At 43.5% G+C, this 72,089-nt stretch overlaps 2 protein-coding genes and 1 long non-coding RNA gene across 7 annotated transcripts in view; 2 read left to right on the plus strand and 1 right to left on the minus strand.

Moving 5' to 3' along the window:
• Positions 1–3,596, plus strand: part of LOC139583415 (uncharacterized) — a 3,617-nt gene extending 21 nt beyond the window's left edge. Inside the window, exons 1-7 of the long non-coding RNA XR_011676553.1 lie at positions 1–122; positions 1,427–1,482; positions 1,722–1,774; positions 2,002–2,057; positions 2,558–2,604; positions 2,821–2,860; positions 3,087–3,596. The exon at positions 1–122 is cut by the window's left edge and continues 21 nt beyond it. This is a non-coding gene — a long non-coding RNA (uncharacterized lncRNA). The remainder of the gene's footprint in view (positions 123–1,426; positions 1,483–1,721; positions 1,775–2,001; positions 2,058–2,557; positions 2,605–2,820; positions 2,861–3,086) is intronic.
• A 7,847-nt stretch (positions 3,597–11,443) lies between these two features.
• On the minus strand, positions 11,444–33,115 carry LOC139583432 (serine/threonine-protein kinase Sgk3-like). 3 transcript variants are annotated; one of them, XM_071414513.1, is made up of 17 exons: positions 32,920–33,115; positions 27,123–27,385; positions 23,518–23,601; positions 22,920–22,992; positions 22,533–22,608; positions 22,138–22,207; positions 21,715–21,764; positions 21,467–21,524; positions 20,694–20,777; positions 20,448–20,579; positions 17,701–17,813; positions 16,956–16,992; positions 16,282–16,368; positions 12,895–12,990; positions 12,616–12,771; positions 12,290–12,379; positions 11,444–12,175 (listed from the first exon to the last, which is right to left on the minus strand). In XM_071414513.1, the coding sequence occupies exons 2-17, from the start codon at positions 27,246–27,248 to the stop codon at positions 12,008–12,010; spliced, it is 1,500 nt and encodes a 499-aa protein (XP_071270614.1). In that variant the 5' UTR covers positions 27,249–27,385; positions 32,920–33,115; the 3' UTR covers positions 11,444–12,007. The 3 variants fall into 3 exon arrangements, with proteins under 3 accessions (XP_071270614.1, XP_071270613.1, XP_071270615.1); XM_071414512.1 differs by having other exon boundaries at positions 21,715–21,791; XM_071414514.1 differs by lacking the exon at positions 16,282–16,368 and having other exon boundaries at positions 21,715–21,791.
• A 2,962-nt stretch (positions 33,116–36,077) lies between these two features.
• On the plus strand, positions 36,078–52,604 carry LOC139583416 (myb-related protein A-like). Of its 3 annotated transcripts, none has more exons than XM_071414480.1 (16): positions 36,078–36,523; positions 41,662–41,761; positions 42,060–42,131; positions 42,888–42,980; positions 43,828–44,048; positions 44,267–44,465; positions 44,576–44,650; positions 45,031–45,141; positions 45,996–46,286; positions 46,374–46,739; positions 46,892–47,031; positions 47,156–47,270; positions 47,402–47,515; positions 49,299–49,403; positions 49,526–49,717; positions 49,945–52,604. In XM_071414480.1, exons 1-16 carry the CDS (start codon positions 36,501–36,503, stop codon positions 50,074–50,076), a joined length of 2,349 nt encoding a protein of 782 aa, XP_071270581.1. In that variant the 5' UTR covers positions 36,078–36,500; the 3' UTR covers positions 50,077–52,604. The 3 variants fall into 3 exon arrangements, with proteins under 3 accessions (XP_071270581.1, XP_071270582.1, XP_071270583.1); XM_071414481.1 differs by having other exon boundaries at positions 46,392–46,739; XM_071414482.1 differs by lacking the exon at positions 45,031–45,141.
• The last annotated feature ends 19,485 nt before the right edge of the window (positions 52,605–72,089 follow it).

Consider the following 72,089-nt stretch of genomic DNA (forward strand, 5'->3'; position numbering starts at 1 on the left):
TCTATAAACTGGAAGTCATTTTCTTTCTTTCTCTCTGGAAGAAGAACGGAGGAGGACGCATGGAGCCTACGTGCGCTCTCACCAACATGAATTACTTGTTGAATTTCCCGTTTATTCAACAGGTAGGTGGCTAATAACATTAGCTAGTCGGCTTTATTTAATAATAATACAAATCGGTGTTTTAGCTAGTGCGATTTTTAAACGCTGGCTTAGGTTAGCCCTGTTAGCTAGCTTGAACTTCAGTGCAATGTTACCGGCGTAGAAATTCAGATTTTAAGACCTTAATGTTTTCAAAATAACTTATGTTAAATACAATTGTATGGTTAGTAGCTGTTAGTTAAGCGAACCGCTTCTGCCTAGCTCACAGAGCGCGAGGGCCACGAATCCCGACCACGTGTTCATTGACCGCAATAGTTTGCAGGCCCCTCAATGTAGCTAGGCCAGGCAAAACAGACTGGTAATATATGAATACTGTCTGTCGAAGGGTGTATCTCATTATTGTATTTTTATTATCATTAGCTAGTACTCATAGCTAGGTATTTAACCACTGTTCTCCCCACGTTTATGCTCAAAATTGGAGCAGACAGCCAACGTTAATGCAGTAATGTGTCGGTGCATGTGGGCTGGTGGTAATCGCTCACCCAAGTTGCCGTTTTGGAGCCTACTACCAACATGTCTGGTCATGTGAATAGAATGGATCCGTAACATCACATGGTCAAAGAAAGTCATGACTCGTCAAACGGTGTTAGGCTATTTGGGCATAAACGTCCCCACAGTATTGTAATAAATCATACTGGCAGCTGCCTGTCCCAGAACCGATGATAAATGGTCCCTTTGGCATTTTGGCCCCTATTGTTAGTAACGTTACTGTCCACCGAATCTGACCAGGGTTAACGGGTCATAGGCCGCGGTAGTCTGGGAATTGTCTTCCCAATGACTTCATTGGGATTAGCGGCTTTGGTCCTCCAAAGGAGTAAAGGTCTTGGTAAAAGTCGTGACCTGCTGTTGAACCTTCATAGCAGAGGCTGTAGTGTGCGCGCTGGGCTCCCGAGCTGTCATGTGCCCCATGACCCGAAGTTCATCACTCATTGTCGGTCTTATTGAAGTCTGAGTGCATTGGTTATTCCTTCAGTACAGCTTATCCATGCAATATGAAAATCAATATCTCCACAGTCCTAAAGGGCAATTACTTGTCAGTACTATTTTTTTGTTGAATTTTCGATGGTGCAGAAGGTCTCACACTTTTCGATCACCTACGTTACACTTAACGATCCAATGTGGTCATTTTTTGTTCATCTGACCAGATTGGGGTGTGGCTGAGTCCATGACTATATTAATCTCAGAACTAACTGAACTGTGAATTTGACAAACCCAACAGCCGTGTAAGCTGATTTATGGTGTAAATGTGTTTTTGTTTATCTTGTAGTTGGATGGAGACTAATGGTTCCAGACATTCATACAGGCTTATTTGTTTCACTCAAGGTGAGTTGTCCAATTTTGATCCAAGATTTTCTTTTAAGGGCCAAGAATGTGCAATACTTCTCTGGTCTGATAGTACTGGAGTTGTGATGAGTTATCATTTTGCCGTTTACCCATCTGACTAAATTAGGTTGCTGAGATTGTGACTAACTGAACCACCAGTATTATCACTGACCATACCACTACTGTGTATGTGATTGACTATTCTTGATGCAGAGTTAATTGTCATTTCCCCCTCACAGGTTCTGTGTCTTTCAGGGATAGATGGTGCTGGATGCGTTACTGTGGTACCGAGGTGCGTCCATACCTAACTCTAAGCTGTGCTCTGCTAGTCAGTTGTTTTGCTGGTACTGTGATGACCTCACACATTTGCCGTTTACCCATCTGACTAAATTGGGGTGTTGAGACTGTGACTAACTGAATCATCAGCATTATTCTAAGGAGATAATACAATTTCCAAACCACCATCTCTCAGTTGGAGACCAATGATCACCAGGATAACAATGAGTTTTTCTCCCACAGACTTGATGGGCTGGCAGGATGCTGAAGACGCTGTAGGAGGATCATCTAGTCTTTTGGTGAGTTAGGTCTGCAACTGTACTCTGCCGCGTGCCTAAGGGGGGGGGGCAGGAACACAATTATAATTTAGTGTACTACAAATTGACAATTAAGCACATTGTATTTGAAAATGCCTTGATTACATTGAGACATGATCACATATATATTTGTGGGGATACTCAGATTTCCTAAATTGAATGTGTTTTTAGCTGAATTCCCAGTCATTTGTGTTGTACACTTTGGGGTGTTTCCTGTTGCTGACCCTTGGCCTATACCTTTTTCTCCACTGCCATTAACCTGCCAGTATACAACTAGCCCAATTGAGTTGGCTGTTTGACATCTGTTTTCCCTTTGGATAATGTTGATACTGGAGTTGTGATGAGTTATCATTTTTGCCGTTTACCCATCAGACTATTATTGGGGTGCTGAGAATGTGACTAACTGAACTACCAGTGTATTCTGACATGTTTTACATTACATCTATCAAATTATATTAATTTGAACGTGTGTTCTTTCCTAGATTTGATTGGCTAGCATGTAGACTGAAGAAGTAAATCTTGCCCTGTGGTGAGTTTTTCCTCCTGAGGGCCAAACCTGATGTGTACGTCTTTTGTAGAAAGTGCATGCAACTGTAGTTGTGATGAGTTCTACATTTTGCCGTTTACCCATCAGACTAAATTGGGGTGCTGACAATGTGACGAACTGAACTATCAGTATAATCTCTTGCATATTTTGCCTAACTACAATCAAATGAAATGCTAATAGACTGTTCTTCGATTCTAGATTGATGGTCCAGTACGAAGATCTAAATCTCAGCCCTATGGTGAGTTTGAGGGCTTAACATAGCCAAGAAACTGTTTTCCTTGGGTCTGTTCTGCTACTGGAGTTGTGATGACTTCACACTTTTGCCGTTTACCCATCTGACTAAATTGGGGTGTTGAGACTGTGACTAACTGAACCACCAGCATTATCATTGATCATTTAATAGCTAAACCTGCAATCCCTGACAAAATAAGGTTTACCAAGACTTTTGTATTTTTATTGTGTAGGTTTGTTGGACCTGCAGTAGATGAGTGTCTTATGGTGAGTTTCTTCCTGGTTTGAGGTGTCAACTTAGAACTGTTCAGCCATTTTACTGGAATTGTGATGCCTTTTCTGCTGATTTACCCTTCTGAAAAGCCATTCATCTGAATTACCAGCACTATAAATAAACTATTGTAGAAAGTTAAAGTAATTTTGTTGCCAGCAAATCTAATTTAACCTTTTATTTATCTAGGCATTAGTCTTAATGATTACAGTTGATTATCAATTAAGAAACTGGTAATTTACTTTAGCTGTGTTTGACTATTGACACAATCCTCAAGGTTTGGAAGGTGGCTCATGTACTCAAGTTAACCCGTGACACCTAAATATCCTTTGCCCCTTTTCAAAACTTTCTTGCCTGGCAAAAAAACAAACATGGTCTCAATGTGACCATGTCTAAATAAAGTCCAAAAAAATCCTGCTTTTATTCTGCCCTGTTCTTTATGATACATGTTATTAAAAACTACTTTATAGTACATTGTGTTCTTCTGGCTTCATTGAAATATTTATCAAATGAGAACCTTACATAATCACCTATTGTATTGTTTAGGAACCAACTCAAATTTTACTGTGAAATTCTATTGTAAGCCACTTGTTACCCAGAATAAACCCTAATCTTAGCGCTGAACCATACGTAATGGAAGTTTACCTAGCTGTGGTCCTGGTCCTACTCGGTGATGTAGGTGTCGACTAAAGTGTAGGATGCTCTGATAGAGCTGCTCCTGGGTCAGTTCTCCTGTGGAGCGCTTCCAGGTCACAGTGACATAATGAGCGCTGAGGCCTGTGGGTAGAGGGAGAAGTCCCCAGACCAACTACCGGGATCTCTTCACTACACAGACTATAACTAGAGCAAATACTTTGATGGCCAGGATACTCTTGGCTGTAGCCATTACTAGGGGGCCCCTGTAGAAATGATCCTCAAATAAACCATAGGGATCGATTGGACTGCTGTAACTACCAATGGTGGAGTCCTGGGGGGGGCTTGTTCTTGTACTGTCAGTTATCCGGGCTGTGTGTTGAAGGTAGTGGTGATTACAACATTTTTATAGCTGCTACAAATATGGCAACAAATGGGATCTGAGTTTGGCTGCTGTGGCTCTGGTCCTGGGTGTTCTACCATGTTAGAGGAGTTTTCACATGGTGATCACTGTATCCTCCAATAACTTGCTCCTCGGAGACAGCTTACTGTGGGCCTCAGCAAGGGAGATCCTGGGAGTCAAAACACTAAAGTAATACATTTTATTTTAACTAGGCAAGTCAGTTAAGAACAAATTCTTATTTACAATGACGGCCTACTCCGGACGACACTGGGCCAATTGTGTGCCGCCATATGGGACTCCTAATCACGGCCGGATGTGATGCAGCCTGAATTCGAACCAGGGACTGCAGTGACGCCTCTTGCACTGAGATGCAGTGCCTTACACCGCTGTGTCACTCGGGAGCCCATATGACTTTATTGGGACATTTGTGGAAGTTAAATATATTGCTAATGATTCTGTTTGCCTAAACATGTCACAATTCAAAAAGAAAAGCAGACTTTTACTGTGAAATCAATAACTGTCAATGCACAATAACTACAAGATAAACAACGATGAATAGTGGGAACAGGCGTTCAGATCATAGTGATGTGCTTTTTATTATTTTGTGCCCCTGATGAAACGGGGTACATTTTTGCTGTTGCTTTTCACAATCTGACAACACAAAAGATTTCCCAAACTATGTATGTCTTGAGTCAGGTACACAATTAGGCTCTATAAATGGTGTGCCACCTTGTGGACAAATATGGCATTAGAGAACACTGAAGTGCAGGCGCTCTAGCCAGCAGATCCGACCAGCTTGTTTACAGCTGCACTAAGGTCTGATTAAGACACTGCGGAGCTGGTGAGACATGGCTCGGAAAACCTACCTCAATCCAGGGATGAGAAATGCATTGTACTCCGAATTGTCCCATTATCCCAACTGTTACACGAGAACGCCTGCTACCACATTGGTACCCTTGGATCTTTGCTACAGGGCTCAGATCTGTCTGGATCACCTGTGTGGGCCAAGAGCTGTGGGAAGGAGAGCACCATGCCCCCCCCCCAGTTTAAACAACCGAGCACTACCAAAGATAAGTCCAAATGTGTTCCGTCACAGCATTTTGGGGGCATCTAATAGTGTGCATATGTATTTTCCCGACACTGAATCACGAGGCCAAAGGTTTCAGCCAGCTGGGCAGGGAGCTTCAGAGAAGAATAGTAGCCTTCCTGGACCAGAACTGGGCAGCCCCCCCCCCCCGTGTAAAAATACTATGACCTACTACCTTAACATTGAAGTACTGTATTCATCAGTACTGTCTTTACCACTACCGTTTCTTGTCCATCCTGAATTGGTGCTGAAGCCAAAGTAGAGGGGACCTGAAGGCATCGTCTATTCTCGGGCTGGGTTTGTTTGGGCAGCAGCCTGTGGGAGCAATTAACTGCTTCCTCTGGAAAGAGTAAATAGTCTTCCCTTCCTGTTTTGCCTACATAAAGCACACGCCTAAATACACAGTTGGCTCTGAGAGATTTTATATTTCTGCAGTCCGGAATACATTGTCTTTGCCAGTGCTGAGTTCTACTGGCATTGTGGGACATGATAAAATGCTTCAAATTGCTCACTTGGAATGGCGATGTTGCAGAATCACCACATCAGACAACACAATAGTGACATTCATTGTGGGCACATTTATCAAGCGATGTAGTCCAATACATTTGAAATCATAATGTAAATTGAACATTAATGAACACCACAGTGAAAGCCAACAATGACCAACCGCTGTTCCCAGCACTACACTGTCAGTCCTGGGGGTCTTGTTTGAGGGGGCTGTGGACTGCCAGGGTGCTGAAACTGGATGGGAAAGGACATCTGTTTGTCAGCATCCACTCTACACGTTGTGTATCACAGGAGGTGCCATAATGTTTCTTCATTGCTTTGACAAGACAACACATTAGCTAGAGCTGAATAAGACTGGCTTCCAGGCTACAAAGTAAGCGGGGCTCAGCACCTGACATCGTGTCCTTACCGCATGGATGTTGGCCGTGCCCGCTCCGTGCTCATCCCGAGACAGCGAGGCATACATCTCCCCTGTTTCAGGGTGTCTCACCCCATTGCCAGCCAGACCCAGGCTGTAATTCATCAACCTGAAGGCCAAATCAAACAAAATGCGAACAAGCATTGCTATGTGTAGATTCAAGAAAAATACTTGCTTTCTAATTTGAAGCGCATGCTGCTTTTGACGATGGTGATGCTCTGTGCCCTTCTGTTTTCTATCATTAACTACCGTGCATTCTAATTCCAGTGTGTACACGCGTGATCCGTTTGATTTGGCCTTAAGACAGGGTAACGGAGGGTGTTGACTTCAATATAAGCATAGTACATTTTTACTGTATTTCAGGGAATTTGGTCAATGAGTGATGATACTGCGTTTCCTAAGAACTTAGTTGATTGATTGATTGACTGACTGAATGATGAGCTGTAGTACTTGTCCAGTTTGAATGTGTCAGACGTCAGGGCTAGCAGATCCAGGTAGTGCAGTGAGTCTGGGTTGTCCTTCCTGCCCTGGACCAGGCTGAGCAGCAGGCCCAGTTTCAGGCTGCTGTACAGGCCTGGAGGAACCACAGCAGAGCCAAACGAGTTAGCCGCGATGGCAGAGAACCTCCAGGGAGAACAGGCTGTGGCCGTCAACAGGGCCTGGAAGTTACAGCTGATGGTGCCAGGGTATCTTACTACTGAGGTGTGACTTGTTGTCAATGCAAATATTGTATAGTACAGCAGAGGCTGGTGGGAGGAGCTATAGGAGGACTGGCTCATTGTAATGGCTGGAATGGAATAAATGGAACAGTATCAAAGACATAAAACATGGAAACTGCGTTCGATTCCATTCCAGCCATTACAAGGAGCCCGTCCTCCTATAGCTCCTCCCTAGCCGCCTCGTATAGTATAGGCATGTGACAGAGGTAATACACAGACAAGCACATGAATGTTCCCTATGAATGGCTTTCTCAGAGAAGCTGAAAACAAGGCCTATAGATTAGGAATAGGATTGAATGTAAACTGACGTACCACTGTAAGCATGCATATAGGTCCTTACACTCAGGCTCCCACTGTGGAACGCTATTGGCCTCCACGTTCCAGGTGACCTTCAGCCACTGGTTGACATGGGCCGGTATGCCCAGCACCCTGTACAGACGTCCAATCCTCATGGAGTTACACAGCTCATCTACATACAACATTACAAGGGAAACAAAACCATAACACTCAGGGGGGTTGTCTTGCTGTCTCCTGATTATTTGAGGAACATGCAAGGTACCTACACGTCAGAACAAAGATCTCACTGTGTACATCGTGCGACTCAACTAATGACTGTTTCTTACACTTATTAACATATATGTTTAGTAACGTGAGCTCGTTGTGTTGAATTCCTCCAGAAGACTAGGTCAACAGAATATGCAAATACTGGCACTGAGAATCACTGCTCTCTCGGGGTAATGGCTGGACAATGTTATTGGAGGGGACAGGAACACCTAATATCTCACCCAGGGGCACTACTGCATGGCTGGCTACTCAAACGCCTGTTTATTTTCACTATTCCCCCACTGGGGTTGGGCCCCAAAATTGTTTGTTTTCAAAAAGGAAGAGAAAATTCATAAATGTCTAAGTAACCTTTTCTAAGGAGATAATCGAAGTCACATCTATTGAAAACAAAATCATGACTTGCAATACAAATGTTATTTGTCACATGCGCCAAATACAAAAGGTGTAGACCTTACAGTGAAATGCTTACTTACAAGACCTTAACCAATAATGCCGTTAAAATGGAGTTAAGAAAATATTTACTAAATAAACGAAAGTGTTAACAACAAAAAAGTAACAATAAAACAACAATAACGATGCTATATACAGGGGGTACCGGTACCAAGTCAATGTGCAGAGGTACAGGTTAGTCAAGGTCATTTGTACATGTAGGTAAGGGTAAAGTGACTGCATAGATAAACAGCGAGTAGCAGCAGTGTAAAAACAAGGGGGAGGTCAATGTCAACTTTGGGGCTTTCCTTTGACACCGCCTGGTATATAGGTCCTGGATGGCAGGAAGCTTGGCCCCAGTGATGTACTGGGCTGTACGTGCACATTACAAAATGTGAGCCTACCTCTGAGAAACAGGGTGACAGACTGGTACCGGAGGGCCTGGGAGGATGGACTTTCAGGACATCCAGTGCTTTGACATGGATAAGCTCTACCAGATGCTTGTCGGTTTCAAACCCGTATTGTATTTAAACAACAGCTACATGTAAGCATGGCATGTGAGGCTACTTCATCAGATATCATTCAGGGACAGAGCCAATTAGTGGTGTCATTCTCACCTCCCAGCACATTTAACCACGGGGAAACTCAGAGATCCAGGGTGTACTCAGGGAACGGAGGAAGGTGTGTAAACTCCAGTTCCATTAGGTCCGAAAGGTTCACACTGATACAGAACCGATACACAGCCTCACTCTGCTAGGGATCTGAAGGGAATATGAATTTGGGTGATATTAGTTGACTTTATAATATATAGCTAAATCAAATTGGACAGATATAACCATCAGTTATTTATCATAAGAGCTTCCTGTCATCTATGAAGGTCTGCTTCTCACGTCACCACATTCCCGTGGATACAGGGTTGCCTAGGTTACCCCCTCTGGACCACATGACTCAATCCCAGTAGCTACACTGACAGCTCATTGAAAGCTCTCGATGGCTAGCCTATCACTACCCCTAAACTTACGTTGAATGGTTTGCAGTCTTCAGCAAGTTGAAGAGCTCCACTAATGTCTAAAGACAAAACTGACTCTTTCAATAGGAAAACATTTTCAATTTTCTGTTACTGACAAACTAGCTAAGCTAGTTACCCCCCCCCCACCCCCCAATCTACACACAATTCCCCATAAGGACAAAATAAAAACAGGTTTTTAGACATTTTAGCACATTTATAAAAACTGAAATATCACATTTACATAAGTATTCAGACCCTTAACTCAGTAATTTGTTGAAGCACCTTGGGCAGAGATTACTGCCTCAAGTCTTTTTGGGTATGAAGCTACAAGCTTGGCACACCTGTATTTGGGGAGTTTCTCCCATTCTTCTCTTCAGATCCTCTCAAGCTCTGTCAGGTTGGATGGGGAGCGTCGCTGCACAGCTATTTTCAGGTCTCCCCAAAGACGTTCAATCGCGTTCAAGTCCGGGTTCTGGCTGGGCCACTCATGGACATTGAGACTTGTCCCGAAGCCACTCCTGTGTTGTCTTGGATGTGTGCCTAGGGTCGTTGTTCTGTTGGAAGGTGAATCTTTGCCCCAGTCGGAGGTCTTGAATGGTTCTTCCATTTAAGAATGATGTGGCCACTGTGTTCTTGGGGACCTTCAATGCTGCAGACATTTTTTGGTACCCTTCCCCAGATCTGTGCCTCGATACAACCATCTCAGAGCTCTATGGACAATTCCTTTAACCTCACGGCTTGGTTTTTACTCTGACATGCACTGTCAACTGTGGGACCTTATATAGACAGGTGTGTGCCTTTCCAAATCATGTCCAAACAATTGAATTTACCACAAGTGGACTCCAATGTAGAAACAGCTCAAGGATGATCAATGGAAACAGGATGCACCTAAGCTCAATTTCGAGTCTCATAGCAAAGGGTCTGAATACTTCAGTTAATTTCAGTTTTTTTCTTTTTAATACATTTGCAAAAATTTCAAAAGAAAATGTTTTCGCTTTGCTATTATGGGGTATTGTGTGTAGATTGATGAGGAACATTTTTTATTTAATCAATTTTAGAATAAGGCTGTAACGTAAGAAAATGTGGAAAAAGTCAAGGCGTCTGAATATTTTCACGAATGCACTGTACATCCTAAAACACAACATAGTTTCATTCTTATTTTATTGTGTACAGTACTTCTCATCTAAAGCATTATATTGAACAATGAGGACTGTTGACCACACTCACTACTTAGAAATTGTGTGAAAACCCAAAATGGTTGAGGATTTCTGAGTAATATCTGAGTGTCAATTAAAGCAAGATTACGAGATGTAAGCTATAATACAGACAGGCAAGCAACCAACATAGCTAGAAAGCAATCAGATGGCTCAGCATCTGTTTGCAAGGTGAAGTCATGGATGGAGCCATCACAGAAAAGGTCTATGAACTATATCAAAATGAAAATATGAACTGAAATTACCTCTGTCAACACAAGACTCTATTCAGTGACCTCTCAAGTATTCCCCCATTGAGAAAAAAAATGAACTAAGATAAGCCATCTTTTAAAGAGAGAAGAGACAAAACACAATTCCTTTCAGCTGTTCTTCTGAGAGAATATAATGACATGTTCACTGTCATTTCATTAAGGCCACAGTCTGTTTTTAAAGTGGAACAGAAATGATTGAGGAAGTTTTTTTATTCCCCACTTACACTTTTGAAGCTAGAATCCCTAGTTGCTACATAATTATAAATGAATGATATACACTGAGTGTACAAAACATTAAGAACACCTTCCTAATACTGATTTGCACAACCTTTTCCCCTCAGAACAGCCTCAATTCATCAGGGCATGGACACTACAAGGTGTCAAAAGGGTTCCACAGGGACGCTGGCCCACGTTGACTCCAACACTCCCCACAGTTGTGTAAAGTTGTCTGGATGTCCTTTGGGTGGTGGACCATTCTTGATACACACGGAAAACAGTTGAGCGTGAAAAACCCAGTAGCGTTGTAGTTCTTGACACACTCAAACCGGTCCGCCTAGCACCTACTACCATACCCCGTTCAAAGGCACTTAAATATTTTGTCTTGCCAATTCACCCTCTGAATGGCACACAATCCATGTCTCAACTGTCTCAAGGCCTAAAATTCCTTCTTTAACCCATCTCCTCCCCTTCCTCTACACTGATTGAAGTGGATTTAACAAGTGACCTCAATAAGAGATCATAGCTTTCAACTTGATTCACCTGGTCAGTTTGTCATGGAAGGAACATCTGTTCCTAATGTTTTGTCCACTCAGTGTATATACCCATTGATTATTGAAGAATATAACTCTTAGCTTAGTTCACCTGTTGTACCCGTTAGAACCCAAAATAAGTTTGTAAACAATGTAAATGTAAAAAACACTGTATAGCCTCAAAACTATACATTTGATATCATGGATGGTCAGTCCTTGTATCCATAGCTGTCTATGAATTTGAGAGCGGTTACATTTCTCCAGCACCATCCCGTAGCTTTGTAGAGAGAAGTGGAGGGCACAATGCCTTGGTATTGTTTTAATGAAGGATTCTAGTTCTAAACCTGGATTTTATTTTGGGGATTAGTTTTACCCATCCCATCCTGAAAAGACACTGTGAATGTTTATCTTTTCTTCAAACAAGAGGACCAACATTGACACCACTTTATGTGGATCAACACAAGCCAACACACAATACGTGTCAAGAAAGATGGCCTACATTTCTTAAAAATATATTCTGTTATATAAATATAATTAGGTAAAAATAAAGATTTCTTGACACACTGCAGCCCAAACCATATTCATAAGTGCTGTCTGATCACCACTTCTGCTCGGTTGATCTTTTCTCAAAACGGGTTCATCCACAGTATGAATTCCCTTTTATTCAAAAGAATCTGGACAGGTTGAGGCACTGTTCTTCAGTCCTGATCCTGGAGACCAGCAGGGTGTGCAGGCTTTCCTTCCAGCCCAGCACTAACACACATGATTCAACTAATCGACAAGCTCTACTGGTTTGGAACAAAAGCCTGCATACCCTGTGGATCAACAGGACCATGATAGAAGAACACTGAGTTAAGGCAATTTCACAGAACTCTGGGGCAGGTCCTCACAGCGAGTCTTTCATAGAAAGGAGTCATCTGATGGTGGTGCATAGGAGAAACCTAGGAAGGCATCATCAGCCTCCATCACGATGGCGTTGACTATGGAATCTTCAGTATAGCACACAGAGTTCGTAACAGTCTCGCCTGTGAATTCTGGATCAAAGTTTGTGATGTCATGAGGCGAATTCTGCAAAATAGGGAGGAAAAAAACATTCAGTTCATTCATGCCTGTGGTCTGGTGTCTTACATATCTGTGTGTGTCTGTGTGATCAGAATCAGATATAATCCTGAGAACATTTACCACATTGGGAGTGAATGGAGGTGGAACCTTCCTCTGTTCCAGGTCATCCCAGTTGATCTCTGAGAAGAAGTAGTGAGCTTTGATCTCATTCTGAAAAAAAATATAGAATATAATTTATGTTTAGGTTCTAGAATTACCAAGGCAACTGTTATTTACTTCATACTGATAAAAGTGGTGTAATGCAATCCATCTGCCCAGGAGAAATGAACACTGCAGCTATTGAGCAACTCTTTGACATGACAATATTTCTCCACCAGAGGGTGTCAGATGCCATCAGCTATGGCAATACACTAGTCACAGTTGTGAGACTGATGCTGGCTACTCACAAAGTCATCTCTGGAGCCCAGTCTGTGTGTGCCGTCCTTCTCCAGTAGAGCCTGCAGGAGGGACCAGGCCGTGTTGGACGCTCCGGGACGCATCATCAGGGGCTTGTGGAGGATGTTGTCATACATCTCATGGGTGTCTCTGCTGTAGAACGGAGGCTGTGGAACAGAGGGGAGACAGCTGTATTAGTGTAAGGGCAGCGTGTGATCAGGCAGCATGTCAAGGGTGCACTCTGACAGTAAATATTGTTCCTGTTTTCATTGTCTACAACAGTAACTCACCAGGCCAAAGAGCATTTCATAGAGCACTGATCCCAGACACCACCAGTCCACTGTGTTGTCATACGGTTGTTTCCTCAGGACCTCTGGAGCTAGGTACTGGGGAGAGGACAGAGTTACACACATTAGCATTGACTGGCCTTTTCAGTCTCAATCCAGAACAGTGGTCTAGACTTGCAAAGGAAGGGCCCTTATCACATGTAAGATATATAAAATAATCAAATAAGAGGATTTTCAAATAAAACAGAATGACAAAGCTATAAAACATTCTTAAATATAAACCATCAACTTAGTGAATACCAGTGTTTAACATTTTGAACACTGTTCGCCACACAGACAGCCCATTATCCTCAGTCAGTACTAAATAATCTATTGTCATTGTGGAATTCTGGACAGAGTAGACCACTTACAAATTTCCTCACTTTCTCAATAAGTCCGGTCAGGAACGATTAAAACATAATCAAATCACAAGCATTCTCTACTTAACAAACTGAAAATGACACTCATGAGAGATGTGTCTAGATGAGTCAGCTGGTAAAGGATTTCAATCTATAGTAACTCAGGTAATATATACTTTATTTTTTGTACTTTTTACCCCCGAATTGTCGTGATATCCAATTTGGTAGTTAAAGTCTTGTCCCATCGCTGCTACTCGGGAGAGGCGAAGGTCAAGAGCCGAAACACGACCTTGCCAAGCCGCACAGCTTCTTGACACACTGCTCGCTTAAACCGGAAGCCAGCCTCACCAATGTGTCGGAGGAAACACCGTGCAACTGGCCACCATAGTCAGCGTGCACTGCACCCGGCCCGCCACAAGGAGTCACTAGAGCGCGATGGAACAAGGACATCCCAGACCTCCCCTAACCCGGATGACGCTGGGCCAATTGTGCGCCGCCTCATGGGTCTCCCGGTCACGGCCGGCTGTGACAGTCTGGGATCGAACCCGGGTCTGTAGTGACGTCTCAAGCACTGTGATGCGGTGCATTAGACCACTGCACCACTCAGGAGGCCAGGTAATATATACTTGAATAACTTTCAAAAAATGTATTCATTTTCATTACTTTTTTTTCACAACTGCCACCAGTTTTACACCAAAACATTTACAACTGACATGTTAAATAGGTGCATAAAAAAGGATTTCACCAGAGAGTTTCTGAATGAAATATCCTTCATATTTATTTATACATGTCGGTTGTAAATGTTTTGGCGTAAAACTGGTGTCAGTTGTGAAAAAAGTCAATAGTTTAAAGATTTGCAGATTGAATAGAAAATAATGCATTAATTGGATGGTTTTTTATTATTAATTAGGCTGTTTTCTCTGGAACCATATAGTTTATCTACAAGAATCTCATGGACACCGATATAGAAAATGAATACAGTATATACAGTGGGGAGAACAAGTATTGGATACACTGCTGATTTTGCAGGTTTTCCTACTTACAAAGCATGTAGAGGTCTGTAATTTTTTATCATAGGTACACTTCAACTGCGAGAGACGGAATCTAAAACAAAAATCCAGAAAATCACATTGAATGATTTTTAAGTAATTAATTTGCATTTTATTGCATGACATAAGTATTTGATACATCAGAAAAGCAGAACTTAATATTTCGTACAGAAACCTTTGTTTGTAATTAGAGAGATCATACGTTTCCTGTAGTTCTTGACCAGGTTTGCACACACTGCAGCAGGGATTTTGGCCCACTCCTTCATACAGACCTTCTCCAGGATCCTTCAGGTTTCGGGCTGTCGCTGGGCAATACGGACTTTCAGCTCCCTCCAAAGATGTTCTATTGGGTTCAGGTCTGGAGACTGGCTAGGCCACTCCAGGACCTTGAGATGCTTCTTACGGAGCCACTCCTTAGTTGCCCTGGCTGTGTGTTTCGGGTCGTTGTCATGCTGGAAGACCCAGCCACGACCCATCTGCAATGCTCTTACTGAGGGAAGGAGGTTGTTGGCCAAGATCTCACGATACATGGCCCCATCCATCCTCCCCTCAATACGGTGCAGTCGTCCTGTCCCCTTTGCAGAAAAGCATCCCCAAAGAATGATGTTTCCACCTCCATGCTTCACGGTTGGGATGGTGTTCTTGGGGTTGTACTCATCCTTCTTCTTCCGCCAAACACGGCGAGTGGAGTTTAGACCAAAAAGCTCTATTTTTGTCTCATCAGACCACATGACCTTCTCCCATTCCTCCTCTGGATCATCCAGATGGTCATTGGCAAACTTCAGATGGGCCTGGACATGCGCTGGCTTGAGCAGGGGGACCCTGCGTGCGCTACAGGATTTTAATCCATGACGGCGTAGTGTGTTACTAATGGTTTTCTTTGAGACTGTGGTCCCAGCTCTCTTCAGGTCATTGACCAGGTCCTGCCGTGTAGTTCTGGGCTGATCGCTCACCTTCCTCATGATCATTGATGCCCCACGAGGTGAGATCTTGCATGGAGCCCCAGACCGAGGGTGATTGACCATCATCTTGAACTTCTTCCATTTTCTAATAATTGCGCCAACAGTTGTTGCCTTCTCACCAAGCTGCTTGCCTATTGTCCTGTAGCCCATCCCAGCCTTGTGCAGGTCTACAATTTTATCCCTGATGTCCTTACACAGCTCTCTGGTCTTGGCCATTGTGGAGAGGTTGGAGTCTGTTTGATTGAGTGTGTGGACAGGTGTCTTTTATACAGGTAACGAGTTCAAACGGGTGCAGTTAATACAGGTAATGAGTGGAGAACAGGAGGGCTTCTTAAAGAAATACTAACAGGTCTGTGAGAGCCGGAATTCTTACTGGTTGGTAGGTTATCAAATACTTATGTCATGCAATAAAATGCTAATTAATTACTTAAAAATCATACAATGTGATTTTCTGGATTTTTGTTTTAGATTCCATCTCTCACAGTTGAAGTGTACCTATGATAAAAATTACAGACCTCTACATGCTTTGTAAGTAGGAAAACCTGCAAAATCGGCAGTGTATCAAATACTTGTTCTCCCCACTGTATATGAATACATTATTTTTTAAAGTTATTCAAGTATATATTACCCGAGTTACTATAGATTGCCGTAGAGTTCGGTAACTTTGGTAAATTACTGGTAGCTTTGCAACCCTATTCTAGAGATTAAAAGGTTCTTATTACGCCGTATTACATACACTGCCCTGGAAAACATTACTCATGCCCATTCTATACATAGTACTGTATATGGCACTTAAAATGGAGACAGGCACGGCAAATTATTAACCCCTTTCATGCCTCCCTCTTAATTTTCATTATGTACAATTTCCTTTGTTAATAATTAGTAGTGACTTGACACTAAATTGTGACATGTCATGTGAACCAAACGGCAGCAAAAAGGACACGTGGCATTAAATCAACCGTACTAAACGCTTAATGTTACCTCGGGTGTCCCACAAAATGTGCTTGTCGTCTCGGCTTGGGAAATGCCTTCCTTGCACAACCCGAAGTCAGTCAAAACTATATGTCCCTTTAATGAAGGGGAGACAGGGAACATTTTAGACACTGTTCGCCACACAGATGGCCCATTATCCTCAGTCAGTACTAAATAATCTATTGTCATTGTGGAATTTTGGACAGAGTAGACCACTTACAAATTTCCTCATTTTCTCAATAAGGCCGGTCAGGAACGATTAAAACATAATCAAATCACAAGCATTTTCTACTTAACAAACTGAAAGTGAAACTGCCGTTCGTGACAGATGTGTCAAGATGTGTCAGCTGGTGAAGGATTAGGCTTCACCACAGATGCTTGTTTTCACCACAAATGCTTGGTACATTCATATTCACATCTCATAATTTGTTCCACTGACTTGTAGTAAACATTGCAAACACTTTTTCAATTGCAGAAATATTTGGGGTAATGTAAAAATACCAGGTAGACTACAGCCATGGGAGGATGCTTCCAGTTTCAAGACGCATTTGTATGTGAACAGCTGTTAGTAAACAGACTGCATAAGTTTTGCTAGTGCAGGTTGTAATGAACACAGCCCTAAGCTACTCCACATAGAACAGACTACTTACGCACTGCAAACCGAGTTAGGACATCACACTTACTTCAGAGTCCAGAAGGATATTTTCTGGCTTCAAATCCCTGTGAAAAAAATACATCTCATGAACATTCATTATCCAAGGTCACTATTATTGGATAATAGAATTGTGCTTAATGGATTACAATGGCTTATTATCTTACTACTTCTGGGAAAGTGGCCAATTGAAAAGCAACAGAGGGTATCAAAACAATCAAATAATGAAAAGAGGGGTTATTTAATCTTAGTGATTTGCATCCAGTTGATTACAATGTACATGATTAACAGAACCAGCATTACACTAAACTGAAACCACAGGCAGAGTGGATGGCTTGAGGTACTTGTTAAGGGAAAATTGCCCTCACATGTCAATTAATGTATGATTATACACGTGCAAACGTGACGTTTGACAATGAAAATTACTACAGTGGACGGCTTTAAATAGGAACACTTCCAAATGTTCAAAGTTCCAGGAATTTCCCATAAGATGCCATTAGAAGTGGGACTTTTCCCAATAATTGAAAAGGGTGTGTTGCATTCACTGCTCATTCAGGATAGTTATTGTGGAAAACCGTGTTTTACAGCATAGGAAAATTCTCTACTACAGACCTCCAGCAGCCAGCTGGTGTACCAGAGCAATGACAACCAGGCTATTGGTGACTCATTTATCCAATACAGCCTTTGCAACACAAACTGGATTTGAACCTGGGTCTGTTAGCCTGTTGAGTCAAAGCCCACACACATTGTTACATACGCACAAACAACCCACGTACCTGTAAACTATATTAAGAGAATGCAGATAGCCCAGTGCGCTTGCCATTTCTGCGATGTAGAACTTGGCTCTGGGTTCCGGAAAGGTCTGTTCTTTTTGAAGATGGAAGAAGAGCTGGAATCATAGAGGACAGTGAGACAGTTCCAAAGGACGTGGTGAACTAATAGGAGCATGACGTGACACAGTTCCCACCACTCATTTTTGCACCCTTAGTAAATATGAGCAAAACGGGCTGCGAATTTTTTTCTGTTGGGCCAGTAACCGAAATGTTGCTGGATTGAATCTCCGAGCTGACAAGGTAAAAATCTGTCAATCTGCCCCTGAGCAAGGCAGTTAACCCACTGTTCCCCGGTAGGCCGTCATTGTAATTAAGAATTTGTTCTTAACTGACTTGCCTAGTTAAATAAAGGTTAACAAAAAAATTATTACAAATTCAATTATCCTCCTGGTCTTTCATTCAAAATATTCAAAAATCAAACCTTTAATTCAAGTAAAATGATTGAAAAAAATACATGTGAAATAAATATTTTTCTCCGAAACATGTGTGCCACAATTATTGGCACCCCTAGAAATTACCACCTACATAACCAGAAGTTGTTTGGGAGGGTTGCCATAAAAAAAGCCTTTGCTGTCATCAAACAACAAACTCAAGCGCCTACAGTTTGCCAAACGTTACTGGAACTTTCAACGGGACCGGGTTCTATGGTCAGATGAGACCAAAATAGAGCTTTTTGGAAACAAACAAACATGGTGTAGACAGAAAGATAGCCATGCAGAAAAGCACCTCATCCTCGCCTCCCGGGTGGCGCAGTGGTCTAGGACACTGCATCGCAGCGCTAGCTGTGCCACCAGAGACTCTGGGTTCGCGCCCAGGCTTTGTCGCAGCCGGCTGCGACCGGGAGGTCCGTGGGGCGACGCACAATTGGCCTAGCGTCGTCCGGGTTAGGGAGGGTTTGGCCGGTAGGGATATCCTTGTCTCATCGCGCACCGGCGACTCCTGTGGCGGGCCGGGCGCAGTGCGCGCTAACCAAGGTAGCCAGGTGCACGGTGTTTCCTCCGACACATTGGTGCGGCTGGCTTCCGGGTTGGAGGCGCGCTGTGTTAAGAAGCAGTGCGGCTTGGTTGGGTTGTGTTTCGTAGGACGCATGGCTTTTGACCTTCGTCTCTCCCGAGCCCGTACGGCAGTTGTAGCGATGAGACAAGATAGTAATTACTAACAATTGGATACCACGAAATTGGGGAGAAAAGGAAAAAAATAATAATAATAAAGATACATGGACTCCATCAAGTACCAGCAGATATTAAATCAAAACCTGACTGCCTCTGCTAGGAAGATTAAACTGGGCTGTGGTTGGATCTTCCAGCAGGACAATGATCCAAAGCACACCTCAAAATCAATACAAAAACTGTTCTCAGTCCACAGAATCAAGGTTTTACCATAGCCATCCCAGTCCCCTGACCTAAACCCCACAGAAAACGTAGACCTCGGAATCTGAAGAGATTTTGTATGGAGGAAAGATCCCTTGCATTGTGTTCTCCAACCTCATTACACATTATAGGAGAAGACTCAGAGCTGTTATCTTGGCAAAAGGAGGTTGCACAAAGTATTGAATGAACAGGTGCCAATAATTGTGGCACACATATTTGAGAAAAATATTTATGATAAGAATGTATTTTTTTCTTTTAATTAAAGTTTTTTTTTAATGAAAGACCAAGAGGATAAACAATAAATATATATTTATTGTTTAACAGTACACTTTGCTAATATTTACCAAGGGTGGCAATATTAGTGGAGGGCACTGTATTTCCACAATATTTAGCCCAGGTTGCTAACAATTGTAGCCGAGTCATGACACACGGCCGTGGGTCAAAGTTCCTGCCCTATCTGCAAATTCCACATCACTATTACAATTTTCTCAAGCAGCACGTTGAGGGGATTAACTGAGTGCCTGAATACTAGCATCAACATGACATGAGCTACGAGATTAGCCTCAGCTCGCTGGAAAAACACCATGTGTAGCTTACCTGCACTGCCAGTTCTCAGATTCTGTGATTTAGGAGGAGATTTCTAGCATAGTCCCCCCAGCTAAAGCACATACTGATGACAACGATAATCAGAGACGTTAGCTAAGGCACATAGCCTTCAGATCTGGAATATCCATAGACCTCGGAAGCTTTTTGTAAAGATATCTGTAGTATTTCAATACAGTCAAAATATTTTTACAGGCTGGCCATTATACCAATGTTAGAGAAACATTACAAACCTTCCATATTCTGAACCACTCTGGGTTTTGGCTTTTTTTGACAGTCCCAGAATGGTATGTATAAAAATGCAAATAAATATTTTTTATAAGAGTTACATTGGCCAACACTGCACTAGTGGTCAGGAGGCATTTATTCAAATGTGGAAATTCAGCTCTCACCAACTGCACAGTTCCTTTTATTGAAAAGGAGGCGTTGAGCTTCGAAATGTATGAGTTTAAATGTATAGCTTAAACCAGTGCTTCTCAAATGGTGGGTTGGGATTGGATCGCAACAGATTCTGTTTGGATAGTGTATGAACTGTCTATAAACTTTCAATGTATATTCTATTTAATCTGGGTCTGTGGGACCGGCCCCAACCTTTATAAAGGGTTTTTGCCCTCAGGTCAGGGCTCATATCCCAGGGCTTTTTAGCAGGTTTCCTGTGTTTTGACCTCAGTGACTCAACAGTGTGTGTCTATTATTCATAAGAGTGAAACTACTCACTTCTCCCCCGTTGACAAAATCCAAGACGAAGTACAACTTGTCAGTCGTCTGGAAGGAATAATGCAAGCCAACCAGGAAAGGGTGTTTCATGTTCTTCAGTAGCACATTGCGCTCCGCCATGATGTGTTTTTGCTGTTGGAAACAGGAAACATTTTATTATTAGGGTGAATGTACAAATAACGTACCCAACATCGAGAAACAGAATAAGAAACATTTCCAATTCAATAATACTCTGGAATAAATTACCTCTCTCCTGTTGAGGATTACACTTTTCTGCAGGACCTTGATTGCGTAATACTTTCCGTCCAGTTTCCGTTTAGCAAGGAGAACCTTCACGCGGGCGAGAAGAGACAGCATGGTGGACTCGCTGTTAAACCCCCCCAGTTACCACAGCAGGGACACTACGGTACCAACAACGAGGCAGCGAAAATACAGAACTGTGAGACTATCACTTCTCAAACAGAAAGGGTATCTAATAATAGACAAAGTAGTAAAACTTTTCGTTACCACACTGGAAAGACCAAACTAAATACCTGATTGTGTCAATATTCATTGTTTGGTTTGCTGTGATTTTCTCTTTTGAGTGACCTACTTCAAGCCCCAAGACCAGGGGTGTCAAACTCATTCCACGGAGGGCCTAGAGTCGGCAGGTTTTTGTTTTTTCCTTTCAATTAAGACCTAGAAAACCAGGCGAGGAGAGTTCCTTACTAATTAGTGACCTTAATTCATCAAACAAATCCAAGGGAGGAGCGAAAACCCGCAGATACACGGCCCTCTGTGGGATGAGTTTGACAAGTGTGACCAAGACATTATAAGAGCTGTAATATTAGGGTTGCAAAACTTTCAATAAAATCCCTGGTTTTCCTGAAATCCTGTTCGGAGAATTCCGGAATCAGGAGGGAATAAGCAGGAATGCCAGAATCATCCAACCAGGATTTCTGGAAAACCAGGCTATTTATTTAAAGTTCCCGGAATTCTGCAACCCTGCGTAATGTACTGTATTGTACATAATCACATACCTTTCCAAAGCTCCCCTTTCCAATGACTTTGAGAAAGTCAAAGTCTGTGGGCTTTGCACTGAAATATGGAAAACAAAAAAGGTTGGCAAACAAAAGTATCTAGAAATATATTTTTTGAACAAATGAATGGCTATGACAAGGCCTGCAAAGGTTACTTGGAGGAAAAAGACATCCAGAAAGCACACACATTTTCACAGGTAAAACAGAAATATCTGCAGGCCTCAATTTAATGTGAGACTATAACCTACTGTGGATTTCCAGACGGTCCCAGGTTAATATTTCTGGAGGTAGAGCCGTTCTGTAAACCAGAGATGGAACAGATTATCTGTTAAAAACACAGGTTTAACGCAGGTTAAAAAGTGAGGCCATAGGATCTAACCCTTTATTCTGCCAGAAGTCTCAAGGGGTTTGAACCACACATACTGTACAGAATGACAATGCTGATAATGCAATATATGAATCTGCTGCATTATTACGGTTGTATAATGGAATCAATGATCACACGTTGAAAATACAATATCCAATACATAGAATACTTCAAGTATTCATTTGTGCTGTATCAGAGCAGAGATGCTAGTCAACATTTCTTCATTTGAAAGACATGACTGCTCAATCTTTGAAAGAGTCATATCTCCTTCCCTCAGACATCATACTGTCCTGTCATTGCCTACCTTGTCATCTTCTAATGGGTCTGAGAAGTTTTGAGATTTGTCCATCTGCAGGAATGCTCTGACATCAGGCCTGTCAGATCGTTGGCGAGAGAGGTCACATGTTAGGGGTCTGACAGACACACACAAAGCCACAGCTGTTAGAAAAGCGCTGCTTTTAGACTCCATGTTAAACATCACTGGGTTAGGAGATACTACCATAAAACAGGGTTAGATCCTCCCTTCGTCACAGATCTAGGATCAGCTGATCATCCCCAGATCCTAACCATACCCATTAGGGGAGAAAACGCTAAACTGACCTTGGATACAGATTGATTTGTCAAACCATCCGAGTACAGTGCAATAAATCGGGTCATTTTTTTATTCATTTACCGTAAAGTCAGTTGTAGAATACTTACTGGTTTCTGAGCTGAGGATGTGAGACCAGTCTCTGAATGAACTCATGTAAACCTGTTCTTCTTTGCTTGATAAACTCTAATAAAAGAAATGGAAAATGTTATAAATAGTATATTTAATATTGACCCTGTATTCACAAATGAAAGACAAGTTCTAGACACAAAATCACTTAGTTGTTCTGGTTTAGTTTCATATTATCCATAATCCAGTTTGTCATGTGTACATGATCTAATTTGTTAAACATTTAAAATCAGACAAATTACTGGGCTGAAGTACAGTGGAGAACAGAGGGGCATGTATTGATTTCTGATCTACTAAAAACATTGAGTGCAGTTACAGGTAGTGTACTGTACTTTTACCAGAGAACGACAGATTAATCAATATGTCACCTGGGTCAAAGTTGTCCCCAAATATTCTCTTGGGTGGGATTTTCAAGTTCAAAGATGGAAACTGTTTCCTCAACTGCACAAAACAAAGACAGACAAATCAGATTATATCAAAGATAAGGCTAGGTATGTCATGGGGACCAAAATTACTCTCCATCTCTACCCCAACCATGAGATTTGAATTACCTCATTTTCTAAATGTCAACTCTACACAAATCCACAGTAATAGTCTAAATACAGTGAGTAATATAACGTGTGTGAAATGTCATTAACACGTCTTACAACATCAACTCCACAGGTTTCACCTCCTTGAGTAAAAAAAAAAGCTTTAAAAAAAAAAAAAAAAAAAAAAAAAGCTAAGACCTTCAAAGTTAAAACAGCTGATAAGGTAAGGGATTCTGTTTTGATAAAAACCGAGCCTGGCCCAGTTTATTCGGCTGATCTCTGATGAAATGGTTTAGTAAGAAAGGAAGCCTGCAGTCTTATTACAACATGTATTTTTTACACAGTAACACTTCCACTTAAGTGTATATGTAGCAGAAAAGCTGTAAAAAATATTTTTGTCCTCCAAAGAGGAAATAAAAAAAGTAATTCCACTTACTGTGTTGTAGAGCTTGTCAAACTCTGCGTATCGCCTGAAGACAAACCACTCATGTCTTCCTACATTGACCATCACTTTGTAAACCTGGACAAATGTGGGGGGGAAACACATTTTAGTATAAATCTAGACAAAAGACATGATGCCCTACTTTCTATAGATACTGTAATAATGCAGTCTGCCATACAGCCTGTTGAACAGCTGTTGCCACAACACTACAAAAGCGTCCCCATACTAGGTTTGTCTTGCTCCTAGCAGAACTCGGCTAGGTGAAGCAAAAGTTTGTACCTCGCATACTCCCTTAAAAGGACCTTTGGTTGAAAAACGAGAGAAAAAAGCAGCAATATTACTGTTTGTACCTCTTGAAACACCGTAGCAACAACATAGCCAGAGTACAGCTCCTCAAAATAGTCAGAATTAATCTAAGATAAATCAAGATATCTTTAAATCATTTTGACGTTTTTGCAGAAGAGGTCTTAGGTCGCACAAATTTACATCTAACTAAGATGTTTGGTGCAGTATTCCTCAAGTTAAAATGTGTATAGTCGACTCACATTGAATGACAACAAACTTCATTAAAGAATCCCGTCCATAGTTTCCACTCCTACTATGAGTAGTACTGTGGACCAACGAAGGGGCGTAGACTTCGGCTACCGAACTTCAAATTGCCTCAACACCACCACAAACAAAAATATCACAGCATTTTGTCAGAATATATGCAAACTGTTTAGACTGGGAAGCATTCGACAGGCTTAATACTCAGAGTCGATATTCACGTCATAAGAAGGAATACCCCTCAACCACGCCCACAAACATTCTTCCCCATTGTAAAAGAGCTAACTTCTCCATTGATTTTTTGTTATACAGAAATACCAAAACAAATGCAAAAAAATTGCCATGTAACCAGGTCAGAAATCCCGACCTAAGGTTCACAAAGCTCCCATGTAGGGAAATGAAGCCTGCGAGAAGAGCCCTGTGGCTTCAGGATATTCGGTGTGGGAGAGTGGCAAATTGTGGGGACAGAGTGTCCAAGTAGGCTACACATAGCTATGTTTTCCATAGACATTTCACTTGTTTAGTATAGTCCATTTGTAACTCCACTCACTATTGTAGCTGTATAGTCTGTTAGTGTTGATCAAATCAAATTGTATTTGTCACATGCGCCGAATACAACAGGTTTACAGTGAAATGCTTACTTACAAGCTCTTAACCAACAATGCAGTTAAGAAAATAAATTAAATGGTTAGTTTATGTGCGGGGCACTGGTGTCGAGGTAATTATGTACATGCAGGTAGAGTTATTAAAGTGGCTATGCATAGATAAGAGTAGCAGCAGCGGGGGGGGGGGGGGGGGGGGGTGCAAATAGTCTGGGTAGCCATTTGATTAGCTGTTCATGAGTCTTATGGCTTGGGGTTAGAAGCTGTTTAGAAGCCTCTGACCTAGACTTGGCGCACCGGTACCACTTGCCGTGCGGTAGCAGAGAGTACAGCCTATGACTAGGGTGGCTGGAGTCTGACAATTTTTAGGAACTTCCTCTGACACCGCCTGGTATAGAGGTTCTGGATGGCAGGAAGCTTGGCCCCGGTGATGTACTGGGCTGTACGCACTACCCTCTGCAGTGCCTTGTACCGAGCAGTTGCCATACCTGTTAGGATGCTCTCGATGGTGCAGCTGTAGAACCTTTTGAGGATCTGAGGACCCATGCCAAATCTTTTCAGTCTCCTGAGGGGGAATAGGTTTTGCTGTGCCCTCAACACAACTGTCTTGGTGTGCTTGGACCATGTTAGTTTGTTGGTGATGTGGATGCCAAGGAACTTGAAGCTCTCAACCTGCTCCACTACAGCCCCATCGATGAGAATGGGGGAGTGCTCGGTCCTCATTTTCCTGTAGTCCAAATCATCTCCTTTGTCTTGATCACGTTGAGGGAGAGGTTGTTATCCTGACACCACACGGTCAGGTCTCTTGACCTCCTCCCTATAGGCTGTCTCATCGTTGTCGGTGATGAGGCCTACCACTGTTGTGTCATCAGAAAACTTGATGGTGTTGGAGTTGTGCTTGGCCGTGCAGTCATGAGGGAACAGGGAGTACAGGAGGGGACTGAGCACGCACCCGAGGGGCCCCTGTGTTGAGGATTAGCGTGGCGGATGTGTTAATACCTACCCTTACTACCTGGGGGCGGCACGTCAGGAAGTCCAGGATCCAGGTGCAGAGGGAGGTGTTTAGTCCCAGGGTCCTTAGCTTAGTGATGAGCTTTGAGGGCACTATGGTGTTCAACGCTGAGCTGTAGTCAATTAATAGCATTCTCACATAGGTGTTCCTTTTGTCCAGGTGGGAAAGGCCAGTGTGGAGTGCAATGGAGATTGCATCATCTGTGGATCTGTTGGTGCGGTATCCAAATTAGAGTGGGTCTAGGGTTTCTGGGATAATGGTGTTGATGTGATCCATGACCAGCCTTTCAAAGCATTTCATGGCTACAGAAGTGAGTGCTACGGGTCGGTAGTCATTTAGACAGGTTACCTTAGTGTTCTTGGGCACAGGGACTATGGTGGTCTGCTTGAAACATGTTGGTATTAGAGACTCAGACAAGGAGAGGTTGGCAAGTGTCTTCACTGACATTTTCAGTTGGTCAGCGCATGCTCGGAGTACACATCCTGGTAATCCGTCTCACCCAGCGGCCTTGTGAATGTTGACCTGTTTAAAGGTCTTACTCACATTGGCTGCGGAGAACGTGATCACACAGTCGTCTGGAACAGCTGATGCTCTCATGCATGTTTCAGTGTTAATTGCCTCGAAGCGAGCATAGAAGTAATTTAGCTCGTCTGGTAGGCTCGTGTCACTGGGCAGCTCTCGGCTATGCTTCCCTTTGTAGTCTGTAATAGTTTGCAAGCCCTGCCACATTCAACGAGCTTCGGAGCCGGTGTAGTACGATTCGATCTTAGTCCTGTATTGATGCTTTTCCTGCTTGATGGTTCGTCGGAGGGCATAGTGGGATTTCTTGTAAGCTTCCGGGTTAGAGTCCCGCTCCTTAAAAGCGGAAGCTCTACCGTTTAGCTCAGTGTGAATGTTGCCTGTAATCCATGGCTTCTGGTTGGGGTATGTATGTACAGTCACTGTGGGGACGAGGTCCTCGATGCACTTATTGATAAAGCCAGTGACTGATGTGGTGTACTCCTCAATGCCATCGGAAAAATCCCAGAACATATTCCAGTCTGTGCTAGCAAAACAGTCCTGTAGTTTAGCATCTGCTTCATCTGAGGGGCTTGACCTCTGACCTAAGCTGTGATCTAGCTAGCTTAATGTTCCGGTTGGTAGCTTGCTAGCACTCACATGACTGCTAGCGCCATCATGAAAAGGGGCATTTGGTAGGTCCCTCTCTTACATTTTTCTAAGTAATGAGAAAGCTCGGGAGGAGGCAATGTTGAAAAGTAATCTTTAGACATTTTGTACTTTTCTTAAATTAAGTTTTGTAATTGACTAAAACAAGGAGACAAAAAAAATGTGGTTGAAAAGTTCAAGTTATTGCTGCTGGGTTATTTTCCCCCCAAGGCGGGCGGGGCCGCAACGTTTTATCTAATTCCGACTGGGAGTGTACTAAACTCATTACTTACAGTGTAGCGCTTCTTCTTGTCCCTCTGCTCGTTGTAGCAGGGAATGCTGACATTGGGGTAGCAGGGAATGCTGACATTGGGGTAGCAGGGAATGCTGACATTGGGGTAGCTGGACTGCTCCTCCATCCTGAGCTGGAGCAGTCAGAGTTCAGAGGTTTAAGGTTCAACAGGTCACAGGTCAAGCCCCTCGGCACTCCTACACAGCGTCCGGTCCTGGACAGAGCTCACATTGACGACTGGACCATCCCCATCCTGGTTCACTGCTGTGTACAAGAGATGAGAGTGATTAGATTATAGATAGAAATGTACTCTAGAGAAAGGATACTGCTCTAAATGTCATATAAGAGAATGAGCATACCTGCTCTATCATGTTACATTTCTACCTTAAAACCCTCTTAACGTTTCAACCACCTCAATAAACCCCAAGCTTAGCCCCCACACATTGATCCTGTGTGGAGCTGATTGCAGAGCACTGTCAAATGGATCCTCAGCAGTTGTGGAGGGAGTTGCTGGTTCTAGCTGCTAGCGTGGCAGAGGAGAAACCACACTGGGGTCAGTGAGCAGCAACATCAACAGCAGGCTCATCTCATCCTGGGCAGACAGACATTAGGCTACCCTGCCAGGCCTCCCCCTGCTACACTCCCCTTTAGTCTCTCACTTGTTACTTGGCCTATACGGCCACTCTGACCTGTCCAATTATTTCTAATTGGCCTATACGGCCACTATGACCTGTTCAATTCTTTCCATCACTATTATCCACCACCTCACCTCTACATTTTCACTACTATCCACTAGAGGTCGACCGATTAATCGGAATAGCCAATTAATTAGGGCCGATTTCAAGTTTTCATAACAATCTGATATTTTTTTTTTTTTTTTTCACCTTTATTTAACTAGGCAAGTCAGTTAAGAACACATTCTTATTTTCAATGACAGCCTAGGAACGGTGGGTTAACTGCCTTGTTCAGGGGCAGAACGACAGATTTTTACCTTGTCAGCTCGAGGATTCAATCTTGCAACCTTACGGTTAACTAGTCCAACGCTCTAACCACCTGCCTCTCATTGCACCCCACGAGGAGCCTGCCTGTTACGCGAATGCAGTAAGAAGCCAAGGTAAGTTGCTAGTTAGCATTAAACTTATCTTATAAAAAACAATCAATCATAATCACTAGTTAACTACACATGGTTGATGATATTACTAGTTTATCTAGCATGTCCTGCGTTGCATATAATCGATGCGGTGCGCATTCGCGAAAAAGGACTGTTGTTGCTCCAACGTGTACCTAACCATAAACATCAATGCCTTTCTTAAAATCAATACACAGAAGTATATATATTTTAAACCTGCATATTTAGCTAAAAGAAATCCAGGTTAGCAGGCAATATTAACCAGGTGAAATTGTCACTTCTCTTGCGTTCATTGCACACAGAGTTAGGGTATATGCAACAGTTTGGGCTGCCTGGCTCGTTGCGAACTAATTTGCCAGAATTGTACGTAATTATGACATAACATTGAAGGTTGTGCATTGTAACAGGAATATTTAGACTTATGGATGCCACCCGTTAGATAAAATACGGAACGGTTCCGTATTTCACTGAAATAAATGTTTTGTTTTCGAGATGATAGTTTCCGGATTCGACCATATTAATGACCTAAGGCTCGTATTTCTGTGTGTTATTATGTTATAATTAAGTCTATGATTTGATAGAGCAGTCTGACTGAGCGATGGTAGGCACCAGCAGCTCGTAAGCATTCATTCAAACAGCAATTTTGTGCGTTTTGCCAGCAGCTCTTCGCAAGGCTTCAAGCATTGCGCTGTTTATGACTTCAAGCCTATCAACTCCCGAGATTAGGCTGGTGTAACCGATGTGAAATGGCTAGCTAGTTAGCGGGGTGCGCGCTAATAGCGTTTCAAACGTCACTCGCTCTGAGACTTGGAGTAGTTGTTCCCCTTGCTCTGCATGGGTAACGCTGCTTCGAGTGTGGCTGTTGTCGATGTGTTCCTGGTTCGAGCCCAGTTAGGAGCGAGGAGAGGGACGGAAGCTATACTGTTACACTGGCAATACTAAAGTGCCTATAAGAACATCCAATAGTCAAAGGTATATGAAATTCAAATGGTAGAGAGAGAAATAGTCCTATAATAACCTCAACCTAAAACTTCTTACCTGGGAATATTTAAGACTCATGTTAAAAGGAACCACCAGCTTTCATATGTTCTCATGTTCTGAGCAAGGAACTTAAACGTTAGCTTTTTACATGGCACATATTGCACTTTTACTTTCTTCTCCAACACTTTGTTTTTGCATTATTTAAACCAAATTGAACATGTTTCATTATTTATTTGAGGCTAAATTGATTTTATTGATGTATTATATTAAAATAAGTGTTCATTCAGTATTGTTGTAATTGTCATTATTACAAATAAATTAAAATATATATTTTTTAAAGAAAAAACACGAGAGAAAAAACAGCCGATTAATTCGTATCGGCTTTTTTTGGTCCTCCAATAATCGGTCTCGGTGTTGAAAAATCCTAATCGGTCGACCTCTACTATCCACCTCACCTTCTCTTCCCCACATGCCTACAATCCCTTCCTACCCCACCCTCTCTCTCCCAATAGGCAGACCCAGAGCTGCATGACCTCCTTTTCCCCGCTTGCCCCCCCCACCCTCTCCCCACACCCTCTCGCCCCACTCCCCCTACACACACATACCCTCCCTCTCGCCCCACACCCACCCACCCTCCATCCCCACACCCACCCTCCCAGTCACCCCACACACCCCCCCTCACCCCACCGTCCCTCTCGCTGCCCACCCACACACACACACACACACACATACACACATACACACACACGCTGGGTCTGTGACATTCTCCCTGGCTCCTGTCAAGAGTGTGGAGGACTGGAGGTATTTATAGATAAACTTCAAAGAGTCAGCGGAAGGTTGGGGCACACAGGCTAGTTACAGACCTTTAGGAAGCTGCCCAGTGGGACCACCAAGATAGGAAGAGGGCCATTATAGAGACCACTCTCTACAAAGGTCGTAGTAGCCTATATGGAAGTCATCTTGAAGACCTTATTGAGAAAGCAGAATTTCATCAGGTCTCAATCATAGCTTAAATGATGCCTTGAAACGATATGGAGAAATTACATATGCAACCTCAATCAAATGTATTTTCTTCATGTTCAGATTTGTTAACGTTTACATGCTGATTATGTCATGTCTGTTATCTTGTTAGAAACAAAGCTCTTTGTTTGGTGGCGCGACGCTGTGACTGTGCCTTTGTTTCCGAGTGAGGTCAGCTAGCATGTTAAGTCATTTCTTTCAGACCCTGGCATTGTGTGCTCGGTGTAGGCTATAACATGCTGGTAGAGGTAGTTTAACTGTGCTGTACTGAATGTCCCGAGTCGAGAGATCTAATTCAACTCACGTAGTAGTAACGACATAAAGGGAGAAAGCCTGTTAAAATGCAGAAGTGCAGGAATCGCCAGTTCCAAACTCAATTCAAATTCACATCTATGCAAGCCTGGCAAAATGACTGCGGGTCACCAAGCAGAATCCGCTTTTTAACATTCCAGAAATACTTTTGTTCAAAAGATAAATAAACTACCCGCAGTCTAATCTATAGCATACTCCTTCATTTGGAATGCAGAAAATAAATTCTTGATGAATCCGCAACCTCAAACCCATATTACAATATTACAGTGATACACATGAACAATCACATAGGGGGAAATCAGACTTCACCCCAAGTTTGTGTTCAGGGGATTTAGGTCACTAAATAAATACATCAAAAAGAAAATGAATCCTCACATCCTACAACAAAAACACATTCACTGATGATTGCCAGATGTTGTACGCTTAGTTACAACACTGGGCTTGAATTAACTTGTGTTGACAAGCTCAAATATGTTGCTATCAGAAATAGCCCTCCTCTTCCTGGTTTGTTCAGACATACGCATCCTTGCCTTCTGGACATCCTCTGAGGATGTTGAATAATCTGAACGGCATCATTTGTAGGAGTCTCAGCAGCACACCGTGTCTTGTCAGCGGTTAGACCTAGAGGTCAGGAAACTCTTGATAAACAGAAGTGAAAGAGCAACCAAGCGTGGCATGAACCCAGTCTGTGTAGGCATTGGGGGACATAGCCTACCTAAACTGGGGTGTCCTCTTCTCTGCTGGTATGAAAGGATGGCCATGGCACAATAGGAGCTTTATCAATAGTATTTTTTACAGACAGACCTACGTGTTGTTTAATTGGTGAGAGATCTAGGCTATTTGTTATGCAACAGTATGGATTATTTCTAAAGGGCCGACTACCGTTAGCCTGTGGGCTATAAATTAGCAACGAGACACTAATCTACAATAGACAAACATCCTCCCGGGGAGGAATTGATAATGAAAGGTTTCTCTCTAAAAAAGGGAGGTGTGAGACTAGCCTAGCTTGTGCCTAACTAGTCTGATTAATCAGGCTGTAATACACAATTCATCGGTATATACAGCCTGAGACGAAGGCCTGCAAAATCATGTAAATGTTCCCTAAAAGCCAGACTGTTGAATACAATTACATTTAAACTGGTATTGTATTTCCTGTTTGCCTGGTCCATCTGAAAATAACCAATCATAACAGTAAGCTACAACATTACATTGAATGGGGGGGGGGGGCTCAAGTAGGAAACACACCCTAAAATGACTGCTGTGTGGTAGATCCGTCTCAATACACCAATGTCAGTTATAGATTTTCAGAGATATTCATCATTCAACTTTTTGGCCTATTTGCAGATTTAAAATGCTCCCGTGTTCAAATAGTTTTACTCATCAAGTTCTGGTCCGTTAGTTCTCAGTGGTGCCGTTTATAGCCATAATTCCCAATCCTGAGAAGTAGAGCTTTATGAGACATAATGTGAGTTTGTCTCTGTGTATTATGGTAGTCTGTTCATCTGCCGGCTGTGACCAGCCAGCCAGTGTTGTGTTTGTTAATGGTGGAGGACTGAGGCGTCTGGACTGGACTGCTGGTTAGGCAAAACTCTGATTAATCAGGCTGTAATACACAAGTCATTGGTACAGCCTGAAACGAATGCCTGCAAAATCGTGTAAACGTTCCTTACAGGCCAGAATGTTGAATAGAATGACATTTAAACTTACTAGTTGTTACATTTTAGCCTACATACAGTCCCATCATAACAAGAGTGAAGTCTCAATCTCAACAGGGAACACTGCACTGACATTACAAGTGGAAAATTAACGTTACACACAGATGTTTTCACATTGAAGACAACTGGGTGTTCCATGAACAGACAGACAGGAAAGAATGGGGGTATAATTATTAGTCCAAACAGTTGCAGAGTTTTGGTCGATCCCTCTCCGTTTCGTTCCGTTTACTTTCGTTTAAAAAACTTCTTGCAACAGAATCGGCGTAATTTTTTATTGAACCTTTAAATTAACTAGGAACGTAAGTTAAGATCACATGTGTGTGTAATGAATACACCCAGGACTTTAAAAAAAGTGTTTGTTAGTTGAAAAACGTTAGGTAAAGAGAGAGCGCTGGGCTCGGTTTCCCAAAAACATCTCAAGAACTTAGCCTTACGATGCTTTGGGAAACCGGGTCCTGTAAGTTGCTTTAACTTTCAGTTACCGAACAGACATTTCTAACTTAATAAAAAGTTACGTAATGACACCATTTAACAGTTTCAGGGCTGTAGGATGGCACAACGATATTGAGGCAATGATATGCGGTGAATTGCAAAGACATCTTGTACGACAACATTTCAGAAAAGTATACGTGTAAACATACCTCCAACTAACTCCAATGACGTGTCGCGCTGAAGGCAAATGAATGTGTCAGTAAAAGACGACAAAATCCGGTGAGTTTGACTCAACTATGGGAAACGAACTCAAAGGTAAAGCGTGTACTTTCTACCATCCACTCCGAGCTTCAGTGGAGGGGTAGCTCGAAACAGGAAACATCTAGACGTTTGTGCTGCAAATTCAAATGAAATGAGTCACGGGACCACACTTCAAGAGGGATGAAAACATTTAGGTGGAAACATTAGCAAACAGTACCCTCCCCCCTGGCGGTGGAACGTGGGCAAGGCCACAACCTAAACCACGTTGTTCCATGTGAAATGAGTGTGTCGTTGACACAAGATCAACAGCCCACTGCATGTATGTAGAGCGTCATCTTTAATGGCTATTAAAGGTCTGTCTGCCTGTTTGGTAATTTCTTGTAACTTTTGTTCTATTCTACTCAATTGTATTGTATTATAAATATATTATGGTCTAGTCTGTTATGTTATTTATATTCTGTAATTCTATTCTTTGATAGTTAGAACACATGGATGTCCAAGTCCTATCTAGCAGGTGTCCCTTCCATTCTTGAAATTGTCTCTACATGCTTGGCGGTACTTATATCATAACTGTGAAGGTTGACCTCTCCCTGACAGGAGGCTTGGTGACAGGAAGAGAGCAGTCCTGCAAGCTGCAGTGGTACCTTGAGGTCAGCATTAAAGTGCTCCAGGAAAGTGGACGTCTGCCAAGGAACTATACATGGCCCTGCCTCCCTCTTCAGGAAATATTGACTCAGTCAGATATGTCCTCTACCGGTACCAGTGGATAAAACTAACCTTATCACTTTATGAATGTTCATGATGAAACATAGCGCACCTCTTTCCACGTAACTACAGTCATACTGACTGGCTCTTCCCATGGCTATAATAGTGGCCTTTCTATTTAAGCCTATAGGTGGATATCTATTGAGATAAAGCTCACCCAAAGTAGGCATGTGTATTGTAATAAATTAGCTAGTTAAACACAGGGCTGAAGAAATTGGTATATCCACTTTAAAACTGGATCCAACATACAGTGACTTCGGAAAGTATTCAGACCACTTCACTTTTTACACATTGTTATTTTACAGGCTTATTCTAAAATGGGTTTAAAAAATGTATCCACTCAATCTACACACAATACCCCATAATGGCAAAGCAAAAACAGGTTTAGACATTTTTGCAAATTTATTAAAAATTAAACACTGAAATATCACATTCACATAAGTATTCAGACCCTTTACTCAGTACTTTGTTGAAGCACCTTTGGCAGCTATTACAGCCTCGAGTCTTCTTGGGTATGACGCTACAAGCTTGGCACACCTGTATTTGTAAAGTTTCTCCCATTCTTCTCTGCAGATCCTCTCAAGCTCTGTCAGGTTGGATGGGGAGCGTCACTGCACAGCTATTTTCAGGTCTCTCCAGAGATGTTCAATTCGGGTTCAAGTCCAGGCTCTGGCTGGGCCACTCATGGACATTCAGAGACTTGTACCGAAGCCACTCCTGCGTTGTCTTGGCTGTGTGCTTAGGGTCGTTATCCTGTTGGAAGGTGAATCTTTTCCCCAGTCTGAGGTCCTGAGCACTCTGGAGCAGGTTTTCATCAAGGATCTTTGTACTTTGCTCCGTTCATCTTTCGAGCCTGACTAGTCTCCCAGTCCCTGCTGCTGAAAAACATCCCCACACCACTCTCCACCGTAGGGATGGTATTGGCCAGGTGATGAGTGTTGCCTGCTTTCCTCCAGACATGACGCTTGGCATTCAGGCCAAAGAGTTCAATCTAGGTTTCATCAGACCAGAGAATCTTGTTTCTCCTGGTCTGAGAGTCCTTTAGGTGCCTTTTGGCAAACTCCAAGCGGGCTGTCATGTGCCTTTTACTGAGGAGTGGCTTCCGTCTGGCCACTCTACTATAAAGGCCTGATTGGTGGAGTGCTGCAGAGATGGTTGTCCCTCTGGAAGGTTCTCCCATCTCCACAGAGGAACTCTGGAGCTCTGTCAGAGTGAAAATCGGGTTCTTAGTCACCTCCTTGACCAAGGCCCTTCTCCCCCGATTGCCCAGTTTGGCCGGGTGGCTAGCTCTAGGAAGTGTCTTGGTGGTTCCAAAGTTCTTCGATTTAAGAATGATGGAGGCCACTGTATTCTTGGGGACCTTCAATGCTTCAGAAATGTTTTGGTACCCTTCCCCAGATCTGTGCCTCGACACAATCCGGTCTCTGAGCTCTATGGACAATTCCTTCAACCTCATGGCTTGGTTTTTGCTCTGATATGCACTGTCAACTGTGGGACCTTATATACACAGGTGTGTGCCTTTCCAAATCATGTCCAATCAATGGAATTTACCACAGTTGGACTCCAATGAAGTTGTAGAAACATCTCAAGGATGATCAATGGAAACAGGATGCACCTGAGCTCAATTTCGAGTATCACAGCAAAATGTCTGAATACTTTTTATATTTTTTATAAAATAAAAAACATACTATTTATGTTTTTTATTTTTTATAAATGTGCAAAAGTTTCAAAACCTGTTTTCGCTTTGTCTTTATGGAGTATTGAGATTGATGAAGGAAAAAAAATACATTTTAGTATAAGACTAACGTAACAAAACGTGCAAAAGGTGAAGGGGCCTGAATACTTTCCGAATGCATTGTTCATGTAGGTTTACCGTACTCAGATTATGTAACGTCACAAAGTATTTGGACACAAGGGGGCAGCAGAACGCCGTTTGAAATAGAGCTGTCATTCCACGGCTGATGTCATACATACAGTAGGTACTCTGTGTCCCAGGATCTGTTAATAGTACTACAGAAGGCATACTGTTTTGTTGTTATTGTTAAATTGTTTTGTTATAAAAACGTCCATAATCGGCTCGTTTTGACAACAACATTGTGTGAGGATTGTAGAATCAACGGACAAAAAATATAAAATAATATATTTTGTCACCATCCTTCGGATGATTGCAATGACACAATGAATCCTATGTGATGACAATATTGTCGTATTAATATTACCAGGTTCATTTGCGCTCAACGCAATAGGCGCTTTTTGGAGCGCTCCCCCGATTCTGACCAATCAGGTGCGAGGCCGCCTGCGCAGATTGAAAGACTCTTCTAGAAGGAGGCTGGACGCGAGATTCGGCGGGATGGACAAAAATCAGAATGTGAAAACAACAAAATAGAAGTGCATTAAACAGTGAGAGGGAGTACAGTGTTTAGGCTACAAGGCGGGTTACAGCTAGATAAATATGATCACATCCTGTTCGATCGGATGCTGACATTGCATGCATCGTGGTGACATGCAAAAGATAAGCAGACTCGTTTTTTTAAATTTACGATTGCACACATTTCCTACAGCGAGAACGAGTTTGACATGGAAGTGAAGCGCTAGCCAGCAAACGTAGCACTTTATTTTCACTTTCATAAAAGAAACTGGAAGATTATAGACATCGGGTGGTATGGAAAACTGTCCATAGAGATCACCTAATTCGTTTTTTATATGGATTTTAGCCCAACTACAAATAGAGGATATTTTTTAAAAGCGTTGATCAGCTGTCAATATGGCCGAAATAAAGTCGCTCAGGTGGGTGATACATTGTTGCTAAAGTTACCATTCATTAGGCTACTTACTAGCTATATTTTATTGTTTCAGATATGATACAAAAATGATCGTTGCAACAGAATAGTTACATTAAGGAAACTCACTCTGAACCACTGCTCTTGCATGGCATTATCTTATTAAGCCAGATGTCACGTTGATTTTGAGACATCACGAACACCTGCTCACGGTCACATTGTAGCGTTTTAGGATATTGAAATACAGTAGGCTACAGTAAATTACAGCCTAGTTATGCCTATAAAGGTTCATTCAAATAATTGTATAATTTAATGAATACGTTATTTGGCAGGATGTATGTGAAAATGCATGCATGTGGCACAAAAAATGTCTCCCTGATTATTTCCTGTCAAGGCCTGTGTCACGAGCTTGATAACCAACAAAGTTGCTTATTTTGTAGTAAGCTAGGCTATTTCCTAAATTGCTAATGATACCGTTGATAAAAAATAAAAAATAAACTTTTGAGTTGAGTTGTTTGGTGGGTTATGTAACTGCTTTGGTCGGTATTGTAGCCTATTTTGCGGCTCAATTCAACACTCATTCATTGACATCTAACCCCGAACAGAAAACATGGCTTTGTATCATGAGAATGACTATTATTGAACAGGTAGTACGCTTGTTATTTTCATCCCAGGGTACATTTTTGTTGTTGTTTATAAGATTGGGTCATGGCCCAGCCAGCTTATTTTAGAATGAACATTATTGTTTTAGGACAAAGGGAATTAATATAGGTGTATGTATTTAGAACAAAACACGTTTTTGTTGCTGTAGTCTAAATCCAACATACAAATGTATTAGTCAACATAGTGTGATTGTTTTGTACACCATTCTACCCTGTTGTGTGGGTACATGGTGGGGAAATCCCCAATAACAAAAAAGTCCCAGAGAGTCCCAAAAAAAGGTACACAGAGCAGTCTACTACTGTAGGCTAGGCATCTATTGTTTTCACAAATCAGAATGTTCAGTTAATGACATATATTAATGCTAATGCTTTGGTTATTAAATAGACAGAACACTAATGTATTCATTTATGGAGATATTTTCCCTCTTGAGGTAAGGCCAGAGTGATGCAGCTGTGTGTTATTAGTATTCATGAGTTTGAGCCTGTGAATGGCTGAATGAACTATTGGTTTATAGGCTGATTGGAGCCTGCTCACTGCCCTTAAACACACAAACATGACAATGATGTAATTTCTGTCTGAATGAACAGCTCAGTGGCGCGTGTGTGTATCCCTCCACCCCCTACCCGCCTAGACCCTACCCCCTTCGGTGTGCCCCATCTGGGGGTGAAAGGGGAGGGCCAGGTTGGGGGAGGATGGTCCTCTGCCTCTCCCTCTGCTTTACATTTCACGTGCAAGTTTAAATTGAAGTAACGGGTGGAAACACATTGACAAAAACAGTATTGCAGTTTTATATTTTATTCACATGCTAAATGAGGGATTGAAAAAGCATATGAAGAGGATGACACGTTTAGGTTCAGTTTGATTTAGAAAATATATTTTTGCGCCTTCGCCAACATTATCCACATTCGTTACATAGGTTCATTCGTTACATAGGTTCATTCGTTACATAGGTTCATTCGTTACATAGGTTCATTCGTTACATAGGTTCATTCATTACATAGGTTAATTCGTTACATAGGTTCATTCGTTACATAGGTTCATTCGTTACATAGGTTCATTCATTACATAGGTTCATTCATTACATAGGTTCATTCGTTACATAGGTTCATTCGTTACATAGGTTCATTCGTTACATAGGTTCATTCGTTACATAGGTTCATTCGTTACATAGGTTCATTCATTACATAGGTTCATTCATTACATAGGTTCATTCATTACATAGGTTCATTCATTACATAGATTCATTCATTACATAGGTTCATTCATTACATAGGTTCATTCATTACATAGGTTCATTCGTTACATAGGTTCATTCGTTACATAGGTTCATTCGTTACATAGGTTCATTCGTTACATAGGTTCATTCGTTACATAGGTTCATTCATTACATAGGTTCATTCGTTACATAGGTTCATTCGTTACATAGGTATTAGACAGAGATTAAGATAATCTGACCACTACAAATAAAGAACTAGTGTGTGAGGGAAAGTGAGCCTCAAACAGTGCAGGCTCGCTCCGGCACCTTAGCCAAGTTCTTATATAAGAAATCATTTCAATCCCCCGGGTTGGTTTTGAAACTCCTGTTAAGTTCAGCCTGGACCGTTAGGGCTGACCTATTAGTTTAGCCACTCCCTGACCTGCCTCCTCACAGCGCATACACTCACACACACACCTTTATGCCACACACACACCTACCTTTATGCCACACACACACACACACACACACACACACACACACACACACACACACACACACACACACACACACACACACACACACACACACACCTATATAGGACAAAGAGCCGGTTGATGTAGAATTACCCAGCCACTTCCACCTCTCTCTTTCCTGTAGTGAGGGAATTATGATGACATTTTATTGGCATGTCCCAGTCAGCACTGAAGAAGCCCTTTCATCACAGGCCAGTACTGAAAACCTGTGGGAGGCCTTGTTCTACCCACCACAGTGTGTGTGTGTATGTGTGCGTGTTCCAATATTTGTGTGTTCATGTGCTCTGCTGGCTCGTGCAAGTGTTTTTCAGAGGCCAAAACAACAGCCATATTTAGGAACTTTGTACTTTGACATTTTTTAGAAGAAAAGGAGTGCTGTAAATCCACCCGAATGGTCATCCCAACCAGGACGATTGCATCATGCTGAATGTTGTATAGAAATTATTGCTTATTTTGCACATTAGAGAGGCATTTTTATTTTATCAGGTAAGTTGACTGAGAACACATTCTCATTTACAGCAACAACCTGGGGAATAGTTATCGGGGAGAGGAATGAGCCAAATGTAAACTAGTGATGATTAGGTGGCCATGATGGTATGAAGGCCAGATTGGGAATTTATCCAGGACACCAGGGTTAACACCCCTACTCTTACAATAAGTGCCATGGGATCTTTAGTGACCACAGAGAGTCAGGACACCTGTTTAACGTCCCATACAAAAGACAGCACCCTACACAGGACAATCATCTTTTCAATCTTTTTTTTTTTTAGACCAGAGGAAAGGGTGCCTCCTACTGGCCCTCCAATACCACTTCCAGCAGCATCTGCTCTCTCATCCAGGGACTGACCAGGACCAACACTGCTTAGCTTCAGAAGCAAGCTAGCCATGGGATGCAGAGTGGTATGCTGCTGGCAAATGCTACACAGACATGTTAATGTTACAAAAGCTACTGAATGCAGTCCTTGTCCTTCAGACTCCAGACTGTATGGGGCTGTGGCTGACCTTGATCAATTACCAGGGTAGCTTAACCTTACTGCACAATTAGAGTACATTTAGGCCCATAATATGTTTCTGTGGTATTGCCCAACATCAGACTCTTACATAACAGTATTTGGAATACAACAAAGGCAACAGCTCAGTATATCTGTTGACAGCTGTGGTGTAGCTCTCATCAGTTAGAACAGTGTCAGTGTGAACTTATAGGTTAGGGTTGTTCTGTGGTTACTCTGGGCAACTGGTGTCCTCAGCCTCCTTCCTGTTTGTTTATTAGATGTTATACCCCTGGCACAATGTGATACCATGAAGGAAGTGTTGCCCAGCAACAAGACATTTCCATGGACAGATTTAAGTTTGCACAACTACTCTCTGGTGGCACAGTTTTGCATTAGAGAAGGACAAGCTGTGTCCAGTATTACAGCACAGTTTCACATTAGAGAAGGACAAGCTGTGTCCAGTATTACAGCACAGTTTCACATTAGAGAAGGACAAGCTGTGTCCAGTATTACAACACAGTTTCACATTAGAGAAGGACCAGCTGTGTCCAGTATTACAGCACAGTTTCACATTAGAGAAGGACAAGCTGTGTCCAGTATTACAGCACGTTTTCACATTAGAGAAGGACAAGCTGTGTCCAGCATTACAGCACAGTTTCACATTAGAAAAGGACCAGCTTTGTCCAGTATTACAGCACAGTTTCACATTAGAGAAGGACAAGCTGTGTCCAGTATTACAGCACAGTTTCACATTAGAAAAGGACAAGCTGTGTCCAGTATTACAGCACAGTTTCACATTAGAGAAGGACAAGCTGTGTCCAGTATTACAGCACAGTTTCACATTAGAGAAGGACAAGCTGTGTCCAGTATTACAGCACAGTTTCACATTAGAGAAGGACAAGCTGTGTCCAGTATTACAGCACAGTTTCACATTAGAGAAGGACCAGCTGTGTCCAGTATTACAGCACAGTTTCACATTAGAGAAGGACAAGCTGTGTCCAGTATTACAGCACAGTTTCACATTAGAGAAGGACAAGCTGTGTCCAGTATTACAGCACAGTTTCACATTAGAGAAGGACCAGCTGTATAACAGCCTTTTGGTGTCTGAGAAGCAGCAAGTCTCTAATAGATTGGAGATATGTTTTTTCCTAACATCAACATTTGAGGCAAAAAGTGGACAGTTGTGTGATGGTGGATTTTCTTCAAAAAGGGCAACAGTTGTTTCACTATAACCAATAAAACAAGCTTTTACCCTTTTTCAACCTAGGCATAGAGACTGCAACAGCCAGGCATCATTATGTCTGATCTAGCGGGGAACGGGATGCTAGGCTACTCTAATTATGGTCAGGAATGTCCTGTTTAATATGAATCTCTGCGCCGTTTCCAGCTGCATGCCACTCACTGAAACTACTGCCAATCCTGCTTCACTATGAATTACTCTGTGCCTGCTCTATCCATTGACATCTGATTCAGTTTTAAATTGGGCGGTTAATTGTAGTGGGGTATCGGCGGGTTGGTGCTGTATGTGACTCAGTTGTGGCATGAATAATGTACTGTTCCTGTTTTTGTATTTTTCTGTTTTAATGATGTCAGTTATGTTGATTTAATGAAATGTGAAGAGTAATGATTTGATTATAATGAAGTGATATGAGTAAGCTTAGATTTATGTAGTCGTTTTTCTGAACAGTTATCTGCCCCCTCTCCCCTCCCTATGTCTCTCTTTCCTCTACCTCCCTCTCTCTCTCTTTCTCCTTTTCAGTGAGTCTGACGATGAAGATCTACACTCCACAGATCCTGAGGGTAAGGACAAGAGCAAAGACAAGAAGATACTGTGCAAAGTCAAATGGTCTCGCGACGAGGTGGGTCAATGTAGATAGAATATTATTTATTTTGTAAATGTGTGCTGTGTTGTTCAACACTGTTGGTTTATAATTTAATTGACTGGTGCAATTTGCTGCTATTGTATTGCATGATATGTAGGAAGCCCTATAGTTCCCCCTACTAAAGGGAAGTGTGTAGGGCGTTTACTTTTCTGAAGCACTGGAGATACAGGGAGTGTCTCAGGAAGGTTGGCTCCTCACCCCCCCCCCCCCTCTCTCTCTCCCTCCCTCTCTCTCTCGCCCTCCCTCTCTCTCTCTATCTCTCTTCTTTCTGCAGGATGAGAGGCTGAAGAAGTTAGTGGAGCAGCATGGAACAGACTCCTGGAAATTAGTAGCTAATAATTTCACAGTAAGTGGTACAACTGTGACACACTGTTAGAACATGGTGTTAAAGTACAGAGCCTTCTGTAAACACACAGTAACCCACATAAAAACTACACTGAGTGGACAAAACATGACCTGTTCTTTCCATGACAGACTGACCAGGTGAATCCAAGGGAAAGCTATGATCCCTTATTGATGTCACCTGTAAATCCACTTCAATCAGTGTAGATGAAGGAGAGGAGACAGGTTGAAGAAGGATTGTGTATGTGACATTCAGAAGGCGAATGGGCAAGACAAAATATTTTCAGTTTCTTTGAACAGGGCATGGTAGTAGGGGCCAGGCGCACATGTTTGTGTCAAGAACTGCAACGCTGCTGGGTTTTTCACCCTCAACAGTTTCCCGTGTGTATTAAGAATGGTCCACCACCCAAAGGACATCCAGTCGACTTGACGCAACTGTGGGAAGCATTGGAGTCAACATGGACCAGCATCCCTGTGGAACGCTCTAGACATCTTGTAAAGTCCATGGCTGACGAATTGAGGCTGTTCTGAGGGAAAATGGCGGGGATGCAACTCAATATTAGGAAGGCGTTCCTAATGTTTTGTACAATCAAGTACGTTATCTGGATAAGAAAGGTGATAAGACAGGTCACAGGTGTTGTGTAAGGAAGGGGTTATTAGCCAGTGTGTGAATAGCTGTAATAACACATGGTGTGTGGGGGGTGGGGGGGGGGGGGTGTTACTGAGGTGTCATGCTCTGCTTTGTGTCTGTCTGTCACAGGGGAGGACAGATGGCCAGTGTCAGCACCGCTGGCAGAAAGTGCTCAACCCAGAGCTGGTGAAAGGACCCTGGACAAAAGAGGAGGATCAGAAGGTAAGTGGAGATGGGAGTTACCCCAACCTGGCATGAGTGAGGGGGGAGTAGAGGGAGGAGGGGAAGAGGTAGAAAAGGAAGGTAGAGGGCTTTATTGGTGCAGGTCATTGATAATACAAACAAGCTGCAGTATAAACATAACAGACCTTTCTCTTGTAATCTGAAACACTGAAAGTAACATACAGTATACACGTTCCTCTCCTGCGCTGTGTCCCCGTTGGCAGCCCCTGCAGTAGTTTTCATTGACTGTGCAAACACCCCACTACCTCATGCTTTAAAACAAACAGCCTCTCCCTGGTCCTGAGACCCTCCTCAGCCAGGCTGTAGGCTCATATCTCTCATAGTTGGAAGGTGAACAATGCATTCCTTAAATAAAACTACATGATGCCTTGCCTGCTGGAATGTCAAGAATGGGGTCTTGCTCCTCCAACATCTAGGCTTCACAACACATGCAAGTGATAGGATTGTTCTGGCTTGTCCTTAGTGACATGCCAGAAGTAAGATATGCAGGAAGATAATAGCGCTGGCTAGTGTGGGACTGCTGAGAGATGACATCACACGTTTGGCTCCATGGTAGAAGTGTTATGGCAACGAGTTCTACTTCTGCTTCATTCTGGACATTCTCTCCGACGTTGCCAATGATGATGTGGCAGCTCTGTTTGTGAAGTAATGGGCTGTAGTGGAGTTTCATAAATGGCCTATATCCCTCCAGTCATAGATGAAATATTAAACAGTATGGATATTATTAGAGGTCCAGAGGAATGCCTGTCTGGATTGCATTGTTAGAAGTCACTTACAATTCCCTGTCTTTGTTTGTTTGTGTGTGTGTGTGTGTGTGTGTGTATAGGTGATCGACCTGGTGCACAAATATGGCCCCAAGCGCTGGTCGGTGATCGCTAAGCACCTGCAGGGACGCATTGGAAAGCAATGCCGTGAGCGCTGGCACAACCACCTGAACCCTGAGGTAAAGAAGTCCTCCTGGACCCAGGAAGAGGACTGCATCATCTACCAGGCCCACAAACGCCTGGGCAACCGCTGGGCTGAGATCTCCAAGCTGCTGCCTGGAAGGTAACATAATGATATACTGTTCAGTTCTATGCCTGAGGTAGTGGGCGGTTGCAACTCAATAGAGTAAAATGGATTCCCTTCTTCTCCTTGTCTGATCTCCTTCAATACGGTGATGGCTCCAACTGGTGGTGCCATATTGCTTACAGCTACATTATTGGTAAAGGGGCTGGGCACAAGGTTTGTTCAGACCAGTCTAAAATGTCATGTCACGCTTATAGGACGGACAATTCCATTAAGAACCACTGGAACTCTACCATGAGGAGGAAGGTAGAGCATGAGGGGTATCTTCAGGAGGGCTGCAGGGGATTCGGCTCCGACCATGGGGGGGTGAAGAGAAGTCACCACAGACCCTGTGTCCCCCAACCAGACACCCCCCACCACGGGCACAGCCCTCTGGGCATGGAAGGACCAACACAGGTGAGACACTGGTCTCTCAGTTCAGATCCTTTGCATAGGTTTGTCTTGATCATTCGGTTTGTTTGAGTTTTGAAGGCTTGTTGTTGATGGGTCTGTCCTGTGCTTTGTAGCTCGGGGGTTACCCTTATAGCCCTCACTGTGGCCAACTGATGGACAGCCTCCAAGACTCCCCCAGCTACTTATCGGTGAGTGACCTGTCCCTTACAACTGACCCAGAGTCAGGTGTGTTGTTTCCTCAAAATGTGCTACATTTGGACTGAAGAAAGGGCATCTGATCCTAAATCAGTAGACAAGTCGTCCAATCCTGTCCACTTTCCCCATCATATACTTTCCCACTCTACTACCTTCAGTCTGTACTTTTTATTAATCAGTCTCTCAATCAAACAACTGAACGATCTGCCTGAATCCTTGCTTCTTCTGTCTTTTAACAAATGTGTGGATTGGTGTTAATCGGAATAAGCCTTTGAGTCTGACTTGAGTAATTTGCGAGTACATTTGTTGTCTCCTTCCTTCCCTGCATCCCTCCGTCCTGTCCTCCTCTCCTTCCCGTGTGTGTTTATTCCAGCCGTCCCGCCATGACGACCCAGACAAAGAGCAGAGAATTAAGGAGCTTGAGCTTCTGCTTATGTCAGCAGAGACCGAGGTCCGGAGACAGGCCCAGTGCCGAGGCCCATGTGTAAGGACACACTCTCTGTGTGTGAGCTCCTAGTTGTACTGTAGTGTTGTCGTAGTAGCCTACCCATCTCACCCCTCTCCCCACATTCCCGTTAGTTGTGCTTCCTAGTTCTACCCCTTCCACCCCCATTTTCAGTGCTTCCTGCCATCCCGCCATGCGGCCGCCAACATAAACCTCTACCCTCCCTCCCTCCAGCCTCCTATCCGCTCCTCACAGCAGTAGTGCACGGTGTGTCACTTCAGCCAGCAGTTTGGTTTGGAACCAAACATGTCTTTTATTATTTATTTTTTTCAACTCTTTTTTTTTCACTCACTTTTTTTTACCCCAAATTTGCTTCTCAACCGGAATCCCTTCTAAGACCAGCCTTGACTATTCCTTTCTTCATTTATCTATTCACTCCATCCATTTTATCTGATTTTCACCTGCATTGAAGATCAAACTATTATGATGATGTCAGTGGTTCAGATGTTATCTGATAGATCTCTTAGTGCAGTGCAACCCATGCTTACCACGGACTATTGTCACCCCACTTGTACAGTATGTGTCCTGCCCTATACTCTCCCTTCTTTCTCTCACACCATGCCAACATCTCACACCATGCCAACATCTCACGCCATGCCAACATCTGGCTTTCACTAGGGGCCTAAAGAGTTCACATGAAGTTTGAAGTTTAAAAGTGAGGGGTTAAATTTGGCTGTTGGGAGATAAGGTTTGGGGTATACATTTGGGTTTAGATTGCTTTCCCCTTGTCAGCTCAACTTCCATTGAAACTCCAACCCTGACCTGTACAGTAGCCCTGGTTGATCCTGCCACCACAATCACCTCCACCCTAACCCAGGTTTCTTCTCCCCTAGAATGTGGAGCGTTACTCCAGCTGGGCAGACGGCGTGTCAGACGACACCATGACCACCAGCAGCAGCAGTCTGGAGGATCAGGCTGAGGGAGGCTGGAGGGGGGTAAAGGAGGGCCGGGGCCCCTCGATGGAGCTGGCTGAGGAGGGCTGGAGGGGCCCAGAGGAGGGCCGAGGGCTCCAGGTCCAGCACCACGTCTCCCCCAGTAAGTTCCTGTCTGTGGAGGCTAATTCCGTGCTCTCCACCTTGCAGACCATCCCAGAGTTCGCAGAGTCCATGGAGCTCATCGACTCGGTGAGTGTGTGTAGATGTGCATTTGGTGGCAGTGTGTGTTTACATATACCAGACCCAGAGTATGGATGTATTAAGAATCCATTGTAGATGTGTCTGGCTCTACAGGACCCTATGACGTGGAGCGAGGCGTCCAGCTTCGACATGTCTGAGGCGACTACCCCCCCGAAACAAACACAAGGGGGCTACGCACCCCAGGGGAGGACCACAGAGGGGATGAGGTACGCAGTTGACCACCCCAATGGCATCTCCACCAAGCACTGTGCCACCATGGGTCAGGGGAAGGTCCCCCCCCACACCCCGAATAACGTGCCCAGATCGAGTTTGCCTACCCTGGGGAGGAGGAAGAGGGGGGACCAGTCCCCTGATAGGAGTTGCCCATCCTTCTTAGACTCACCCAGCACCAACTCGCCCAAGAACACCCCCACGAAAGCACTGCCCTTCTCCCCCTCCCAGGTAAGACTGATGCTAGAAATGAGATCAAGCTAAAGAATGATGGCGCAATGCATCTGGTTCTGGCAGTATAGTATGTTAAAGACGCTTACTTTACACTCCCACTTTCTTCTACATCTCCATTCTCTAACTGTTGTGATCATATCTTTCTCCAGTTCTTCAACACATCAGGAGGAGAGCATCTGAGCCTGGACAACCCAGCTCTGACCTCCACCCCAGTCTGTGACCAGAAGTGTCTCCTCAACACACCCTTCCAGAGGGAGACCACGCCCAAACACCAGAAAGAGAATGTGGGGTAGGCTACAGGTTCCTCCATATTTTCAAAATTGATTTTAATTGGCTATATTATATGTGTGTTGATGGATTGATCTCTTTATTTTGGCAGGTGTTGTAAGAATTTCTCTCTTTGTCTCACTCAGTTTCAGGACCCCTAAAATCCGTAAGTCCATCATGGTTCCAACTCCCAGAACTCCTACTCCGTTTAAGAATGCCCTGGCCGCCCAGGAGAAGATGCATGGGCCACTAAAGATGGTGGTAAGTGTCAGTGTGAAGTTGGTCTTTCTGTGCACTGTAGTCTAAGTATTTATAATTGAATGTGTGTGCTTAAGAGTGTAAGTACTTTGTGACAGTGCTCGTATTAATGTAAGTGTGTGTGTATATTTCAGCCCCAGTCCCTGGCCTTTCTGGAGGAAGACCTCAGGGAGGTGCTGAAGCAGGAGGTTGGATCAGACATCTTCACCAGGGAACTACAACCACATTTCAGGACATGGAAACATGATGTAAGTGTTTTTTACAGAACTGTAGTTGTTAGTGCTGGCTGTCTTTATTGGTATCCAGTCTAGAGGTCGACCGATTATTGGTATCCAGTCTAGAGGCATGGCCGATTAATTAGGACCGATTTCAAGTTTTCATAACAATCGGTAATCGGCCTTTTTGGACGCCGGTTATGGCCGATTACATTGCAATCCACGAGGAGACTGCGTGGCAGGCTGACCACCTTTTACGCGAGTGCAGCATCAGAAGGACCTGGTGGCTGTAAGGAGCCAAGGTAAGTTGCTAGCTAGCATTAAACTTATCTTATAAAAAACAATCAATCTTAACATAATAACTAGTTAACTGTGAATTCATGGATGATGATATTAGTAGGTTAACTAGCTTGTCCTGTGTTGCATATAATCAATGCGGTGCCTGTTAATTTATCATCGAATCACAGCCTACTTCAACTTCGCCAAACGGGTGATGATTTAACAAAAGCGCATTGCCGAAAAAAGCACAATCTTTGCACAAATGTACCTAACCATAAACATCAATGCCTTTCTTAAAATCAATACACAGAAGTATATATTTTTTAACCTGCATATGTAGTTAAAATAAATTCATGTTAGCAGGCAATATTAACTAGGGAAATTGTGTCACTTCTCTTGCGTTCAGTGCAAGCAGAGTCAGGGTATATGCAGCAGTTTGGGCCACCTGGCTCGTTGCGAACTGTGAACTAATTTGCCAGAATTCTACATAATTATGACATAACATTGAAGGTTGTGCAATGTAACAACAATATTTAGACTTATGGATGCCACCCGTTCGATAAAATACGGAACGGTTCTGTATTTCACTGAAAGAATAAACGTTTTGTTTTCGAAATGATAGTTTACGTATTTGACCATATTAATGACCTAAGGCTTGTATTTCTGTGTGTTATTATATTATAATTAAGTCTATGATTTGATAGAGCAGTCTGACTGAGCGGTGGTAGGCAGCAGCAGGCTCGTAAGCATTCATTCAAACAGCACTTTACCGCATTTGCCAGCAGCTCTTCGCTATGCTTCAAGCATTGCGCTGTTTATGACTTCAACTCCCGAGACTAGGCTGGTAATACGAAAGTGCATATAAGAACATCCAATAGTCAAAGGTATATGAAATACAAATGGTATAGAGAGAAATAGTTGACGCATCATAATTCCTATAATAACTACAACCTAAAACTTCTTAAAAGGGGATATTGAACCACCAGCTTTCATATGTTCTGAGCAAGGACCTTAAACGTTAGCTTTTCTACATGGCACATAGTGCACTTTTACTTTCTTCTCCAACACAGTGTTTTTGCATTATTTAAACCAAATTGAACATGTTTCATTATTTATTTGAGACTAAATAGATTTTATTTATGTATTATATTAAGTTAAAATAAAAGTGTTAATTGGGCGGCAGGTAGCCTAGTGGTTAGAGCGTTGGACTAGTAACCGAAAGGTTGCAAGATCGCATCCCAGAGCTGACAAGGTAAAAATCTGTTGTTCTGCCACTGAACAAGGCAGTTAACCCACTGTTCCTAGGCCATCATTGAAAATAAGAATTTGTTCTTAACTAGTTAAATAAAGGTAAAAAATCAAACAAAATTCAGTATTGTTGTAATTGTCATTATTACAAATATATAAAAATTGGCCGATTTTTATTTATTTATTTTTAATCGGTATCTGCTTTTTTTGGTCCTCCAATAATTGAAAAATCAAAATCATAATACCTCTAATCCAGTCTAACCACAACCTTGTCCCTGTTTCCTCCCAGTTGGATGGGCCAGCCAGGAAGGTGCGTAAGTCCCTGGTGCTGGACTCCTGGGGGAAAGACTGTCTTAACGTCCAGCTATTCCAAGAACAGCGCAATAATGCACAGGTGTGTTCTGGGAACTAATCAATCAGACTAATCAGTCAACCAATGAACCAACCAACTAATCAATCAATTCATCAGTCAACCAACCAACAAATTCATGTCTACCCCTCCTTGCCCCCCTCCAGGTCCCAGAGGATAGTCTCCTGACCAGCTCCTTACTGATGACCCCCCTCCCTGAGAGAGACAGAGAGGAGCGCCCCTGCACCCCCTCGTCTGGGAGGGAGGGGCCCTGTGCCCCCCTGCACCACCTATCCAGCCCCTGCAAGAGGAAGAACCCCCCTTCAGTCAGAATGTCCCACCACGATTCACTTAGACAGGTACACTCTTAGGTTTTAATCCTAACTAACCTCACATTATTGCTCCTCAGATGATTTATATAATGATGGAGAGAGGGAAAATATTGTCTGTCCAAATTAGACTGTATGTTGGGTTCAGCTGGCCACTTTTTCGTAAAAATGTATTTATTGAGCATCAAGGTCTTGGCTGTCACAAGGGGATAGAAGGGTTGAGAGGTGGGAGAGAATAATCCTCTCTTCTCATGCAGGTAAAAAGCGAGTGGGAAGCAGTGGTTTATGGGAAGACTGAGGACCAGCGGATCATGACAGAGCAGGCCCGGCAGTACCTGGGTAGTACCTACCCATCCTCCGCCTGCACCTCGAGGGCCCTCGTCCTCTGAGGCCTTTGTCACCACACACTACACCCGTCCAGCATAGTTGCTATGGAAACCACGCTCCTTCTCCTAATGACTCTTAGCATACTTAGACAATCTGGTGTAGGTAACTCGAATAATTTAGAAAGTTGTGTATTGATAAGATCCGTAAGTGAACACTCAAGTGTACCACAGAATACTTTACAGAAAAAGCCAATTCAAGCATTTTTTTCTCAGTCACTGGCCAAGAACCTTGATGTCCTTGATTTGAGTTTTTGTAGCCATAAATTGCTTGGTTTGTCTTTTGAATACACACAAGCCATGTAACAGGTTTGTACAGATAAGAAATAATAGATTTTCTGCACTATAATGTGTTAAAACAGAACAACGTGCACATACAGTAAGTAGTAAGCTGTAGAAATAGACTGATTATTACTAGCAATGGCTGAGTCTCATATTGTTCATATATTGTTTAAATGAAGAAAATCTGTTTTATGATGTAATATTACACGTATATTACACGTATATGTATATTTTCTAACTTGTTTGTAGAACTCCCCTGTACTGCTACACCCGTGTGGCTCAGTTGGTAGAGCATGGCGCTTGCAACGCCAGGGTTGTGGGTTCAATTCCCACGGGGGGACCAGGATGAATATGTATGAACGTTCCAATTTGTAAGTCGCTCTGGATAAGAGCGTCTGCTAAATGACTTAAATGTAAATGTACACCTGTTGTTTTGAAGTCTTAGGAGAGAGACAGAGAGCTGTCTGTATGACACTACTGAGTTGGGGTTGGCTGCAGAGAAGCGATCAGTGTTGAGGAGGTAACTGGATAGCACTTGTGATGTGACTGTATTGTTTCAAAACGCAATGAAGTTTCCGTTCCAAGGCCATACTTAACTTTAGCAGTCTCAAGTTGAGACATTTGTTGAATGTATTTCATAGCGTGAAACTGCGAAGAAACTCCAAATGGAAGGGTACTTTTTCCCCCTTATTTTATTTATTATCTGTATTCTAAAACGTAGATATTAATATAAGTGTAAATTGAACACATTCTCCTTTGAGAAATCTTCCTAAAGCCGTTACCTGCCCCTAAGATTTGATCTGTCAGTTCTACTTCTTACCTTCTATTGATCTAGGTTGTGATTGGGGAATGGTACACTGATCCTAAATCAGAATCCAGTTGTCATGTTTGGTACTGACCAATAGTGCTCAGTGTGCTAAAACGACCATGTTTAGTTGAGGGGATCCTCCTGTTCGCGTGAAGGCTGTATGTTCTATTTATTCAATGTTTACTCATTTATTTATTTCAATACAAAAATAAATGATCAAATAATTATATTTTCTTCTTATCAGAAAAGGATTGGGCTACCTTTCACCTAATTTCTCCAAATTAGACATAACAAGCAAACATGCACTGCCACTAATTCCTTTTTATTCAGTAATAATTTTAACTATCAGATTGAGTTAATTACCATTCGTGTAGTGACATCACTGAGTTGATATTGATAGAACAGTTTCCCCTGGAATCAGTTAGCTTTTTTTGTAGCAGGACCCAGTCTCTAATCATAGACAAATTGCACTTTGCTCATTGTTTAAGTGTTGTTTCGTTCATTTGTTTGAGAGCATGACATAGCTCGTTTTATGTGTGTGTGTGTGTTTTGTTAATTTTTTTTCAAATCCAATGCCGTTAGATGAATGTCTCACTACATGTGACGATTGAACATTGACCTAAAGAGGTATAGATGGAGCTGCTTGATGTATGTTTTTACATGGCATGTAAAGATTGAGCTTTTTGTAAAGATAGAAAGATTGTAAAGATTAAGCTTTTTTTATAAATATTTCTTTTTTTGATCAATTGTTTATCAGTAAATCACACGTACAGGACAATATAAGATTTTCAACACACAATGAAATATTATTTTTTGTTGTATGTCTTCATGTGACAATGCAGTTTTCTATAGCTCTGATTGGTTACCTCTGTAATAACAGGGTGCAGCAGAGTATCTATGGTCCCTGTGGTGATGGTTGGTGTCATTTTTTCCAACGGTCTTCCAACTGTTTAGAATCTGGATTATAATCTGGATTATCTAGCATTAAGTGTGTTTGAGAATAAAAAGGGAATCTCCTCAGGAGAGTTCACGTGGAAAGATCATGTATGTTCACCCTCTGAGCACAGAGCTTCAGTTTCTGATCTCATTTTCCTTCATCGGCTACACTAAATGTGTATGTTCTGTTGGTTGGTTTGACTTCAGTATGTTTTGTTTGTAACATGTTTGTATGTTAATACTTGGACATCTAACCCTAGGTTATGAGGGAATTAAGTACATTTATAGTAGTTGTTGTCATAATCATGCATGAACAACAAGCAATACGCCGGACTTTTCCAGTACCATGTTTGTACAGTAATCACAGATGTAACACTTGCATTATGTAATTTTCAAAATTTCCAATATTTTCTGCTGCAATCATAACCAGGCAACACAGAATTCCTGCCAACTGCAAATGGAACCATGTACTTAATATGGAATAATAATAAAATGTTATTGCATTGCATTTGTGGTTCTTTGTTATTGTGTCATGTAATAGCAATATGATGTTGCACCTTTCTTTAACACTGCAGTGTTAATCGCATGTCAAACCTCCTGGTTATCCAAATACCTTCTGTATATCCCTTTACCATCCAGTGGAAGGACTCTTCTGTTCCCTGTCCAATCCTGTCAGGTCCTGATGGCAGTGGATTAACTGGCTGGGGTTGACTGCAGGCCCGATCCCCATTCCCTGCCCTGTTTATATGTACCCCTGTTTGTGGTGTATTTGGGGGTGCTGTCAGCTTGGCCTGCGCTCACCATGGACACAATCCCCCTTCCGTGTGTGTGGATAGGCGTGCTTGTGAGTGTGTGCTTGGGGGTGCCATCAGCTTGGCCTGGGGTCTGCGGACACGAGCCCCCCTCCGCCAGGACAAGATGCCTCTCCACAGGGTCAGCTGCTGGCCCTAAATACGCCAAGTCATCCGTGACTTAATGCCCCCGGGCCCCATTGTCCCCAGGGCCTGTTGCTTTTACATCCCCATCCACTCAATTGCCTCAAGAGGAGGGGTACAAGGCCCAGCGACTTGCATTTTGTTAGGGAAGCATGAGCAACACACACAAATATCCACTACATCAATCTATTTTCCCTTGCCTATGGCTCTTTTCTGGGCAGGATTTATTACCATTTTCATTTTATTTCACTTAGTCCTACATGTTGGGGCTCGGAGCCTAAGATTTTCACTGTACCCTGCAATCACACCTGCAACCCTGTACATGTGACTACTAAACACTGAATCTGAATCTGATTTGAGCTATTGTTGCTTTCAGACGGTCTGTGCTCAGCCTTGAGACACGTCAAAGGCTAAGTGCCTCTTAATTGGTTGTTAGCAGCAGTCTGTAAAGTGTTATGTTTACTGAGTGTATTGTTTTGGTCCTGCACAGTGCATCTCTTATTGACTTAGCTTGGCCACACATGCACCTGTTACATATCAGTACAGATATGTGTAAACTATACAGTGTATTGACAGCCATTTATTGTGGTAGTAGCACTCAATGAGTAACAAATTCAGTGATTTTAGAGAAGTACATTTTATTTCAATGAAATGTAACATACTGTTCCATTTATTATGGTATGTGCTTTGGATGTGGCCTAATGTACAGAGGTGCGCAATTGCAAACCTTGCTGTGTGTGTCAGTGGCGACCCGTCATTCAGGGCAGGTGTTTTTTTGTGTGCCTATTTTGCATGTTATTTTGGCTTTGATACGTGTCAGTTTGCAAACAATGTAAAAAAAAAAATACTAAAAACTTACAAAAGTTAATGAAGCTGCATACAAACATGGTGTTTTTTGCTTTCTTGAGTTAGGCAGCTCCAATATGCAGGTGTTTCAGCCTAGCCCAGTGCTTTCTGTGGTGGTGGGGCAGCCAGTGGAAAATACAGAGCGTAGGGGTTGGTAATGTTCTCTAGTTGCACCGTGATTGACTCAGTGTTCTGTAACTCATGGGGACTCTACGTCGCTGCAAAATCTACAGGGAGAGCTCGAAAATTCAAGCCCCTTGGGTGATGCTGTAGATTTACATTAGAAGTGCCAATCTAAGAAGGCTCAAGGTCATTGGCCACAGATGAAATGACGTAAAATCCCATATCTACCGTAGCTTTGATTGTACTGATCATGTCAACATCATACTTTCAAAGTCTTAACTAGCAAGCTAGACAAGCAGTCATCATCATGAATCAAGTCAACAATCTACTGGAAAATCCTTTCAATCCTTGTCATATGAAGAGAAATTATAGACAAAACTTGTCGGTGCTCATCGGCCATTGGACATAAACATTACACAAGTTGGAAATGGCAAATTCAACAATGAGTGGTTTGAAAGAAATCAGTAGCTAACTGAAAGCTTTGCAAATCAATCACAACTGTAGCCTGCCATTTGGTGGAGAGGGTGTGTGGTCAAAGTCTTTGTTTAAGGTTCTCTTTACCAAGCTTAAAAGGATAAACATTCACATGCAAAACCATGGGCCAGAAAAAGTTGAATACATTGGCCATGCTGTCAATCCAGCATGACTTCTGCTGCATTGAAACAACTGGAAACTCGGAACTGGGAAATCTCAGACTTCAGTGAGTTCAAGACAACTGGGAACTCTGAAAAAAAAACATTTTGAATAGTCATCCGACTCGGAATTCCAAGTCGGGAACTCGACTTCTTTCTAGAGCTCCAACCTGAAGATCACTGACGTCATGATTCAACCTTGTTTTTCTCTGAGTTCCCAGTTGTCTTGAAAGCACCATACATCCAGAGAATGCCAGACTTTGATGACAACATTTGATGACAAGTGAGCACAGCTGCTGCATAAATTATGTAATATGCCAGGGAGATATACTGTAGCTAATTTAGCCTACTGTCCCAACTTGGATGTGCACATGTAGCCTATAGCCTGTTTTGGAGAAATGTACTCATTGAATATTGCAAGAGTTTTTATTGTCTGCTTATATGCCCCCTTTATTTATCCTCCAGTTCTGACTTGGTGTACAGGGAGAATACTGTAAGAACAGCCCATGTCCTGAATTCTGTCGCTGTACATTTCAAAAGTGCTGAACTGAACTACGTCCGTTTTAGCTCGAAATTATGGATAGCCTCTTATCAGCTCATCATTCCCTTAACCATAGTTTGTACAAATCTCAATTGTTAGTGGAAACCACATTTGTTTAAGCAAGTCAGCCATATCAGCTATGTTTTTTTAAATGCAGTAAATGAAGCTGAATCAACTGTTTCGTTGCCAGACAAGGCTCCACTGATAGCTAGGTGTAGGGGTGGTACGATGTTGGGATTGCTGTTGGGACAGCTTTATATAGGCCCTTACAGTTTGTGGGCATCGTTTGTCACCGTTATAGTGCAATTAATGTATTGTTTAGTGTTGGGTTGTGTTGTGTAGTGGCTTTGCTGGCATGCATCTAAAATATTTTTGGGGAATTTTCCCCACCAAGATTTACATGCTAAAATCTCCACTGGTGTGTGTGTGTTCATTGTAGAGAGCTCGAAGGAGCAGCATGTGAAAAGTGTCCCTCCCCCCTCCCATATATCCCCTCCACATACACACACACACTCATACACACACACATCCGCATACACACTGACACTGCCAACCTTTGTGTATGCCAGACAGCAGATGGCAACCATTATAGCACTGACAGGGCAGTCATCTGGCAGGCACCATGTTAGTCTCCCCCTGAACACACAGCACAGCACACCACTGAGTGGACAGGGCACTTTAGGCGGGAAAACCAATGTGTGTGTAAATGTATGCACTGGGTGTGTATGTGTATGTTTTGGAACCTGGCCTTTCTGCTGTAAATAGGTCCTAGTTTCCACTCTCCCTGTGTGTGTCACTGCTGTGAGGTTAAACAGGCTCACATACGAACACAAGTACATGATATGCTAGTGGAGCCTACTGCCTGACTACACATTTTTGCCTACAAACAACAGATACATAATGAGGGGTCTGTGTGTGTTTATTAATATCATGAATAGGGCTTGGGGTGTCAAGGGGCCCTGGTTGAATGAGCAGGGAAGATAGAGTGTATGAGGGGTACAGACTCTGTTCACCCGGGGTGGGGCAGGCTCATTACTGTCCTGTATAGCATCTGTTGCTCCACAGGTGAGGATGGGAGAGAACCCCCCCCCCCAGGTCCCATAAGAGTGGGGCCTCTGTCAGGTGAGGGAGGACCAGTGGGACACATAACAAAGGCACACTGTCACCCCTGGATATCAACCACATCCACAATAATCCTGATAGCAAGGCTGTGGCGGGCCTCCAGCATCAAACATCCTATGGGGCCTCCAGCATCAAACATCCTACGGGGCCTCCAGCATCAAACATTCTACGGGGCCTCCAGCATCAAACATCCTACGGGGCCTCCAGCATCAAACATCCTACGGGGCCTCCAGCATCAAACATTCTACATCACATACTAAGAAATTAGGAAGATTTGTGAGTGAACACCCAATTGTGAAGATCAAGATGTTGTTCTTACACCGTTTCTGCCTCCATCTGAACAACACAGGGGGTTAAACTGACCATACAACTGGTTACAGAATGGCTTATGCCTTTTCAAATGTCTACCTTGTTAACCAGCAGTCACCCAAGTTTTGTTTATATATTTGTATTTATTTATTGAATATCCAACTACATCATACCAGTCATCCAACAGATTCCCATTCAGAGTGACACACAGAAGCATCCAGGGTCAATGCCCTGCTCAAGGGCACGTTGACAAGCATTCCCCCAAGTTAGCACTACTGCTTGATAGTGCCATTAGACTCAGTATCTAGCCATACATTCTTAGAAAAAAAGGCTCCAAAAGGGTTCTTTGGCTGTCCCCATACGAGAACCCTTTTTGGTTCCAGGTAAAATCCTTTTGGGTTCCATGTGGAACCCTCTGTGGAAAGGGTTCTACAGGGAACCCAAAAGAGTTCTACATGGAACCAAAAAGTGTTCTTCAAAGGGTTCTGTTTCTGTATGATGTGTTACATTAAAGAATAAAGACAGACACTAATGTCAAGTTCATAGTCATGTTCAAGTATTGTACACGTCCCTACATATGGGGTCAGGGGAACCGCCCAGACTACCTATCAACTAGACTCTGTAACATCATATTTTTCAATAGAAAGTGCAAAAATAACAGCACAACATTAAGTTCTTAACAGTCAAGTCATAACAAATGAAAATACATGACATTTTCTTTTTACTTCAGTCGTCGTCTTTCTCTCTTTTTTGTATTTTTATAACAGAGGACAAGTTAACACACTCCCTTGCTTACAGAGTAAGCCTTTCCGGTGGCTTACATAGCCGACCCACAGTGAGTAAGTATGGGCTCTGGTGGGTAGGATTAGGGCCACAAGCTGGAAAGCTTGGTGGGGTAGAAGCCTCCCCCTCAGTTGGCTCATGTCTCAATTTTGCGCCTCTTGCCGTTAGGCCTGGACTGTGATCCAGCTCATCTAGGTGAGTGTATGGTGTGTTCTGGTTTGTTGTCTGCTCTGCTATGCACAGATCCACCCGATTGCAACGATAGAGGGACCCACCGACATCCACCAGGTAAGAACGTGGTGCAACTCGCTGTAGGCACGAGTTACGCCATCTAGAATCCAAGATGGCGTAGCAGTGTAGGCGTGTTTTGTTTCGTCCTCTCGTGTACTTTAGTATTTTTCGTATTTTTTGTATATATTAAAAAAAAAATCTATCTCTTTTCGATTTTTAATTCGATTATACCTTCCGGTAACCTACCTCACCCAATGTGATATGGAATCGCTATTATTTTGTAACTTTTTAAACTTTGGAACACATTCAAGAACCCCCAGTAGCTAACCAGCTAATCAGCTACAAGCTATTTAGTCATTTTTAGCCACTGCTAGCAGCTTTTACCTTCTGCACAGACACCAGCCCTGTTATTAGCCTGGATATTACTCACCAATTTACCAGCATCGGACTGTCTCTCCACAACAACGCAGGATTCCTGCCGTAATCCCTGAGCCACTACTTCTGATCCTCACAGCTAGCTTGCAGCTAGCGCCACTGCCACGAAGCTAGCACCAGTTAGCAAACAAAATTCTACAATACCTCTTTCGCCATCTGGCTTGGATTCTCTGTCGACACGGCGCCCCGCCACACCACCACGTCTGGTCTGCCGACGAATACCCCATCCGCTGTGCCCTCAACCGGCCTCCGTCTGAGCAGACCCCCTCCGTCTGAGCAGACCACGCCCGGGCTACTAACTTTAAACGCCGCGTGCTAGCGTAGTGGCGGCTTCCCTGCTCCATCTACGGCTGCCCCCCGGACACTATGATCACTTGGCTACATAGCTGATGCCTGCTGGACTGTCCATTAATTCACGGTACACCATTCTGTTTATTTGTGTTTTATCTGTCGGCTCTGTTTTAACTCAGGCTCTGTGTAGTTAATCCGACCCTCTCTGCCTAGTCATCGCCATTTTACCTGCTGTTGCTGTGTTAGCTGACTAGCTGCTGTTATCTCACCTGTTGTTTTAGCTAGCTCTCCCAATCAAGACCTGCAATTACTTTATGCCTTACTGTATGTCTCTCTCAAATATCAATATGCCTTGTATACTGTTGTTCAGGCTAGTTATCATTGTTTTGGTTTGCAATGGAGCCCGTAGTTCCACTCCCCGTACCTCTGATACCTCCTTTGTCCCACCTCCCACACATGCGGTGACCTCACCCATTGAGACCAGCATGTCTAGAGATACAACCTCTCTTATCATCACCCAGTGCCTGGGCTTGCCTCCGCTGTACCCGTGCCCCACCATACCCCTGTCTGCACATTATGCCCAGAATCTATTCTACCACGGCCATAAATCTGCTCCTTTTATTCCTTGTCCCCAACGCTCTAGGCGACCAGTTTTGATAGCCTCTAGCCGCACCCTCATCCTACTACTCCTCTGTTCCTCGGGTGATGTGGAGGTAAACCCAGGCCCTGCATGTCCCCAGGCACCCTCATTTGTTGACTTCTGTGATCGAAAAAGCCTTGGACTCATGCATGTCAACATCAGAAGCCTCCTCCCTAAGTTTGTCTTACTCACCGCTTTAGCACACTCTGCCAACCCTGATGTCCTTGCCGTGTCTGAATCCTGGCTTAGGAAGGCCACCAAAAATTCTGAGATTTCCATACCCAACTATAACACTTTCCGTCAAGATAGAACTGCCAAAGGGGGAGGAGTTGCAATCTACTGCAGAGATAGCCTGCAAAGTTCTGTCATACTTTCCAGGTCTATGCCCAAACAGTTCGAACTTCTAATTTTAAAAATTAATCTCTCCAGAAATAAGTCTCTCACTGTTGCCGCCTGCTACCGACCCCCCTCAGCTCCCAGCTGTGCCCTGGACACCATCTGTGAATTGATCGCCCCCCATCTAGCTTCAGAGTTTGTTCTGTTAGGTGACCTAAACTGGGATATGCTTAACACCCCGGCAGTCCTACAATCTAAGCTAGATGCCCTCAATCTCACACAAATCATCAAGGAACCCACCAGGTACAACCCTAAATCCGTAAACATGGGCACCCTAATAGACATTATCCTGACCAACTTGCCCTCCAAATACACCTCTGCTGTCTTCAATCAAGATCTCAGCGATCACTGCCTCATTGCCTGTATCCGCTACGGGTCCGCGGTCAAACGACCACCCCTCATCACTGTCAAACGCTCCCTAAAACACTTCTGCGAGCAGGCCTTTCTAATCGACCTGGCCCGGGTACCCTGGAAGGATATTGACCTCATCCCGTCAGTTGAGGATGCCTGGTCATTCTTTAAAAGTTACTTCCTCACCATATTAGACAAGCATGCTCCGTTCAAAAAATGCAGAACTAAGAACAGATATAGCCCTTGGTTCACTCCAGACCTGACTGCCCTCGACCAGCACAAAAACATCCTGTGGCGAACTGCAATAGCATCGAAGAGTCCCCGCGATATGCAACTGTTCAGGGAAGTCAGGAACCAATATACACAGTCAGTCAGGAAAGCAAAGGCCAGCTTTTTCAACCAGAAATTTGCATCCTGTAGCTCTAACTCCAAAAAGTTCTGGGATACTGTAAAGTCCATGGAGAACAAGAGCACCTCCTCCCAGCTGCCCACTGCACTGAGGCTAGGTAACACGGTCACCACCGATAAATCCGTGATAATCGAAAACTTCAACAAGCATTTCTCAACGGCTGGCCATGCCTTCCTCCTGGCGACTCCAACCTTGACCAACAGCTCCGCCCCCCCCGCTGCTACTTGCCCAAGCCTCCCCAGCTTCTCCTTTACCCAAATCCAGATAGCAGATGTTCTGAAAGAGCTGCAAAACCTGGACCCATACAAATCAGCTGGGCTTGACAATCTGGACCCCCTATTTCTGAAACTGTCCGCCGCCATTGTCGCACCCCCTATTACCAGCCTGTTCAACCTCTCCTTCGTATCATCTGAGATCCCCAAGGATTGGAAAGCTGCCGCGGTCATCCCCCTCTTCAAAGGGGGAGACACCCTGGACCCAAACTGTTACAGACCTATATCCATCCTGCCCTGCCTATCTAAGGTCTTCGAAAGCCAAGTCAACAAACAGATCACTGACCATCTCGAATCCCACCGTACCTTCTCTGCTGTGCAATCCGGTTTCCGAGCCGGTCACGGGTGCACCTCAGCCACGCTCAAGGTACTAAACGATATCATAACCGCCATCGATAAAAGACAGTACTGTGCAGCCGTCTTCATCGACCTGGCCAAGGCTTTCGACTCTGTCAATCACCATATTCTTATCGGCAGACTCAGTAGCCTCGGTTTTTCTAATGACTGCCTGGCCTGGTTCACCAACTACTTTGCAGACAGAGTTCAGTGTGTCAAATCGGAGGGCATGTTGTCCGGTCCTCTGGCAGTCTCTATGGGGGTACCACAGGGTTCAATTCTCGGGCCGGCTCTTTTCTCTGTATATATCAATGATGTTGCTCTTGCTGCGGGCGATTCCCTGATCCACCTCTACGCAGACGACACCATTCTGTATACTTCTGGCCCTTCCTTGGACACTGTGCTATCTAACCTCCAAACGAGCTTCAATGCCATACAACACTCCTTCCGTGGCCTCCAACTGCTCTTAAACGCTAGTAAAACCAAATGCATGCTTTTCAACCGTTCGCTGCGTGCACCCGCACGCCCGACTAGCATCACCACCCTGGACGGTTCCGACCTAGAATATGTGGACATCTATAAGTACCTAGGTGTCTGGATAGACTGCAAACTCTCCTTCCAGACTCATATCAAACATCTCCAATCCAAAATCAAATCTAGAGTCAGCTTTCTATTTCGCAACAAAGCCTCCTTCACTCACGCCGCGAAACTTACCCTAGTAAAACTGACTATCCTACCGATCCTCGACTTCGGCGATGTCATCTACAAAATAGCTTCCAATACTCTACTCAGCAAACTGGATGCAGTTTATCACAGTGCCATCCGTTTTGTCACCAAAGCCCCATATACTACCCACCACTGCGACCTGTATGCCCTAGTCGGCTGGCCCTCGCTACATGTTCGTCGTCAGACCCACTGGCTCCAGGTCATCTACAAGGCTATGCTAGGTAAAGTGCCGCCTTATCTCAGTTCACTGGTCACGATGGCTACACCCACCCGTAGCACGCGCTCCAGCAGGTGTATCTCACTGATCATCCCTAAAGCCAAAACCTCATTTGGCCGCCTTTCCTTCCAGTTCTCTGCTGCCTGCGACTGGAACGAATTGCAAAAATCTCTGAAGTTGGAGACTTTTATCTCCCTCAACAACTTTAAACATCTGCTATCTGAGCAGCTAACCGATCGCTGCAGCTGTACATAGTCCATCGGTATATAGCCCACCCAATTTACCTACCTCACCCCCATACTGCTTTTATTTATTTACTTTTCTGCTCTTTTGCACACCAGTATCTCTACTTGCACATGATCATCTGATGATTTATCACTCCAGTGTTAATCTGCTAAATTGTAATTATTTTATTTATTGCCTACCTCCTCATGCCTTTTGCACACATTGTATATAGATTCTCTTTTTTTCTACCATGTTATTGACTTGTTTATTGTTTACTCCATGTGTAACTCTGTGTTGTTGTCTGTTCACACTGCTATGCTTTATCTTGGCCAGGTCGCAGTTGCAAATGAGAACTTGTTCTCAACTAGCCTACCTGGTTAAATAAAGGTGAAATATAAATATATTTTTTAAAAAGGCACGTGCCCAGCTACCAAAGTCATGTGTTGTCTCCTGGCAGCAGTTTCATCCTTATCGTTTTACCCACCGGTAGGTCTCGAGCAGTCCAGTCATAGAATACCTTAGCGAGCTGCTTTCTGTGGCACAGTTTGTCCGTGACGCCAACCGTGACACAGAGCTCAAGTACCTTGTTGGCTATGGGATGGTAGTCCTCAGACGTCTGGACAGAAGGCGTTGCGCTGGGCTGCTGTCCATGTTTTCGGTGGGTGTGTTCCTCCACTGTAAGATGTTTTTCCAGGTGTCATTGCTGTCACACACGGCCTTGGGGAACAGGTTTTTATCAGGGGTTGTTGCTATTACACACGGCCTTGGGTAACAGGTTTTTATCAGGGGTCGTTGCTGTCACACACGGCCTTGGGTAACAGGTTTTTATCAGGGGTTGTTGCTATCACGCAAGGCCTTGGGTAACAGTTTTTTTTATCAGGGGTCGTTGCTGTCACGCAAGGCCAAGGGTAACAGGTTTTTTGCAATCTTGACAGCTGACTGCCTTGCCATTTGCCTTTGGGTGCCTTGGACAGGAGGTCACGTGGTCAAACTCCCATTCTGAGGCGAAACGCTTGAACTGTGCAATGAACTCTGGGTCATTATCCGTGATGACCTTGTCAGGCTGGCATTGCCTTGCAAATTGTGTCTTGCAGCGCTTTATGACCGTCTCTGCAGACAAGTCAGGGAGCAGTTCAATTTCCCAAAAGTCAGAGTAGTGATCAACGATGAGAAAATAGTCCTTTTGTCTGAGGCTGATTAAGTCGTGCGACATCATCAGTTCGTGCGACATCATGGTTTCCTTTTGCTGTTCATGAGCGTACTCGTTGCATGTGGTACAGCTTCTGACAGTCTTTCATTTCTGCTTGCATGTTTGGCCAGTATAATGTTTTGAGTGACTGGCGGTAGCATGCGTCACCTCCAACGTGACTGGAGTGTATGAGCGTAAGCATCTCTGGACGTAGTGATTTGGGGATAATGACCTTCTGACCTCTGAACAAGATGCCATTTTGCACACTCATCTATTCTCGAAAGATCCAGTATTCTCTCACTGTGAGAGGTGTCTCCTCTTCCAGGTACGGCCAACCTGTGAGAACCATGGACTTCAGCGACTGTAAGGTGTTTGTCCAGCCCTGATCTGGGTTAGGCGGTGATCTGTGATGTGCAAGTAGTCTTCCTGATTGATCTGTTGAACCTTTTGTTGTTCCTGCTGTAGCGAACAGATGTCATGTCACTGACAGGCAATGCCTCTGCCTGTACATTGTGCTGTTGCCCTGCTCAGTATGTCGCTGATGTACAGTACATCTCTGGTCCCAGCTTGTAGATGACCTACAGGCTATAGTTTTGCAGAGTCAGGAGCATGCCTTGAAGCCTCTTGGGCACGTTGAGGAGAGGTTTACTGAATATGGCAATGAGTGGTTTGTGGTCAGTTTCAGCGGTGAACAGCTCTTGGCCATATAAGTAGTGATAGAAGACGATGCTGATGCACTCTTTCTCAATTTGTGCATAGTTTTGTTTGGTGGGGGTGAGCGCTCTCGAGTCAAACACAATGGGCTGGCCTTCCTGAATAAGGCAGCATCCAAGTTCACTTTGGCTGGAGTCACTCTGGATTGTGACAGGTTTCGTAACATTGTAGTAACGCAACACTGGCATGGATGAAGCCAGAGATTTCATCTCCTGCACTGCGGCCTTGTGCTTGAATAGCCAGTGCCATGGTGTGTCTTTGTACAACAGCCGGTGCAGAGGCTCACAGACTGCTGATAGGTGTGGCATGAACTTTGCAAGATAGTTTGCAAAGCCGATGAAACGCTGCACTCCTTTTGCATCAGACGGGTTTGGCATGTCGAGGATCGCTTTGACTTTGTCTAGGTCCGGCTTCAGGCTTTTGGCTGAGAGAATGTGGCCATGGAAGTGGACGTCTTTCACCTTGAACTGCAGCTTCTTCAGGCCAAGACGAAGCTTAACTGATCGGCATCACTCCATCAGTGCCAGGAGCTTCACATCGTGGTCGCGTTCTGCTTCTTCGTCTGTGTCCCCACAGCCTACGATCAGGACATCATCGGCGATGGGTTCAATGCCCAGCCAGTAACTCGTGCTGCTTGCGTTGGTATACCAATGCGCCACGGAGACACCAAACGGGAGCTTGAGTCAGCGTTACCGTCCTCAGGGGGTCCAGAAGGTAATCATGAAGCTGCTTTCTTCATCCAGCTTACATTGCAGGAATGCATCTTGGGCGTCCACCAAGGTGAAAATCCTGGCCTTGGGAAGCTTGTAGAGGACATCCTCCAGTGTCGGCATGATGTAGTGGGAGCGTTTCAGTGCTTGGATCAGATGTTTTGGGTCGATGCAGACTCTCAGCTTCTCTGGCTTTTTCACTATGACCATATTGCTGATCCAGTCAGTTGGTTCAGTCACAGATGTCATGTGGCCATCGGCCTCATACTTGTCCATCACAGCCATTTTCATTGCGAGGAGCACACTGGACTGGAGTGATGCTCTCATCCAATTCAAAGTGTACCTCCCCAGGTACTCATTCAATGGGCACGTTGAATACATTGTCATATCTGCTGAGTAGTTGTACTTTGGACAGGGGTCCATGCTGGACATGCTCCACCATGTGCAGGTCATTTGGTACGGTGAACTGCAGCTTGTGTTTATGTCCCCGACTAACACTTTCGGTCTCAAAGATGCCCATAGAGCTCATTAGCTCTCCTGAGTACAGCTTTAGTCTAGTATCGCTGGGCAAGAGACGGGTGTCAGGTGCCAGATATATTTTGTCTTTGTAGCTCATTACATTGTACGTAGCACCGGAATCCAGTTGACATTGTTGCAGCTTGTTGTGTAATCGTAGTGTCACAAACCATTTCTTACCTCTTGAGTGTACAGCCATCACTCACCCTTCTTTTGAGATATACTTTTGTAAAGTGATTATTAGTTCCACAAGTGTTGATAATTCGTTTTACTTGAGACAGGAGACCAAGTGGAGACATAGGACGAGGTGGATAATTGTATAATAAGGCCGTTTTATTCAAGTGTAAAGATATTAGGCAAAGCGTGCAGCACGGCTCTTTCTGTCTGATTTGTATGAAATCGTCCGGAAGAGAGAGCGCTCTACACAGTACACACAGATTATATAGACAACTAGCAAAGTAGGTTGATCTGAAGTCTGGCCTTCCGATTGGTCGATCTGGGTCGTGGGTAATCCTGTTCGGCCTGATGTCGACGTTCCATTGGTTCCTGAGATTGTTCGTTGTCTGGAGCTCCAACCCTGAGTTGTGAGTGTCTGAGTGATTGTCATGGGGGAGGGAAGTTGTGGGTGTCGTGCATGTGTCCAATGAGTCCAGCATATGTCCAATAGAAAGAGGGAGTGTGTATATTGTGTCAACCATAGCTAAAGTTGAGAAGTTGTTAAAACAAGTTACCAATATCTAATACAATTCCTTACAAAACCCCCTCTTCACGTCTCACAAGAGACGTGACATAAAAGTAAAAAACAAAAACTATGGGATGAAATTTATCAGAGGACAAATTTTGTAATTCCCCCTCTTCACGTCTCACAAGAGACGTGACATAAAAGTTTCTTAGTCCTCAAATAGATAGACAGGTCCAGCTTCCCCATCATCAAGCAATGGGAACATTTGGGCCCTTTCCTGATTAGGGTCTATGGCAGCAGTGATAACACGGCTAGCAAGCGTCCGCGCACATGGAATGCAACAGCATCCACAAAGTACAAGAATGCCTGCAAAAACGGAAATAGATACTAGGATAGAGGAAACCAACGTCTTATATTTACCAAAAGCATCCATCCATGAGTCCCACATAGAAGTGTCCACTCCAGAATGCTGTTTCATCTTACCATTAAGGGTACGAAGTCCCTCCAATGCTACAGTCAGACTCCCATCCGTAGCCGTGTTGTTGGGAATGAAAGTACAACACTGTTCACCAAACATAGTACAGACCCCCCCCCGTTCTGCCAATAACATATCCACCGCGATTCTATTTTGAAATGCCATCAGGGATGTGGCTGCCAATTGTCCATGGACCGCCTCAAAGCCTTGTTGATTCCAATTGCCCAGTTTCTGGACATTAAAATGAATGTAGTTAATTCTGTCCACATTTTTACTAACTGTTCACCACCAACAGACAGAAGATTCAAACCCAGCTGTCACTTGGTCCACCAGTTTATATTCATCTGGCACCCCCTAGGGACACCAATAGCATCAATGTAAGTTGAGTCGTAAATGAGCAAGGACCAAAAAGGAGACCACTCCAATAACTACACCTGGAGTGGCCAACCACACATTAGTAAACCAAAAAAAACGAGAATATGTTAAACCCTCAGGCCCATCCCTCTATACAACCTGTACCAGGTGGGCTCGTCGCCACCCGGGAACTTCAAACCTTCACAACAGGGAGGACAAACATCACTTTTTATTCATTCAACAACATCAACTACAGCAAACCAAGGGTCCTCCTCTGTCAGCCTACTCTCCTGCGGAAGCTTGTTTTCGTATCAGCCTCTCCAACTGGAGCATCAAGCAACGGCATCTTACCAGAGGCCCCTTACACATCTGTAACAAACTTCTTCAAACAAGGTATGATACAGGCAATACAGAAATGAAAAACAACAACTATTGTCAGAAATCCAGTAATCATCATTGCAGTGTACTTACCAAAACAACCACCCAGCCAGGGGAACAGTCCACTCTCCTCCACACCTGCAAAACCCTTCATCTCCACTGATAACCTTGCCAACCCACTCAGAGCTTTTGAAATGCTCCCATCCGGACTAGTATTGTTAGGAACAAACGTGCAACACTGTTCTACAATCTTTTTACATACACCTCCCTGGTTGGCCAGACTTATGTCTAGTGTTAGTCTATTGTGTCTACTGGTTTGAGAGGTAGCATCCAATTGTTCAGCCATCCCTGTAAGTCCTTTGTGGGTGTGTTTAACAAATCATCATTAATTATAGTAGATATAATTGATCCAGACCTTTTGTTTTAGCATCAACAATAGCTGGGCCAATGATGGGCATCAGATGCCACAGGCCATCATTCCTGTTTAATGTCTGGAATTCGTGGGGGACCCCTATTGGGACCCCCAACAGGTTGGTGTGCATGTTATCTGTACCCTCGGACCAAGGAGCGTCACGTTTCTGCCGTCTCCTGGGTTGGTACCGAGTCTCTGTGTCATGTGCAGCTCCCAGAAGTTGATTAGCTATAACCTCAATAATAGGCAATGGTGGTATCAGACTGGCCAAAACACATGAGCAACGACAATTTCCTTTCAAAATGGGGTCAACCGCCTGGCAGGTCCACACATCCACCATACATCAGCAACACCTCTAGTTAATAGTGGCATTAGTGATGCAGTTTGTAGTAGGGAGCCTCCCATAGTCCACACCCCTACCTGTACCAGTGATACAGCTGTAACATCCTCCATATGCCTTAACTCCCCACGGTACCTTCTGGGGAGGTACTTCTGGGAACACAAGACTCAGAGTTTTACACCGGGTTGAATTTGGCTTGAACTTTCCAATATGCACATCCAACCTTCCCCATTACTTAGGACAAATGGGTGAGCAGCCAGAATAGGTCTGGCTTGTCCACATACGACACAGTCCTTTCTATTTATTGTTTTGTAGGCCAACCACATATTCTCCCTTTCCTCATATTCAGTTTAAGTCCCCAATTGGTCACTATCTGAGATGTCTTTTATATTTATTATCTGTACCAGATTGGAGAGCTTAGGTGATGGCGTGGGACTTGGTCTTGAAGTGGTGGAGGAGACCGGCTGAACCTGGTCTGTTGGAACTGGTGGTGGTTCTGGCAACACTGCGATGGTAACATCCCCATCGTATCCTAATCAGACAGCTCAGGACTACAAGCAGTCCTGTAAAACCCCACCCTCTCCCAAAGAACACATCATCAGCCAGAGGTCAAACAACACTTTCACTTCTATGAACGTACACAGTGAGGAAAGGTCGGGGTCAGGGAATTTTCATTAAGGAGTTGACCCCCGAGCTTTATTAGCAACAGTTCTTCTCCTTAACTCTGTGATCATTCGGCAGTGTCAGTGTGTCTCACCCTCCAAGTGCGATATGCCCCCAGGTCGAGTGAATCACCTTCTCCTTTAATTCACCTGCAACGCATAAAATCCTGGACATACAGATTTGGTTAACCACCAGTTTCTCATTTGTTTTATCTGATTATATATTTAACTTCTATACCTATTTGTTAGCTATAATTTTGAATTTTACATTAGTTTATTTTCCAATAGGCCCCATCCTATCCTAGACCACAATGTACCCCTCCCCCGTTTGATACCTGGCTCTGGCCAGGTATCAACCTTACCTACTCTAAATAATGACTTAGTACATTATAATATGGAAACGCCCCATTCATTCGCCGCATATCCAATTCTCCCTTGGGCGTACATTCATATCTATTCTTTTCCAATTCTCTGTCAAGTGACTTATCTACTTTAAAATGTATCTGTGCTGCTTATATATGTTAAACCCTTTCTCTCCTTTCTTATTTCACAGCCTACCTTGCTCATTTCCTGGTCCACCCTCCCCACTCTACTCTCAAACCTTCAAGGTCTCAACAGTGCGGGGTAGACCCATCTGTCTGCCTTTTTCTAATAATAGTCAATAACAACTATGTGTTCTTTTGCAATATTAACTAAGTGTCTCACTGTTTTGACTTTATCTATCCCAAATGGATTTAAAATAACAACATGTCTTATAGTGTAAATCTCTAAAGTCCTTTCATAACCTTAATAAACCTATCTCTATCTTCTAATGGCCAAAACAAATGCTAACTTATGGTCAAGAGTTATAAACTAGTATCCCAAATGACACAAATTCATTATTCCCACTACATTCTCCCGTGAGTGATCAAGTCACCGGAAAATGCAATGAAAATAGGTCAAAAAGGTTACACCTACATTCGTGTTCCATACCATATCTAGGCATACCAAAAGAACCCTTTATCTTCTCAAAGTCCCTTGCCTAAATAAAACTCAGAAAGTAAAACTCCTATTCCAATATGAGTGTATTCTTTTAAGATATCTTGTCTCTGGGAACACGGAAAACCCCTTAACCCAAACGTTTACCACAAAAACAAAACCTAATAATTATGATAAGACCCTTAAATCATTCGTTCTAAATTTCCCCGATGTTTCATGTAACACAACTGTGATAAACGTGTACTGTCCCTTTAAAAACTCCCTGCCAGCACCAGGTTGCGAGTCGTTCATTGTTCCCCATAATGAAAACAGATCACGTTTAGAATACGTTTACTTATTGTTCGAATTCTCTGGTGTTACCTAAACAAAAACCAATAACTTTCAACAACTTTTGAAAAGTATCTCAAAGCTATAATGTACACATTTTCCCTCTAAATGACACAACCAATTTTCTCTAGCATAATTTAATACGGCCACACCCGGTGGGGAAAGTACACATTCTATCCCGTTCCTCCTATAATACTCAATGCTAAATTCAAAGTTGTGGTTAAATATATGGATTTGCCAATCATTATCAAATGTTAAATATACAGGTTTAGTACTTTTATCAAATAGATTAGTATAGTTCAAATAAAGATATGCGTTTACTAGCGCTCAACCTGTGTTCAGAACGCAGCAACTAGCCAATATAATACCAAAAATGACTGTCTTATTCCTGCCTCTAGGCAAAACATCTAGTTACCCCAACTAAGTTTGGCAGCAAAACTATCGTATAAGTAAAATCGACTTCTCAACTTTCTCCATTCCAAAGTGTAAACCTACCATATACTTCGCTAAATTTATATCGCATGTCACCCAATCCATAACAATAATATCATTAGTCTGTAAATTTAACCTGAATAAGTTATTAAACGTATTCTCTCTACTCCGAATTGGTTTTAAGTTTTTTCTCTGTCACCAGCACTCAAACAGGCTCCTGGGAGACCGTTGAGTGCTGCAATACTGCCATCTTCTGTCCATTCTCTGTATAGCTCTCCGCCCCCAAACTATTCTAAGAGTTATGAGTGTGTGGAGGAATATCACAAATAAGGGGCCAGATATCCCTAGTCTTGCCCAGGGAGGGAGAAATGTCCCTCTAAATGGGCGAGGTTCCTTTTTCAGGGGAGGCGGAGTTTGATGCCGCATCCCCTGAGTCAGGAATGTCTTCATTTGGAATCGGATTCAAGCTGTTTAAATCAGCTCTGACTTCTGTCAGTGTTCTAGAAGGGATTGGGGCTGGAGTGCAATGTGTGAGGTGGTGCCAAGGTGCGCCTGATTTACCTTTGACCTGGACTGAGTGTGAAGTAACCTCCCTCACTTCGTACTGTCCAGTCCACCTGGGTTCTAGCCACTTTCTCTTGTGGACTTTTAACCCCACCCAGTCACCAATTTTTTACCTTCAGTGATGGCGGATCTTCTGTCAGCTTCCCCATTTGGACCTTGTGAATCTGTGTGGAGAGAGCTGCAGAAAGTTCCGTCAATTATCAGACATTACAATTTGTTATACATCAAGGGCGGGCATATGACCTCCCTCCCTTGGTGAACCCAGCATGACTCCTCCAGCCATTGTCTCATGAGGAGAGAGATGGGTGCCTGCACCTGGAGAGGCTATCATGGCCAGCAACGCCAGGGGCAGGACTTTAACCCAAATCAACTTCAAACCTGCACATACATTTGATTGGCGCGTTCCACGAGACTTATGAGATTGTGGCCTGTACACTAACCCCATCATTAAACAACATCCATTAATCAGTTGACATTTACACATCCGACCCTATTGGTACATGGAGCGTTTGTCATTAAACAATACACATGAGTTCGGTTTGCAGCCACTTCCTTTCAGCGCTGAACGTGAATTCTTTGCTCATCAGATATGCTGCAACCCCATGGTGGGTGTGGATTTCCAATGGATGGCACATTATCATGTGGGCTGTTTTTCCAATAGCTTTTGCCACTGCAGCCACATACCTGGAGCATGTGGTTTGCCCTTCTTCAATGTGGTCCAGTTTGGAGGAGTGATACCTCAACACTCTACTCTCCCCCTCTAGGTTCTGGAAAAGGATGGATGATGTAAATCCTTCCTTTTCAGAAACATCCAGATGGAACTTGTTTTTTTTTAGTCAGGTGCTGTTAGGGCTACTGCCACTTAGAGATCTGTTTTCAAGAGTGCAAAAGCCTTTGATGCTTCAGTAGTCCAGGACAATGATGAGTGTAGGTTAGTGGTGAGCAGCTTCAGGGCCATGGGGCATATTCGTCAGCCATGCCCTGAAAAGGGGGAGGTGATTGCTGATTCGGGTCTGGATTGGGGTGATTGTATGCGGGTTGAAGGGCCGCACGTGGTTGATACATCATTGGCCTGACTCCCCCTTGGTCTAGGGGCGTATCCTCGTCCCCTCTTGGCCAGAAACTGGCTTTGGGCCGGGGTTATTGGGTGCGGACACTGTCGCACCATGTGCCCAGCTTGTTTACAATTATGACAGCTTCCATAAGATCCAGAGTACCTCTGGGGCTGTCCCCATGTGGGTGAATAGTTTGATTGTGGTAGTGGGTAGTAGGGTTGTAGTGGTGGTTCCGACGAAGGGTATGGCTGAAGCGGGTAGGCATACGGCAGTTGGAATGGCTGCTCCTGGGGTGGGTGTATAGTTGGTCCCTGCTGGGTGAAGCTGGGTAGTTGTTGTTGCTGTATCATTCGGGAAACAGTTTTTTCAATAATTTGTGAGATTT

Source organism: Salvelinus alpinus, chromosome 8 (genome assembly GCF_045679555.1).
Source record: "Salvelinus alpinus chromosome 8, SLU_Salpinus.1, whole genome shotgun sequence".
NCBI lineage: Eukaryota > Metazoa > Chordata > Actinopteri > Salmoniformes > Salmonidae > Salvelinus > Salvelinus alpinus.

Coding starts and splice junctions, on each gene's coding strand:
- LOC139583432 (XM_071414512.1), bottom strand. CDS start 27,248: ATGGAGGAGCAGTCCAGCTACCCCAATGTCAGCATTCCCTGCTACCCC. Junction 22,208..22,532: donor CATCCTCAGCTCAGAAACCA/GTAAGTATTCTA, acceptor ACGATCTGACAG/GCCTGATGTCAGAGCATTCC. Junction 16,369..16,955: donor ATATCCTTCTGGACTCTGAA/GTAAGTGTGATG, acceptor CCTTCATTAAAG/GGACATATAGTTTTGACTGA.
- LOC139583416 (XM_071414480.1), top strand. CDS start 36,501: ATGGCCGAAATAAAGTCGCTCAG. Junction 44,049..44,266: donor TCCAAGCTGCTGCCTGGAAG/GTAACATAATGA, acceptor TCACGCTTATAG/GACGGACAATTCCATTAAGA. Junction 45,142..45,995: donor CCCAGTGCCGAGGCCCATGT/GTAAGGACACAC, acceptor CTTCTCCCCTAG/AATGTGGAGCGTTACTCCAG.